The following is a 72,089-nucleotide window of genomic DNA, read 5'->3' as shown; positions in this document are numbered from 1 at the left end:
ATTTACATGTGCTGATCAATGCTTGAAGTCTGTCTACCTTGCCAGACAGCTGCTTGCATTAAAATAGATGCAATTTAGTCTCCTAATCCTCCTACATGCCTTATCATGCCCGCGTCTTCTCTGCCTGCTGGACTGACCTAGTTTTCCTTCTACATTTGATTGAATCTCGTTCCCAACTGTACATCCACTCTGTGGCCCATCCCCCCTGTGCTCAGAAAGGTGAACCAGAGAGGAATAGTCTCGTCATTGTGTGAACAATAAATAAAGAATATTTATTAACTTAAAAGAAACACTGCAAGGAGGACTATAATACATTGCTACATGTAAGTACACTGATGGCTATGCGGACATAGTATTACAGGAAATTACCACTCATAGAATCATAGAAGCATAGAATTTACAGTGCAGAAGGAGGCCATTCGGCCCATCGAGTCTGCACTGGCTCTTGGAAAGAGCACCCCACTTACACTCGGTTACAACTGAGTTACAATTACCTATGCTCCCTGAACTCTGAAATATGCTTTTGTTCCCAAACATCCAATATTATATAACTTTACAAGCTAAACCCAGCACATAATTGCCACGCACAGGTTTTGTGGCCATATTTAGGAAAACTTAAGTTTCAGCGTAGGCCAAATCTGGTTCGTTCGAGTTTTGTTCTTAACCGGCTGCCTGTTGAGCAATAACTTGTTTTCAGGATATTGTTTCTGTACCTGGGTGTGACAGATGGCAATGGTAGGCGCGATTCTCTGTCTTCGTTATGCTCTCGTTCAAGCGAAACGAGGCCAGTGAATAGTGGGAGAGGCCAAAAACGAGAACCGCGCCACGTGCCCGACACAGTGCCTGAACACTGCGGGAGGCAAGACCACACACGCAGCAGCAGCCAACATCGAAACACCCAGGAGATGGGACACAACTCCGGGAACATGTCCAAGGCTGAATGGCAGGTGAGTGCCATGGGGAGTTGGTGGGGGGTGCTTGGCGAGATGGGCAAAGGGTCCCGAGTTCAGCCCACATTGCGGAAGAAAGTGACAGAGGCATCATAATGTTTGTGCAAAAAGATGTTTAATGTGTTTTACAATTCCCCACTCCTGATGGTTCCGCCCCCATCCCCCATAAAACCATAAGACCATAAGACATAGGAGCAGAATTAGGCCACTCGGCCAATCGAGTCTGATCCGCCATTCAATCATGGCTGATATTTTCTCATCCCCATTCTCCTGCCTTCTCCCCATAACCCCTGATCCCCTTATTAATCAAGAACCTATCTATCTCTGTCTTAAAGACACTTAGTGATTTGGCCTCCACAGCCTTCTGTGGCAAAGAGTTCCACAGAATCACCACCCTCTGGCTGAAGAAATTCCTCCTCATCTCTGTTTTAAGGAATCGTCCCTTTAGTCTGAGATGGTGTCCTCTGGTTCTAGTTTTTCCTACAAGTGGAAACATCCTCTCCACGTCCACTCTATCCAGGCCTCACAGTATCCTGTAAGTTTCAATAAGATCCCCCCTCATCCTTCTAAACTCCAATGAGTACAGACCCAGAGTCCTCAAACGTTCCTCACACAACAAGTTTTTCATTCCAGGGATCATTCTTGTGAACCTCCACTGGACACTTTCCGAAGCCAGCACACCCTTCCTTAGATGCGGGGCCCAAAACTGCTCACAATACTCCAAATGGGGTCTGACCAGAGCCTTATACAGACATAGAAGTACATCCCTGGTCTTGTATTGTAGCCCTCTCGACATGAATGGTAACATTGCATTTGCCTTCTTAACTGCCGACTGAACCTGCACGTTAACCTTCAGAGAATCGTGAACAAGGACTCCCAATCAGTGCTTCTAATTTCCTAAGCATTTCCCCATTTCAAAAATAGTCTGTGCCAAAATTCCTCCTTCTAAAGTGCATAATCTCACACCTCACCCCAAACTCCCCCCTCCCCTCCCTCCCCGGTGTCCTCAATGATCCCCGATGTGCTTGGCCCTCCTAGCTCTAATGCTACGTCTTGGTGTTTCCTCAGGATGCACATTTGAGGTGGAGGCAGCCAGCTGCTTACCTTATCCCGTGGCCTTCGATGCCCCTGGTGGGTGTTCTCTGCGGGCTCTGAGGCCGGAGGGCCCCGGCTCACTTGTCGGCGGCACATACACAGCCGTGCCGCCCTGTCCCGTGTGCTGACCCTGAGACGCGGCCTCATCAGAGGGGTGGAACTCGGGGGAGCTGGTGGCCACCATTGCCCTCGGGCCAAGTCCGGGTTGGTACTCAATGCTCCCTCCTTCCACTTGGTGCCCTGGGTTTCACCTTGGGACAGCGTGCAGCTGGTTTGAGCCCCGGCTGCCCCTGCATCATCTGGCTCTGCCAGCCCTGGTGGTTCACCATGGTCTGCACATTGTGACGACGCCCTCGCCGATGTTCCTCAGTGACTGAGACATGCTCTGCAGTGCCTCAGTAATGCCCACCTGTGACTGGGACAAGCTCCGCAGTGCCTCGGCCATTCCAATTTGAGAGCGGGAATTGTTCCTCAGAACCTCATCAAGGTCAGCCTGGTACTGGGTCACATCCCCCAGTGAGTCGGACATTCTGTCGAGATCTTCAGCCATGGCCGTCACCGACTGCGTCACGCCTTGGACACCTTCACTCATGGTGCCAACATTGTGCACCAGGCTCTCCATTGCAGTCGGCACCCTAGCAGTGTTGGCCTCAGTGCCACTCATTGCTGGCACCATCTCCTGCGGCCGTAGCCTGTGGGACTCCTCCAAGCAGCTATGGATCTGCTGGAGTAACGCTGACATCTCCCTCTGTATGGCCCAGCTGCACCCTATTGTCCCCCTCAGCTCCTGGTAACCCTGTACCACAGGCCTGGTGGTTCCTCATCTCTGTGGCGTCCGCCAGCCTCCACATGGGTGACCAATCTGTTCGCGGCCACACCGTTAACCTTCAGGGGCCATTCCTTGAAGGAGGTGATGTTTCTGAAGTCCGGCACCCCTCTGCCAGTCTGGGTCCTCTCCCGACGATTATGGAAGAGCTTTTCCTGAGGAACACAGAGGGGGCATCATTAGCCACATGCCTGGTTCACAGTGGTGTGGGGAGGTGAATGGAGGGTTGGGGGGTTGAAGGGGATGGGGTGGAAGAAGGGTTGGGGGTCGCAAGGGGAGTTGGGCGTGGATGCTCCCTTGGGAGGTTGGGGGGGGGGGGGGGGGGGGGTCGTTGGTGTCCACTCACTCGTGCTGCCCGGTGTAGGTCATTGACCTTCTTATGGCGTTGAAGGCCAGTCCTCCTGGTCATACTCCCCAAGCTCACAGCTGCCACCACCTCAACCCAGGCAATCCAGACTGCCTTGTGGCTGTCTCTCGGGTGAACAGGACATCCTTCCCGGCCTCCATGGCATCTAGCAGCCTCTCCAGGTCAGCATCCCCAAATCGTGGGGCCGGTCTGCTCGGCACCATTGTTGCGAGCTGGCTGAGCAAGTGCAGCTTAAGTGCTGCTCGATCTTGTCAGTGGGGGGCTCGTGAGGGCGGTCCCGGCGAACCAGCAGGCAAGCCTTCATTTGCAGCAAGAAGCCAGGAGACCTTGTTAAGTGCACAAGTTAACTTTGAATAGTGTTGCCAGCCTCACTGAGCTGAGGACCAAGAAGCTCGTGGCAATTCCCGCTTGCTACCAGATTTTTCTGGAGAATCGTTCCCTGTGTCTGTATTTGTCTCTGTCTTCCTTTTTCCCAATTCATTGTGCTATGGATACACCATTTTTAACTTTGATGTTATCAACACTGTAAAGTCAGATTTTTGCATATATGTGTCAATTTCCTTACCTCTCAATTTTAAATCACCTTTTCTATACCCCCATTATTCTTCTCTAATCACCAAGGTAAACACTTGCATTTCCTAATGTCACATCTCAACATCTCTTCAGGATCTCCCCGTTATATTTCCTTTCATCCCTATTTCATTTTTAACCTTAATTTTCTCCTATTCTTAACATGCTCCCTCTTTTTTCAAATGAAGCATCTTAATTTGAGAGACAATTTCATTTCTCAACCATTCCTTATCAGTTCTACCTTTTCAAACATTACAGATTTACGGGATTATAGTTTGTTTGGATGATTGTTTCCCCTGAATTACTGGCAATATAAGCTTCAAAATGTCCTCATGCCAATGTCACACTTAAAGATTATTTTTCAATTGCAGAATACTTCTGTCGATTATGACTCAATTTCCTTGAGAAATACTCCATAGGCTTCTCAATTCGAAGTTCATCTTCCTGCAACACCATAGCTCCCACAACAGTCCCATCTGCATCACAGCCAGTTTAAAATGTTTGTCATAATTTGGTTCGGTTACAGAGAGTCAAGAACTTTTCCCAGTCCATCGCGACAGAGAATCATGAATACTGCCCAGTCCATCACAACAGAGAGTCGTAAACACAGCCCAGTCCATCACTACAGGGAGTCATAAACACAGCCCAATCCATCACTACAGAGAGTCGTAAACACAGCACAGTTCATCACTACAGAGAGTCGTAAACACAGCCCAGTCCATCACTACAGAGAGTCATAAACACAACCCAGTCCATCACTACAGAGAGTCGTAAACACAGCCCAGTCCATCACTACAGGGAGCCGTGAATACAGCGCAATCCATCAATACAGAGTCGTAAACACAGCCCAGTCCATCACTACAGAGAGTCGTAAATACAGCACAGTCCATCACTACAGGGAGTCGTGAACGCAGCCCAGTCCATCACTACAGAGAGTCGTAAACACAGCCCAGTCCATCACTACAGAGAGTCATAAACACAGCCCAGTCCATCACTACAGAGAGTCGTAAACACAGCCCAGTCCATCACTACAGAGAGTCATAAACGCAGCCCAGTCCATCACTACAGAGAGTCATAAACACAGCCCAGTCCATCACTACAGAGAGTCATAAACACAGCCCAGTCCATCACAACAGAGAGTCATAAACACAGCCCAGTCCATCACTACAAAGAGTCGTGAACACAGTCCAGTTCATCGTTATAGAGAGTCATGAACACAGCCCAGGGGCAGCACGGTGGCGCAGTGGGTAGCACTGCTGCCTCACGGCGGACAAGGTCCCAGGTTCGATCCCAGCTCTGGGTCACTGTCCGTGTGGAGTTTGCACATTCCCCCCCGTGCTTGCGTGGGTTTCACCCCCACAACCCAAAATGTGCAGGCTAGGTGGATTGCCCACGCTAAATTGCCCCCTTAATTGGAAAAATTAATTGGGTACACTAAAACAATTTTTAAAAAATGAACACAGCCCAGTCCATCACTACAGGGAGTCGTGAACACAGCCCAATCCATCACTACAGAGAATCATAAACACAGCACAGTCCATCATTACAGAGAGTCATAAACACAGCCCAGTCCATCATTACAGAGAGTCATAAACACAGCCCAGTCCATCACTACAGAGAGTCGTAAACACAGCCCAGTCCATCACTACAGAGAGTCATAAACACAGCCCAGTCCATCACTACAGAGAGTCGTAAACACAGCCCAGTCCATCACTACAGAGAGTCGTAAACACAGCCCAGTCCATCACTACAGGGAGTCGTAAACACAGCCCAGTCCATCACTACAGAGAGTCATAAACACAGCACAGTCCATCACTACAGAGATTCGTAAACACAGCACAGTCCATCACTGAAGAGAGTCGTAAACACAGCCCAGTCCATCACTACAGAGAGTCATAAACACAGCCCAGTCCATCACTACAGAGAGTCATAAACACAGCCCAGTCCATCACTACAGGGGGTCGTGAACACAGCCCAGTCCATCACTGCAGAGAGTCGTAAACACAGCCCAGTCCATCACTACAGAGAGTCGTAAACACAGCACAGTCCATCACAACAGAGAGTCATAAACACAGCCCAGTCCATCACTACAGAGAGTTGTAAACACAGCACAGTCCATCACTACAGGGAGTTGTGAACACAGCCTAGCCCATCACTATGGAGAGTTGTGAACACAGCCTAGTCCATCACTGTGGAGAGTTGTGAACACAGCCCAGTCCATCACGCGAACCTGCCTCCCATCCATTGACTCTGTCTACACCTCCCGCTGCTTTTGGAAAGCGGGCAGTATAATCAACGACCCCTCCCACCCAGATTATTCTCTCTTTCAACCTCTTCCATCGGGAAGGAAATGTAAAAGTCTGAGAACACACAGAAACTGATTCAAAAACAGCTTCTTCCTCCGGAATGACCCTCTTATGGACTGAACTGATCTCTCCAAGCACCTTCTCTACTGAGCAGCACTACACTCAGTATGCTTCACCCGATCGCTATGTCTATGTATTTACTTGGTGTATTTATCATCTGGCCTGTGTTTTTCATGTATGGAACGATCTGCCTGGACTGTACACAGAGCAATACTTTTCACTGTACCACGGTACACGTGACAATAAATTTAAATGTAAACCTAAATCTAATACTGGCTTTGTTTTCAACACAGTTTTTAGTGTTGGAATGCAGACTGGCAGTCCTCCACCCTGTTACATTTCTTATTCTTCTTCAAGAGTTCTGTTAGTGGTTTACCACACTGGTAAAGTTTGTCGCAAACTTACGATAAAATCGACTCATTCCCAGGAACCTTCAAATTTCTTTTCTTGTTGTAGGTTCTGGAAAATCCCAATGGCCTGTATTTTCACATGTCCCACGATTTGTCCTAGACATGAAATTTGAGCTTTAGCAGATTCACTTTTTGCCAAATTCATGGCTAAATTAGCTTCATTTACGCATTCAAGCAGTTCTTTAAAGTGCAGCAGATGTTCCTCCCAGCTTTGACGAAACACCATTAAATCGTCAATGTACACCGCACAGTGCCTCAGTCCCTGAATAACTTTTTATTCATTAGTCTCTGAAATGTGGTGGCTGTGTTCCTCATCCTTAATTGCATAACATTAAATTGATAAAGTCCATTTGGTGTCACAAATGCTGACATTTCCTTTGCCCTCCAATATCCCTTCAGCAACTCTATTATTGTGATGAATTTAGACTGTCCAACTCTTCAATGCCAAACCTCCAACCATGGTACAGGAAACAAAAATCCCTCTTGGTGATGAATTTACTTTCCTGGAGTCCACACACAGTCTTTATTTTTCATCTGGCTTCGGCACCATTACCACAGGTGAATTCTAATCACTAGAACTCAATTCAATAATAATAATAATATAATGGCCCATAACTTCCTGTAGGATCCCCAACTCAAGTCGCTGGACTGCCACACTTGTGCAGCGCGACGACCCGGAAATGCTGCCGTACGGGCATGCGTGGTGTTCAATATCCCGGTCGGCTTTTTTTGGACAGCTGGAACTCCTGTGTTGCGCTGGATGCTGTGTGAAAAATTCAGGGTTAGCGTTAACTTGGTCGACTTGCCCCGATGTTAGGTAAGTTTCCGCACCTTTTTATTTGCACTTTTATGTTTGATCTAGGATTATCGAGCAGAGGCAGGCGACATTGGGAGACATTTTTTTGGTAGGTTAATGTTTTATATTATCAGTGTTTGGCATTTCGTTTTTATTTATTTTTTAATTTAGAGTACCCAATTCATTTTTTCCAATTGGGGGCAATTTAGCATGGCCAATCCACCTAGCTTGCACATTTTTGGGGTTGTGGGGGCAAAACTCACGCAAACATGGGGAAAATGTGCAAACTCCACACGGACAGTGACCCAGAGTCGGGATTGAACCTGAGACCTCGGCACCGTGAGGCCTCAGTGCTAACCTACTGCACTACTGTGCTGCCCCTGTGTTTGGCATTTATAAATATGTTTTAAATTTTGGTTTGTCATGAGGCTATTAATTTCATTAAAAAGGTACTTCACTGTAAAAGTGAGTTTGGAGTCACAGAATGTAAAAGAAAGATTTTTTTTAACTTTGGTTTGTCATGAGGATGTTAATTCCATTAAAGAAATTATAATGGATAGAATGTAGTGATCACTCATTAACGAGTATGATTGTCTACCTAAGATGCTCCATTACTGGTCATTGGTTCTGTGGGTCCTTGAGTGGCTGATAAGCCTGATCTTAGAACCGCATCTTCAATCGCTCTTTGGCAGTAGTTTCCAAAAGATGGCAATGGTCCTTGGAAGCTAGGTTGTGGGTATTCCTTTCTCAGGCTCCTTTTCCGGGCCTCCTTCTGCCGTTGGGTGTTCTCCAAGAATTGTGTCCCTTCAATCAGGAGGTCCCTCCAAGTAGGTCTGTTCTAAGCAAAGGTCCCCCAGGCATTGACGTCAATGTTCCATTTCTTGAGGTAAGCCTTCAAGGTGTCTTTGAAAAGCTTCTTTTGTCCTCCTCTTATTCAAGATTCTTCCTTGAGCTGGTTGAAGAAGATTTGCTTTGGCAGTCAGGACTCTGACTTCCGAAGCGGTGTTGGTTTTGGGTGATCATGGCCTCGATACTGGTGCTATTGACTCCTTCAAGGTCTCTAATGTTAGCACGCCTGTCCACCCAGCTGATTCACAGCTAAAGTATGATTGGATTTTGCCATGTATTTTAAGCTGTGTTGTTTAAGAGTCTCCTTGATGTAATGTTCATTCTTAAAAGCCTCAGCGATTACTTCAAATGCTTTAACAAAGTTTCATACCTTAGCTGACGTATACAAGCCTCCTGTAAGTTAATGTGAACTTTTTCTCTGACAGGTACCGCTTAATCCAGTTCAGATTCAAAATCGGTACTCATTTTTATTGCAGAAAATACGGAGGCTGGGGATTGAGGGTGATTTAGAGATGTGGATCAGAAATTGGCTAGTTGAAAGAAGACAGAGAGTGGTAGTTGATGGAAAATGTTCAGAATGGAGTTCAGTTACGAGTGGCGTACCACAAGGATCTGTTCTGGGGCCGTTGCTGTTTGTCATTTTTATAAATGACCTAGAGGAGGGCGCAGAAGGATGGGTGAGTAAATTTGCAGACGACACTAAAGTCGGTGGAGTTGTAGACAGTGCGGAAGGATGTTGCAGGTTACAGAGGGACATAGATAAGCTGCAGAGCTGGGCTGAGAGGTGGCAAATGGAGTTTAATGTGGAGAAGTGTGAGGTGATTCACTTTGGAAAGAATAACAGGAATGCGGAATATTTGGCTAATGGTAAAATTCTTGGTAGTGTGGATGAGCAGAGGGATCTCGGTGTCCATGTACATAGATCCCTGAAAGTTGCCACCCAGGTTGATAGGGTTGTGAAGAAGGCCTATGGTGTGTTGGCCTTTATTGGTAGAGGGATTGAGTTCCGGAGCCATGAGGTCATGATGCAGCTGTACCAAACTCTGGTACGGCCGCATTTGGAGTATTGCGTACAGTTCTGGTCGCCTCATTATAGGAAGGACGTGGAAGCTTTGGAACGGGTGCAGAGGAGATTTACCAGGATGTTGCCTGGTATGGAGGGAAAATCTTATGAGGAAAGGCTGATGGACTTGAGGTTGTTTTCGTTAGAGAGAAGAAGGTTAAGAGGTGACTTAATAGAGGCATACAAAATGATCAGAGGGTTAGATAGGGTGGACAGCGAGAGCCTTCTCCCGCGGATGGAGGTGGCTAGCACGAGGGGACATAGCCTTAAATTGAGGGGTAATAGATATAGGACAGAGGTCAGAGGTGGGTTTTTTACGCAAAGAGTGGTGAGGCCGTGGAATGCCCTACCTGCAACAGTAGTGAACTCGCCAACATTGAGGGCATTTAAAAATTTATTGGATAAGCATATGGATGATAAGGGCATAGTGTAGTTAGATGGCCTTTAGTTTTTTTTTTCCATGTCGGTGCAACATCGAGGGCCGAAGGGCCTGTACTGCGCTGTATCGTTCTATGCTTCACCTCCACTGGAACATCACACTTCTGACGCGTTGACATATGCGCAGGAGTCACGACAGAAGAATCAGGCATGATCTCCTCCAGGTGAGGCAAGGGCCATTCTTTCAGACATTGACAATAATAATGATTTTTATTATTGTCACAAGTAGGCTTACATTAATACTGCAATGACGTTACTATGAAAATCCCCTCGTCGCCACACTCCGGCACCTGTTCGGGTTCACAGAGGGAGAATTCAGAATGTCCAATCACCTAACAAGCACGTCTTTCGGGACTTGTGGGAGGAAACCTGGCACCCGGAGGAAACCCACGCAGACACCGGGAGAACATTCAGACTCCGCACAGGCAGTGACCCAAGTGGGAATCGAACCAAGGACTCTGGTGCTATGAAGCAACAGTGCTAACCACTGAGCTTGTGAAATTAACAACTGATATGTCAAAACCCTCCCTCCCTCTTCGTCACTCCCCTCCTCTCCCTCCCCTTGCCCCCTCTTCCCTCCTCTCCACATTACAAATAGATGGAACCGTTGCGTTTAGTGGAAACATACATTTGATTGAGCATTGTGTTTCAGTGAGAAAAAACATTTTATTGCAAGAAATTTGTAAATATTGAGGTAGTTTAATGTCATTGTTCAGCAGATAATTTAACTTGAACTGGTTTCAAAGTTTTGTATTTATAAAATTACTTTTGTTAATAAATGTTTACATTAAACTTTACAAGCTTCTACAAATGTCTTACTGAAACATCAAAACACATTTACTTCTGACATAATTATAAATGAATAAGATAATTGAAGGAAACAAGGCATAAACATAACATGCATAAGATGGTGGCAGACTGGTTAGCATTGCTGCCTCACAACATCAGGGACCTGTGTTCAATTCGGACCTTGGGTGACTGTGTGGTATTTGCACATTCTCCCCATGTCTGTATGGATTTCCATGAGAACTGTCACAATATGTGGATATTGTAAAGCACATAAAGGGTTAATGAAATGTTACTATTCTAGTCACCAGATGGCGCTATAGAGCAACCATATAAATATCACATGCCATCTTGACTTCTGGGAGGTAGATGGAGACAGATGGAGAGAGTGGGAGAGAGCAAGACAGAGTAGTTGTGAGATAGTTGAACTGATAGGATAGTTAATAGATGTGTAGTGTAATTTTTGCTAAACTAATCCCTTAGTAATATGTTCAAATCTAATTCAGTATAGTGTAATAAATTAGCTTTGTTTATTAAACACAGCTTGTTGTTCTCGATTAGCACTACAACCTTCACCATTCTGAAAGAACTAAAACAAAGAACACAACAGGAACCACAGAATAGAACCATAGAATTCCTGCAGCAGGAGGCCATTTAGCCCATCGGGTCTGCATCGCCCTCTGAAATAGCATCCTACCTAGGCCCACTCCCCTACCCCGGAACCTAAGTTGAACATCCCTGAACACTAAGGGGCAATTTAGCATGGTCAATCCACCCAACCGGCACATCTTTGGACTGTGGGAGGACACCGGTGCACCCAGAGGAAACCCATGCAGGACTCTCACCTGCAATTTGTCCATCTGTCTATCCGCAAAACAAAATCAAGCACAACAGATGTGAGAGGGCACAGCCACCCAGGGCCATGTGAGAGCTCTGACCCCTCTCTCCACATAATCAAGGAGTCCTTGAGCTGGCCGGGAAGGAGCAGGACCCCACCTATGTGGGGGCTGGCTAATTTAAAGAGATATTATCAGAGTTTAACAACCTGAGCAGCTCAGAGGGAGGATTCTCAGCCATCATCATGGAAGAGGTGTTCCACCTGTCACCCTCACCCTCACCAGCGCAGATACTCACACCTCAATGGGATTAACCAGTAGTGAGCCTTCTGGGTCACTCATTGGTAAGCACCTCAAAGCAGAAGCTTCATAGCAGGTGGAGACAGGGACATTCCAGGGTTGCATCAGAGTGCAGCTGGAGTTTGGTGAAACAGGGAGTTAGGTGAAAGAGGGGAGAGGTGATCAGTCTCTTCTTTTCTCTGATTGGTGATTAGAAGTGATGAGTACTTCTGTGGACCAGAAGTGTGTCGAGAAGAAGGGAGAAGTTGAAGCAAGAAATTCTTTGTGAGCCACAGGTGCAGTTGATGGAGGGTAAAGGGTCAGCCCTGCCCCTCATGTGATCAACGGAGCAGTTGGTGGACTTCTTAAATGAGAAGTTCAGCCAGCAGAGGAGGGAAGCCCAGGAGAAACTGTCCAAGGTGATGGAACCGCTGAAAGCAGGGATCAACAAAGTGGAGCAGAGGCTGGAGACCAAGGCCAGGCGATCCAGAAAATGAAGGAGGCAGTGAGGGAGCTTGAGGAGCAGTTTACCTTGTTGGTGACCGAATCAGGATGATGTAGGAGACCCAGAAGTGGCTAAAGGAGAAAGTGGAGGATCTGGAGAACTGCTCCCGGAGACAAAATTTAAGAATTGTGGGGATGCCAGAGGACATCGAGGGAGCGGACGCAGGCTCACATGTAGCCAAGATGCTGGAGAAGCCGATGGGTGGGGGGGCCTTCGCCCGGCCCCTTAAGGTCGACCGGCGCCACCGGCGCCACCGGCTGCTCAGGTTGTTAAACTCTGATAATATCTCTTTAAATTAGCCAGCCCCCACATAGGTGGGGTCCTGCTCCTTCCCGGCCAGCTCAAGGACTCCTTAAATAAGCCGCCGAGGACAATAGTGGTTGACCCCACTGATTCCTCGACAAGGAGAAGGGTCAGGCCGACAAGGAGAAGGGTCAGGCAGACAATGAGGTGCACCCAGGAAGGTAATGAGCTCTGGGTGTACCAGGACCTGGAACCGGCACTGTCAAAGAGGATAGCTGGGTTCAATTGAGTGAAGGCTGCCCTCTTTAAGGGGGTGAAGTTTGGAATGTTGTAGCCGCCTCTGGGTGACTTACAACAGCCCAGAGCATTATTTTAGGACAGCAGAAGAGGCAATGGAGTTTCTAAGAGACAATGCACTGGCAGGAGAGGGAGGACATTAAACTGTGGTGGAACTGTGAGAAGATGTTGGTTCTCTCTGCTTTTTTGCTTTATTGCTGTGGTTTGTTGGTTCGGGGAGACTCTGTCTTCATTGAGATGTTTCGTTGGGTTCTGTGGTGGGATGTTTGGGGATCGTGGAGGGTGAGTGTTGTTTGCGCTATGGAGGTGTGCATGTGGGGGGGAGGGGAGTCAGTGGGGGGTACGAGGTTTGGCACAATGGGTGGGGGCTGCCAGGCTAGCTGGGCGGGCTAGTTAATGGGAACACAGTGGGGGGTGAGCAGGTGGTTAGTGTACAGAGGGGGATGGGGATGTTGCTTTCTTTAAGGGAGGGGCGGGGAGGCTGCTGACAACGGTGTGGTTGCTGCGGTACAGCAAGAAAGGAGGTGGTGGCTGTAATGTTCTGTAGACAGACCGAATTGAATGATAAACCACAGAACATTTAGTTTAAACGATTTATTGTAGAACAGCTGCGTGATAGGATAACTAGGATAAATAGAATAATAAACTACGAACACGAATCAACTGTTGTGGAACTACTGCAAAATATGTCTATCCTCCAGCACAAGCTTCTCCCAACTTCCAGATCACAGGGTCACGTGATGGGTTTGCATTGCCACCTAGTGGTTGGAGGTCGTGCATAACATTATGTACAAACTTGCCTTACGGAGGGCAGCATGGTGGAACAGTGGTTAGCACTGGGACTACAATGCTGAGGACCCGGGTTCGAATCCCGGCCCTGGGTCACTGAGTTTGCACATTCTCCCAGTGTTTGCGTGGGTTTCACCTCCACAACCCCAAAGATGTGCTGGTTAGGTGGATTGGCCACACTAAATTGCCCCTTAATTGGGAAAAAAATAATTGGGTACTCTAAAAAAAAATTTAAATTGCCTTATGCATATCATCACAGTGGCAGTGGACATCCGAGTGTGGGCGTGGAGGGTCTCGTGACATGGGTCAGGGGCTGGTCCAAGAAGCAATATATTTGATCGGCAGGGGAGGGGGTTGGGGTGCCCCCTCCCCCTACCAGGTTGGTCAAATAGAATGTGAGAGGGCTGAATGGGCCAGCCAAACGGTTGTGCATGCTCGTGCGTCTGAGGAGCTTAAAGGCGGAGTGGCCTTTTTGCAAGAAACGCACTTGAAGGTTGGTGACCAGACTGCCCCATTGGAAAGGGTGGGTAGGGCAAGTCTTTCATTCAGGATTAGATATGAAGACGTGGGGGATGGCAGTGTTGATAAACAAGCGGGTGGTGTTTAACGTGGGGAATATAGTGGCATATTCAGAAGGAAGGTTCGTGATGGTGAGTGGGCAGCTGGAGGAGATGCCAGTGGTCTTGGTGAATGTCTGTGTCCCAAACTGAGGTGGGTGCTGGGGAAGATCCCGGACCTGGTTGATTGTGGGGGGGGGGGGACTTTAACATGATCATTGTACCAGGTTTCGACCGGTCAAGCCCAAGGTCGCGGAAGGTGTCAGCGGTGGCAAAGGAACTGAAGGGGTTCATGGAGCACATGGGGAGAGGGTAGACCCATGGGAGGCCGAGGGCAAAGGAATATTCGTACTTCTCCCAAGTTCATAGGGAGTAATTGCAGATTGATTATTCTGTGGTGGACAAGACCCTGCGGCCAGGGTGGTCGCCTCAGGGTACTGGGTGGACTTGCAAGTGGACCGGGGGAGGGGGGGGATGGGGCGTAGGGGGGCAGCGCCCGCGGTGGAGGCTGGGTGTGGAGTTGCTAGCGGATGAGGTGGTGTGTGAGCGGGTGAGGGCCACCATCCAGGTGTATGTGGAACTGGACGATACGGATGAGGTCTCGGCTGCTGATAAGGGCATATAATGAGGTGAGGGATAAGGGGGAACCCCCCTACGTTATCGCAGCCTTCCATATCCCTAATATTAAAGAAGGATAAAGACCCGGAGCAGTATGGATCCTATCACCCGATATCGTTGCTAATTGTGGACGCCAAATTACTGGCAAAGATCTTGGCCTCGTGAATTGACGGCTGTGTGCCGGGGGTGATAGGGAAGGCCAGACAGGGTTTGTAAAGGAGAGGCATCTGTCGGTGAACGTCAGGAGATTACTGTATGTGATAATGATGCCCCCGGAGGGACAGGATGTGGAGGTGGAGGTCACAATGGATGCTGAGAAGAAGCTTGATTGAATGGAGTAGGTGTATTTGTGGGAAGTATTGGGATGGTTCACGTTCAGGCAGTGGTTTTTGACTGGTCCATTTGATGTATTGGGCGCTAGTAGCGATTGTACGGATGAATTGAGTGAGTTTGGGGTACTTCAGGCTACATCACGGGACAAGGCAGGGGTGCCCACTCTGTTGCTTTTTGCCTTGTAATAGAGCCACTGGCAATGGTGCTTAGAGCATCAAGGAGTTGGAGAGGGTAGTGTTGGTGGGGGGGGGGGGGGGGGGGGGGGGGGGGGTAGCACAGGGTCTCACGATATGTGGGCGACCTGTTGCTTTATATCTCAGACCCACTTGGAGGCATCAGGGGGATTGTGAATATTCAGAGGAGTTTGGCCAGCTTTCCGGATATTTTGAACATGGGGAAGAGTGAGGTCTTCCCGATCAAGGCCAGGGAGGGCAGGAGTGCAGGTTGGGTGAGCTGCCATTTAAGGTGGTGGGGGTGAGCTTCAGATATTTGGGCACACAAGTGGCGCGGGGATGGGAACAACTGTATAAATCGAATTTGATGTGGTTGGTGGAACAGATGAGGGGGGATTTCAAGAGGTGGGATGTGCTGCCGCTATCTCTGGCGGGGCGGGTGCAGACAGTGAAAACGAGGCTCTTATTTGTTTTTCAGAACCTCCCGATCCTCATCCGATGATCATTTTTCGGGAACGTTAATGCTCTGATCTCGAGGTTTGTATGAGCGGGAAAATCCCCACAGGAAAAGAAGGTGCTGTTGGAACGAGGGCTAATGAGGGTTGGCGGGAGGGGCGTGTGCTGCTGCTCACCATATCTAGTCCTGGTGTTGTTGGAAGAGGGTGAGGGGTTTCCCGATTTAAGAGGGCTAGTTTGAGCTTAAAGTGCCTAATTCCAAATTTTCAGGAGAGCCACCTTTGATGCGTCCACTCAGCGCATCCCCGTCACTGGAAGTCATAGTGGCAGACATTTAAGGAGGTAATTCATGGCTTTCAGCAAAAATATATCGCAGTGCGGAGAGAACATTCTATGAGAGGGATGTACCAACCGTGGCTAATCCAAGAAAGCTAAGGAAACTATTAAGTTGAAAGAAAAAGCATATGAGACTAAAGTCAGTGATAGCCCTGAAGACTGTGATTAGTTCAGAATCCAGCAAAGGAGGACTAAATAGATAATAAAAAGAGAAAAAATAAACTACAAGGGCAAATTGGTGACAAATATAAAAAATGACAATGAGAGCTACTTCAATATATAAAAAGGAAGAGAGAGATAGATCAAAGTGAACATAGGAACCTTAGAAAATGAACCTGGAGAGATAGTTATGGGGATCAAGGAAATGACAGCGGAGTTAAACAGATATTTTGTATCAGGTTTTACGGTGGAAGATACTTCGAACATTCCATTAATGTTAAGAATACAGGTGAAGAATTAAATACCATCGCTGGAGAAGTAGTATTAGACAAACTAATGGGGCTAAAGGCAGATATATCCCGTGACCCTGATGGCTTGCATCCTAGGATCATAAAATAAGTAGCACAGAGATAATGGATACATTGGTTGTAATTTTCCCAAAATCTTTGGATTCTCCAGAAGTACTGGAGGATTGGAAAACTGCTAATGTAACATCCCTAATCAGAAAGGGAGGGAGGCAAAAAACTAGTAACTGTAGGCTGATTAGTCTAACATTTATTGTTGGAAAAATGTTGGAATTAATTATTAAGGAGGTAATAGCAGCGCATTTGGAAAATCATTTTCTATCCAGTAAGAAGTCTTACAACACCAGGTTAAAGTCCAACAGGTTTGTTTCAAACACGAGCTTTCGGAGCGCAGCTCCTTCCTCAGGTGAATGGGGATTGTAAGAAGTCTTACAACACCAGGTTAAAGTCCAACAGGTTTGTTTCAAACACGAGCTTTCGGAGCACTGCTCCTTCCTCAGGTGAATCCCCATTCACCTGAGGAAGGAGCTGCGCTCCGAAAGCTTGTGTTTGAAACAAACCTGTTGGACTTTAACCTGGTGTTGTAAGACTTCTTACTGTGCTCACCCCAGTCCAACGCCGGCATCTCCACATCATTTTCTATCCAAGCAGAGTTAGCATTGTTTCTGGGATCAGTGCTGGGACTGCAACTGTTTACAATTTATATTAATGACTTGGAAGAAGGAAGAGAATGTACTGTATCCAAATTTGCAGATGACACAAAAATAGGTGGAAAGGCAAGTTGCGATATAAAGATTTTCCAAAGAGATATTGATAGGTTAAGTAATTGGGCAAAAAGTTCACAAATGGAATATCCTGTGAGAAACTGTGAAGTTTTTATTTTGGAAGGGAGAACAAAAAAATCAGAGTATTATTTAAATGGAGGGAAACTACAGTAAGCTGCAACACAAAGGGACTTGGAGGTACTTCTGCACAAAATACAGAATCTAGCACACAGGTAATCAGGAAGGCTAATGGAATGTTGGCCCTGATTTCAAAGGGTTGGAATATAAGAGTTGGGAAGTCTTGCTGCAGCTGTACAAGATATTGGTGAGCACGTATGGTCCCCTTATTAAAGGAACGATATTGAGTGGGATTCTCTGTCCAGCGATGCCGGAATTGCGAATCGCGATCAGGCAGGGAATTGCACATCAGCTGAAAATCGAGGTCGGTGCCGGGCGCCCAATAGAATGCAACGCTCTGGGTTACTGGTCCTGACACTGGCTGGACTGGCTGGGGTAGAGGCGGCCCTAGGGGAGGAGCAGCAAGACGAGGCGCAGACCTCCTCAGATGAGGAGGATGGGGGCAAAGGTCAGGATAGACAGGCTGAACATGGACGAGAGGCTGCCCACCGTTACCGGTGGGGCCAGCGGGCATGGGACAGGATGATAGCCTCCCTGCTCATGGACTAGGGGGGCATGGGAATCGCCGAGTATGGGCACAGACTGCACACCACGGCACTAGCCTACCACCCTCACCCCATCCACCCAACACCAACCACCCTCATCCCACCCACCCAACACCAACTACCCTCACCCCGCCCACCCAACACCAACCACACGCACACTACACGCCTGTACACCACCCCTCCATTGCACATCCACCTGCGGCACAATGGGCTGGGCTCCCATGGTCACGGTCAGTGGAAGTGTGTCTATTGCAGGCCATGGAAGATGATGACCATCCGCCCTGCGATGAGCTCTGGGCTCTACATCGTTGGACAATGTCTGACCCATGGCCACAGTACCACCCTCCACCCGGACCATCCCTGCATGTGGCCGTGACACTGCAGCGCACGGTTCCGTCGTCTGCCCGGGGGGGATGGCGAGGGAGACTTGGGGGAGGGGGGGACACACTCACCTGAGGCCGACGTTCTATCATCCCTCACACACACACTGCCGCTCACCTCACACCACACCCCCGCACGCATCGGACAGAGCACAAGGGCAGCTTCTGTAGGTGTGAAAGTCATTTTAATAACAAACAGTTCATATATGTGCCCTCGCCGCTATAACTCATTTGTGCCCTGCACCCATGCCAACTTACTCAGTGTCTAATTTTTTAGCCTTACGGGCCCCGTGACTATGCCTAGGTGGTTCCCCAGACAGTACAGCAGAACTGGAGGTGGACTCCTGTGATGCCTGCCCTGTGACTAGGGACCCCTTTGGCGGCCTAGATGAACCAGGCTGGAGCTCGGGTGACTGGGGTGGCGAGCGGCCAGCCTGTCCTGCCCGTTGCCCACCAGATGCATCTGTGACAAAAGGGGGGGTGGCCGAGGTGTTGCGGTGTTCCGGGACCTCCCCTAGGGGGACTCATAACGGGCCCCAGCATCTCCTCCTCCCTCGGGGTGCCCGATGGCCGGTGAGCCTCTACATGGGTCGGATAGAGCAACCGATTCCCCACCCCCAACACCTGGTGCTGCCAGTCCTGGAGGCCCTCCCTGGTATCAACAAGGGTCTGTAAGTTTGCAGCCATGGAGCTCAGGGAGTTGGCCATCCCTGTCTGTATCTGGGTTACGTCGGCCAAGACCTGGGCAATGGCGCTGATGCCCTCAGCGATGGCCTGCAGATACTGGGCCACGGCCTGCAGAGACTGGGCCATTGCCTGCTGAGACTGGGCCACGGCACTGAGCGCCTCTGCCATCTGCTGCTGGCTCTGGCTCATGGCTGCCCTCTCACAGGCAGAGGTAGAGGAGTCCACCTGCATGTAGGAGCAGGTAATGGTGCCGGACATGCAGGCTGACCCAGCAAGCGTGGCGTCCGCGGTGGAGGCAATGGGTACGACGGTGTCAGACATGGGTCGCAGTATACAAGGTGTGGAGCTTTCCGTGCAGGCGGCGTCCGTGGCCCAGGACATGGCTGCCCTCTCACAGGCAGCCATGAGCCAGAGCCAGCAGCAGATGGTTGCTTTCACAGGGCTGCCCTCCGACCGCTCGGCCCCTCGGCTGCTCCTGCCTCCACCTGCTGTATTGTGAGCACCAGTTAGTGTCCCAGTTAGTGCCTCAACACTAAAGTGCCCAAACCGAGGTGAGTGTCTCTGCAATGGTGGAGGGTGTAGGAGATAGCAGTGTCCTGTGTGTCAGTGGCCTGTGCGTCAGTGTCCTGTGCGTCAGTGTCCTGTGTGTCAGTGTCCTGTGCGTCAGTGTCCTGTGTGCCAGTGTCCTGTACGTCAGTGTCCTGTGCATCAGTGGCCTGTGCATCAGTGTCCTGTGCGTCACTGTCCTGTGCGTCAGTGTCCTGTGCGCCAGTGTCCTGTGCGTCAGTGTCCTGTGTGTCAGTGTCCTGTGTGTCAGTGTCCTGTGCGTCAGTGTCCTGTGTGTCAGTGTCCTGTGCGTCAGTGTCCTGTGCGTCACTGTCCTGTGCGTCAGTGTCCTGTGTGTCAGTGTCCTGTGTGTCAGTGTCCTGTGCGTCAGTGTCCTGTGCGTCACTGTCCTGTGCGTCAGTGTCCTGTGTGTCAGTGTCCTGTGTGTCAGTGTCCTGTGCGTCAGTGTCCTGTGCGTCACTGTCCTGTGTGTCAGTGTCCTGTGTGTCAGTGTCCTGTGTGTCAGTGTCCTGTGCGTCAGTGTCCTGTGTGTCAGTGTCCTGTGTGCCAGTGTACTGTGTGTCAGTGTCCTGTGTGTCAGTGTCCTGTGCGTCACTGTCCTGTGTGTCAGTGTCCTGTGTGTCAGTGTCCTGTGTGTCAGTGTCCTGTGTGTCAGTGTCCTGTGCGTCAGTGTCCTGTGCGTCAGTGTCCTGTGTGTCAGTGTCCTGTACGTCAGTGTCCTGTACGTCAGTGTCCTGTGTGTCAGTGTCCTGTGCGTCACTGTCCTGTGCGTCAGTGTCCTGTGCGTCAGTGTCCTGTGCGTCAGTGTCCTGGGTGTCAGTGGCCTGTGCGTCACTGTCCTGTGTGTCAGTGTCCTGTGTGTCAGTGGCCTGTGTGTCAGTGTCCTGTGCGTCACTGTCCTGTGCGTCACTGTCCTGTGCGTCACTGTCCTGTACGTCAGTGTCCTGTGTGTCAGTGTCCTGTACGTCAGTGTCCTGTGTGTCAGTGTCCTGTGCGTCACTGTCCTGTGTGTCAGTGTCCTGTGTGTCAGTGGCCTGTGTGTCAGTGTCCTGTGCGTCACTGTCCTGTGCGTCACTGTCCTGTACGTCAGTGTCCTGTGTGTCAGTGTCCTGTGCGTCAGTGTCCTGTGCGTCAGTGTCCTGTGTGTCAGTGTCCTGTGCGTCAGTGTCCTGTGTGTCAGTGTCCTGTGTGTCAGTGTCCTGTGTGTCAGTGTCCTGTACGTCAGTGTCCTGTGTGTCAGTGTCCTGTACGTCAGTGTCCTGTGTGTCAGTGTCCTGTGTGTCAGTGTCCTGTACGTCAGTGTCCTGTATGTCAGTGTCCTGTGTGTCAGTGTCCTGTGGGTCAGTGTCCTGTGTGTCAGTGTCCTGCGCGTCAGTGTCCTGTGTGTCAGTGTCCTGTACGTCAGTGTCCTGTATGTCAGTGTCCTGTGGGTCAGTGTCCTGTGTGTCAGTGTCCTGTACGTCAGTGTCCTGTACGTCAGTGTCCTGTGTGTCAGTGTCCTGTGTGTCAGTGTCCTGTGCGTCAGTGTCCTGTGGGTCAGTGTCCTGTGTGTCAGTGTCCTGTGCGTCAGTGTCCTGTGCGTCAGTGTCCTGTGTGTCAGTGTCCTGTGCATCAGTGTCCTGTGCGTCAGTGTCCTGTGCATCAGTGTCCTGTGCATCAGTGTCCTGTGCATCAGTGTCCTGTGCGTCAGTGTCCTGTGCATCAGTGTCCTGTGCATCTGTGTCCTGTGCGTCACTGTCCTGTGTGTCAGTGTCCTGTGTGTCAGTGTCCTGTGCGTCAGTGTCCTGTGCATCAGTGTCCTGTGCATCTGTGTCCTGTGCGTCACTGTCCTGTGTGTCAGTGTCCTGTGTGTCAGTGTCCTGTGTGCCAGTGTCCTGTGCGTCAGTGTCCTGTGAGTCAGTGTCCTGGGCGTCGGTGTCCTGTGTCCAGGGGGATATAGGGATATGAGGGAAGGGGGATATGGGGGAAGGGGGATATGAGGGAAGGGGGATATGGGGGAAGGGGGATATGGGGGAGGGGTTATGGGGGAAGGGGGATATGGGGAAGGGGGGATATAAGGGAAGGGGGATATGGAGAGGGGATATATGGGGGAAGGGGATATGGGGGAAGGGGTGATATGGGGAGGGGATATGGGGGAAGGGGGATATGGGGAAGGTGGATATGGGGGATATTGGGAAAGGGGTATAGGGGAAGGGGATATGGGGGAAGGGGATATGAGGGGGGATATGGGGGATATGGGGCAAGGGGGATATGGGAATATGAGGGAAGGTGGATATGGGGAAGGGGGCTATGGGGGGATATGGGGGGAGGGGGGTTATGGGTGAAGGGGGGACAGACCCAGCCCATCAGGCGGATGCCGCCCCCAGGACATTCCAGGGCGGCCACGAGCCAGGGACAGACCCAGCGCACCAGGTGGATACCACACACATCTAGTGCGAGTGCGGCGACGCCGGCGGGCCACACCCAGCGACGAGGAAGGGAGCCACAGCAACAGGCCCCCGTCGCAGCTGACCCAGGACACTGACGTACAGGACAGTGACGCAAAGGACACCGACGCCCAGGACACTGACGTACAGGACACTGACACACAGGACACTGACGCAAAGGACACCGACGCCCAGGGCACTGACACACAGGACACTGACACACAGGACACTGACACACAGGACACTGACACACAGGACACTGACGCACAGGACACTGACGCACAGGACACTGACACACAGGACACTGACGCACAGGACACTGACACACAGGACACTGACACACAGGACACTGACGCAAAGGACACCGACGCCCAGGACACTGACACACAGGACACTGACACACAGGAAACTGACGCACAGGACACTGACGCACAGGACACTGACACACAGGACCTGACACACAGGACACTGACACACAGGACACTGACGCACAGGACACTGACACACAGGACACTGACGCACAGGACACTGACGCACAGGACACTGACACACAGGACACTGACACACAGGACACTGACGCACAGGACACTGACACACAGGACACTGACACACAGGACATTGACGCACAGGACACTTACGCACAGGACACTGACACACAGGACACTGACACACAGGACATTGACGCACAGGACACTGACGCACAGGACACTGACACACAGGACACTGACACACAGGACACTGACGTACAGGACACTGACGCACAGGACACGTCATGCCGCTACTAGCCCATTCCGGGCCGGAGAATTTGTGACGTTTCGGGGGGGCCCGACGTCGGAGTGATTTGCGCTGTTTTTGGTGCCAGGTTCAGGCCATTGCACTGATTCAAGGAGAATCCTGCCCAAAGTTTTAAAATTGGGGTATTCTGGGCACTTATTGAATGAATCTTGGGTTAGCGCCTGGTGCACCTGTCTCCCAGGATATGATCATAACAATAATCATCTTTTTTTTTAAATTTAGAGTACCCAATTAATTTTTTCCAATTAAGGGGCAATTTAGTGTGGCCAATCCACCTATCCTGCACATCTTTGGGTTGTGGGGGCGAAACCCACGCAGACACGGGGAGAATGTACAAACTCCACACGGACAGTGACCCAGAGCCGGGATCGAACCTGGGACTTCGGCGCCGTGAGGCAGCAGGGCTAACCCACTGCGCTACCGTGCTGCCCTAACAATAATCATCTTTAATAGTGTCACAAGTAAGCTTACATTAACACTGCAATGAAGTTGCTGTGAAAATCCCATATCAGTCTTCATCAGTGAAGGAAAGATGAATAAAGAGATATGAGCACAAGACAGTCACATACAATTAGCTTTACTGCTTAGATGGATAATACACACCAGATAAGTAGGTTGGACAAATAACTTGCTTCTCTATTGTAATTTCAATATAATTCCTCCTTTCCAAAATGCTCTGGGATCCTGTTTCTTTAACACCATTGTCAAGCCGCTTTGCAGAGCAATAGCATGCATATTGCAGCAGTTAAAAGTAATCCTTCAGCGTGGGTCTCACTCCCACAACCCAATTATGTGCAGGGTAGGTGGATTGGCCACGCTATAATTGCCCCTTAATTGGAAAAAAATAATTGGGTACTCTAAATTCAAGAAAAAATAATGATCCTTCAGACTTTAGGGGAGTGGTACCCTCTGATCTGCCAAGACAACTAAAGTTGCTTAAAGTTTCCAGTGGCCTTCTCTATAAATATCCATTAGTACTATATTGGTGCTCTGCTTACGTCTGCAGTTATCACAAGGCATTATTTGTGATAGCTCCAGAGGTAGATTTGATTTCCCAAGGAGCTATCCTCCCACTCTTTCTTTCTTTTCAAATAAGGCTGGCACACAACCCTGGCATAAAATGGAAATTATTGTGGGAGATGCTAAGGAAGGATCAAGGAACCATGCACAGACTTGCATGATTCTGTACTGCTGGACACAGAATCAGCTGTTTATTTATGGAGTTTAAAACCATCTACTTTCATGAAAATCCACATGCAGATGTCCCAAACAGCAATATGAGTCCAATCATTGACCCTCTGCATTGCTGGAAAGCAAATCCTGATAAATAATGGGGCACAAAGAGAAAACCTTGGTCTGACTAGAGTTATACCTGATGCAAAAGAAGATCATTGTTGTTACAGACCAAGCACCACAGTCCTTGCTTCAGAGATTCCTCTGAGCATGTCCTTAGCACAGCCATCTTCAATTGCTTCATCAATGCCCTTCTTTCTATCATAAGGAGTTATGCGTCAATGATTCAACAATGTTCAGCTCCATTCACAGTTCCCTTGATAGAGCAACAGTCCATGCTAGCCTAAAAACGAAATAGGGAATATTCCAGGTTGGCTTGTTAATTGGCAATGCATTTTCCCACCTCAGTCCTAAATGACTAACCCCATAACTTGGGACTCAGACCGTTATTTATAGGCTTTCCAGCTTGGGCAAATAGCATCTATTCTGTCAAGCCTCTAAGAATTTTCTGAGTTTCAGTGAGATCACCTTCCATTCTTTTAAGTTTAGTCCCAACTGTAACAGGAAAGGCAAACCAATGTAGCAGTGAGTTCAGTGGCGTGCAGAGGTCTGGTGATGCCCGGGGCAAATCTTGAGTGTATGCCCCAAAGACTCAAGTATAAGGCCTAATATACTGAGAAATATTATGAGAAAGGAAAACATTTTGAATATATAAACACAGATGAAACATGAAATAAACGCTTTATTCAATTTTAATATAAATCAATCAAATTTATTAAGTTATTTTCCCCAAATGATACCTCCTGTCACAAAACACCTGAACTACTTCACTTTTTACATCAGCTGTGAGAAATTATTTTTCAATGCTTATTAAAGCCAGGTTGGTCAGTCGCTCCTGTGATATAGAAGACCTCAGATAAGTTTTTATTAATTTCAGTTTTGAAAATGCAGTAATCTGTATGAAGCACACAGCATCGGAAAGACACCCCTCCCATACTGCAGTAAAGACTCCAGAGCATCTTTAGGATCAAGGGGAACTCTATTCCCTCCAGCTCGAAGGAGCATCACAAAATCAATAATTTTGTCATATAACTGAATTGCAACCACATCATTGTCATAATAATTTGCAAAGTCTGAACATTCCTTTTTTAATTTCTCTCTTTCTTGTTCATCTTCAATCTTCAATCACTACTGAATTTAAGTTCAGAAGAAAAGAAAATCAGTCACTGAGTCTTTGAAGACGGACACTGCGGTCTTCAATTTCAGTTTTTAATCTGTTCACAATCTCTACCATTACTCTATTCATTTCTTCTTGTGCCGTCAGTCCACTATCTCTTGCTGACTCTCCAGGCACTATTCTTCTTCTCCTTGTTCGTGCAATTGGTATTCCCCAATTTTCACAATATTCATTGGCTAAATCTATTGCATTGTGGATAATTTCGTCATTCTTCAAATTCAAGATATGAATAAGTCCTCTCAGATCACAAGAAGCTTCATGGAACCCCATTTTCGGATCCTGCAAACGTTTTGAGACTTTCTCCACTGATGATAAAACTGAGTACCAAAAATTGAATAAAGCTATAAACGGGAACTGTTGAATAGAGTTCAGTAGCGATCCTGCATCAGATTTAGTTTCCCATGAAAATTCTCTTTCCAGCAGGTGTTGAAGGCTTGCAATAACGTTGTCACACTCTTCATGGATTACTTGCACAGCACCATGGCTGGAACTCCATCTTGTGTCACACTGTCTTTTCACAGTCCGAGTGACAAATGATTTTAACACTTCCCAACGAGAAGTAGATGAAGAAAAAAAAGTAAAGAGTTTTTCTAGAATGCCAAAAAATGTAACAACAACAGGTTGCACCTCACTTGCATGGACACAGGCCAAATTGAGGCTGTGGTTCTCGCAGTTCACAAACACAGCTTTTGGGTTAACTTCAAGAATTTTTTGTTGAACACCTCCTCTCACTCCAGCCATAACTGCTGCGTTATCATATGCTTGACCACGACAGTCATTCATGGAAATTTTGTCTTCTTCCAATTTTTCCTGAATTTTATTTACCAGGCTGACTGCATCTTTCTTGTTGACTTGAAAAAATCCCAGAAATGTCTCCTTTATTTCTACTTTTCTGTTTTCATCAATATGAACGTAACGCAGAATTTCAGAAACCTGATCTTCATGGGCAATATCTGGAGTTGAATCCAGCATTATGCTAAAATATTTTGCGTCCTTAATTTCGGAAATTATATTTTTCTTGACAGTTTCACCAAGAAGATTGATTATTTCGTTTTGAATTCTGTTGGACAAGTAGGTGACACTTCTGGTTTCTCTTTCCCTCTCTGCAAGTGTTTTGCTAAGATGTCATCATATTTGGCCAAAAGTCTGATTGTTGCTAGAAAGTTTCCTATGTTTTCACTGACTGTCTCCCCTGGCTCTGATAACCCAGATATTCCTTCTCCTCGATGTCCACGATAGGCCAGATTCTGTTTTGCCAGAAAGGATATAACCTCGACAATCCGTTCAGTTATAGCTTTCCATCTTTTCTTTTCAGCAGACATTTGCTGTTGAAGTTCAGCATCTATCGTAGTTGAATGATGGAGTCGAACTACGAGGTTCAGGTATTCCCTCATGTGAGCTCTATGAGTATAACAACCATTTTCTCTCCACAATTTCTCCGTTTGTGGAAACTTTATCAAACCACTGTTTGGAAAATGATCTCCCATCCTTCTCAGCAAATGGACCACTTTTATTCTGATATCTTTCAGGGCCATGTTGTAATATTGTCATCTTCAAATGATCTGGAATCGGTTTCTTCAAACAGCCAAAATCGCTTCTTTGCAAAAATATGCTAAAATCTTCTTTATTTTCTTCACATGGATCATCATCCTGACAACGAGACTGAGGAGAGAGAGTATTATGTTCTGACCGAGCTGAATACGTATCAGAAAAATCCTTCTCTGCACCCACATCATCTTTTACTTCTCCAGGTTCTCCTACTTCTTCTTTACTTCTTTTTATCCATGCATCTAATGCCCCTCCTTGATGGGACTCTTCTTCGACTCTGGTCCTCTTATTTTTCCTGTTCTGTGCTCCACTCGGTTGTACACGAAATACTCGTAACATTTCATTTTCTATCTCAAAAACCGTAAGACGCATGAGAAAATGGGAAGAAAATGGTAAACAATCGGTCAGTTGCAGACGGATAAACCATATTTCATTTCTTTGTTCCTTCGTATCAAATTATTTCACACTGATTCTCCACTGATAATTTTGTGCAATTTATATCATAGACTTGCAAATTAGTGGTATCTGTATTCGAATATTAGCATGTTAAGGAATAAATGTCTCCTATTCCGAGATTAAATGTCATAGCAGTCCTCTGATCATCCAGGCTTCACTCTTACTACATCCCACATAAATATTTCATTAAATATCACCAAAAAACCTATAAAAAACATAGTTGCACCTGTTCTAGAGCTATTCACTGGCATGAGTAGGTAAAAGAACTAATCTAGATGCACAAAAAGCTGAAGAAAAGACGAGTTATGACTCGAGGAAACGCAGGAACGAACAGCCACGGAAGGGCCTGTTCTGTGCTGTACTATTCTATGTTCTATGTTCTATGTCTGTTTGTTGCTTTTGATGGTTGCACCACGTACATCATGCGCATGCGTGTGGGGGGGTGGGGGGATGGGGAGAAGCACCATTTTCTCTAGACAGAAAGGGTACACCATGTTAAAGGAATAAAGGGCTAACAACTGCCTCTGCAGTGTGGTGAGCCTCCAAAAATTGATTTATCACCGCTGAAATTTAAAAATTACTATCTTATTTCCTTCTCTGGGGCAGCACGGTGGCCTAGTGGTTAGCACAACCGCCTCACGGAACTGAGGTCCCAGGTTCGATCCCGCCTCTGGATCACTGTCCGTGTGGAGTTTGCACATTCTCCCCGTGTCTGCGTGGGTTTCGCCCCCACAACCCAAAAAATATGCAGAGTAGGTGGATTGGCCACGCTAAATTGCCCCTTAATTGAAAAAAATAATTGGGTAATCTAAATTTTAAAAAAAATTAAAAAAAAAACAAAAAACTTTTTTTCCTTCTCTGATTGGATGCCCCCATCCAATGGATGCCCGGGGCCAATGCACCGTCGCCCCCCCCCCCCTCTGCACGCCACTGAGTGAGTTACCAGCAAACATATACTAGGGGCTTTTCACACTAACTTCATTGAAGCCTGCTTGTGACAATGAGCGATTATTATTATTATATAACTTTTTTTGCTGAATGTCTTGCAGACTATTTTTCAAATGTCAATAGGAATGAAAGGGCTGGTAATATTTTGATAAGTAAAACATGATCGGCTGGGATTTCCGTTCCTGACGCCGGGACAGGATTCGTGGACTTCCACGACAGCAAAACTAGCGCCACACCTGGACCGATTCAGCAACCATGGAGGGACTAGCACCCGCGCCACGTGGAACACAATCGATTCCAATGAGAAACGGTGCAAGATTCGTCGGATTCGCAATTGACACTCAGGAGGCTGACAAGCATATACCGGCTTCACTCCCCAAGCACACTCATCCCAGCCAACAAGATGGCACTGGCTGTGCTGGAGCACGCCAATCCCGCTTATGGGTTGGCTGGGGCCAGAGGGCACCAGGTGGCCTGGGGACGCACCCATACTACCCGTGACGCTAAGTGCACAGTGGGCAGTCAGCCTCGTGCGCAGCTGCGTGGTGGCCTTGCAGGCTGCGGCAATGATGTTCCATGCCCGTTCACCCCGACCCCATTGCCCACCTCCTGGCCACTGCCCATGACTCCCCATGTCCCTGGCAGAACCCCCCAACCAGCACCACGACTGTCAGCAAACTATGGCGATGTTGGACCTTTCCTTACCCTCCCTCTCCCCCTCAGCAGCCAAGGCACCTGCTTCACGATTTTTAAAAGCACAAGTGAATCTCGCCGTTGGGAATTCGACCCATTGGAGGCGGAGAATCACAGAGGCCCCGTAGAATTCGGGGTCAGATCTGCCAATGACATGTCAACGGCATTTACTGTGCATGCCTTTCGGAGCACATTGACGCCGCTGTTGAGGCACCAGAGAATTGCGATTTTACCGTTGAACTGGTGTGGAACTTGATTTTGGCATCAAAACCAATTCTCTGCCCAATCATGTTTCCCGATTCCTGCATCAGGTGACGGAGAATCCTGCCTGATATGTATTAACTATTGAGGACAATATAATAAAAACATTGATTACTTCATAAACAATATGACAACTTCATGACCATTGGTGCCTTCGAGACTGGTGTTTGACACCGAATATACTGCTAAGCAACTGAAAGGAATAAAGGAAATATTCACTGTAAATTAAATTCTGTAAAAATATTCAAATATTGCAGCATGGTGGCACAGTGGTTAGCATTGCTGCCTACGGCGCTGAGGACCTGGGTTCGAATCCCAGTCCTGGGTCACTGTCTGTGTGGAGTTTGCACGTTCTCCCCGTGCCTGCGTGGGTTTCACCCCCACAACCCAAAGATGTGCAGGATAGGCGAATTGGCCACACTAAATTGCCCCTTAATTGGAAAAAATAATTGGGTACTCTACATTTTTTTAAAAAATATTCAAATATTAAGATCTCTGGGTGGAGAGGGGACAAAGCGTTTGGTTTACAGCTATATATAGAAATTCATGTAAGCTCATTCATAATGTGCGTATTGACACCTACATTGACACCTATTGTGGGCCACCCCCACGCCGTCGGGAAACCCCCGGGCGTGGCAAAACGGAGAACCAGGCCGGCGGAGAATCCCGCCCATTGAGTTTACCCTCTGTGGACCATTTTTCTCCATTGAGAGTGGACTTTGTGTGAGGCTTTCCATGCTATCCATACCGGCAAATAAACAAAACCATTTATTTAACGTAGAATAATGTAAATGGTCACAGATCTATCTGCAGTTGGACTCGAGCTCACCCACTGATTGCAATGACAACTGGAAAAATTACAACCATTTAACATGATACCAATGGAGAATATTTTGAGGCCGATGAATATTCTATCATTTTATGTGCACATAACAATAATGCTAGGACTGTGGCCAAACCATGCATAATGTTAATTTTAATATGTTAATGACTGCATGAGTAATGTGTGGTATGAGCAAACTAAAATGTGAATTATGCACACTGTCTAACAGCAGTATATTTTTATCACTGATTACAGTGGAACATTTGGCTCTTAGTGCTCAATAATAATTCATAATCTGTTAAATGAATCATACACTGTATAGATTGAATTTACTGCTATATAGATATAAAACATTTTCTTACCCTCTGTCTAAGTTGAAAATTTGGTGAAATTAATTTTGTTAGATTAAATTTAAACCACATATTTTATTCTGTGACTCGGCTTTCTGCGCTGACAATCGATCAGGGTCAGATAAAAGGTTAATGGAAATGATAAAGCTGGCAGGAAGACATAGCTACAACTTTCTCAGTTGGTAAAATTCCAACATTCCTGGATAATGTTCCACAGTTTTCTGAAAGGGAAATATTTTAAAAAACTAATTGGTGAATTCTAAACTTAAAAAACAGCAGCAGAATTTCAATATTCCCAATAAAACTGCTCCAAACTCAATAAAAATGTATTTAATAGGCTGCAAAGAATTGCACTTTAGCACTCTTGTGCTTCATCCTATGTGAAGTAGGTCAAATGCTTCTGGAATGTTTTGCATTAAAATGCTGCTTCGAAGCTAAATGTTGCTCTCAGGGAGTTAAGTGCTCTGAACAGGATGATGTGCATCAAAGCCAGTGAATCTATTCGTTAAGTGCTTGTACTTCCATATGACTTCAACCTGAACCAATAAGGAGGTGATTTCTCGTATGCCTGCATTTAGAGAGAATAGTTGTTTCAACTGGTAGCCCCACTGGCCAGACTGATAAAGTCAGAGATCTACACCTTCCTTATGAATTGAACCAATCAAGCCCAAACAGAGAGTTAGCTAGAAAAGTGTAACTTGACTCACTAACAATTTGAATTATGAGGAGGGGCCTCATAATCAAGTCAAAGTGCTCTGAGATTTACTAAACGTTTTCGCTGTTCACTCGCGTAACAATTGTACAATAAATTAATTTGTTGATTTACATTTGACCTCATCTCATTCATGCATGTTTCAGTCTTCCTTGAGGAAGATTGGAGAAGCACGCAAACAAACAAGTGTGATATTCTCATGACTGGTTCATTTGACCTGGGCTTTTGAATCATAGAATTGTAGAATTTACAGTGCAGAAGGAGGCCATTCGACGCATGAGTATGCACCGACTCTTGGAAAGAGCACCCTACTTAAGCTCACACCTCCACCCTATCCCCGTAACCCTGCAACCCCATCTAACCTAAGGGCAATTTAGCATGGCCAATCCACCTAACCTGCACATCTTTGGACTGTGGGAGGAAACCCACACAGCCACGGGGAGAACATGCAGACTCCGCACAGACAGTGATCCAAGCAGGAATCGAACCAGGGACCCTGGCGCTGTGAAACCATAGTGTTAACCACTATGCTACTGTTTTTCTTTAAATTTAGAGTACCCAATTCATTTTTCCAATTAAGGGGCGATTTAGTGTGGCCAATCCACCTACTCTGCACATCTTTGGGTTGCGGGAGCGAAACCCACGCAAACATGGAAAGAATGTGCAAACTCCACATGGACAGTGACCCAGAGCCGGGATCGAACCTAGGACCTCGGTGCCGTGAGGCAACAGGGCTAACCCATTGCGCCACCGTTCTGCCCTACCACGATGCTATTGTAATAGTCTCTAGCCATACTAATATGTTTGCAAGTATTCAGCTGTAATGTTGAACTATTCTTAATGGACAAAATTCAGACTCTTGGCATTTATCCCAAATTAATTTAGCTGAACTGAAAATTAAAGATGTATTTTTACTTTGTTAAGGCAAAGTAAATTTTAGTAAAAATACTGTTCCTGTCATATGATGCAAAGTAAAATCTTAGTAAAACTGGCTTGCAAATAGGTAAAAATTGACTTTTTCTTCGATATTTGGTTTAGGAAATACAAATTTTGCTCAACAAGGCAAGAAGTGCATAACATATGCAAATGTACCTACAGGTTAGTATTTCTGACTGACTTCAGGGATACACATTAGCTCTGTAAATGTAGTTGTATGTAGTTGCTGATGTAGCTATACATTAAATTAAATCTGTGGCCATGGGGTCAATGATTTGAGGGATGGCTTCCTGTTAATTTATTGATTATTGGCAGTATGATTTTACAAAGCCATGGAATCCATGATACCCACAGTCCAGTGTCTGTAACAGTAAGAGAAGTATGTGGAGTATTTAAGATCAATAACATTCTCAAAGTCAGGAATGGGTTTGGGGGAGATCTCCCTGCCATTCACGCTGGCGGGATATTCCGGTCCTAGAGCACCCCCGCCAAAGGTTTCCTGAGTGGGGTCGATTCAAGGGGAAATCGCATTGATAGCGGCAGCATCAAGGAGATTCCGCCGCTAAGGCGGCATGGTGGTGCAGTGGTTAGCACTGTCGCCTCACGGCTCTGAGGACCAGGTTTGATCCCGTCCCTGGGTCACTGTCCATGTGGAGTTTGCACATTCTCCCCATGTGACTGCATGGGTCTCACCCCCCACACCCCAAAGATGTGCTTAATTGCCCCTAAATTGGAAAAAAAAAGAAATGGGTGCTCCAAATTAAAAAAAAGGAGATCCTATCACTGGCCATTGACTGGCATCCTCCCACCGCCAAGAAACATGCCACGGAGAGGCCAGAGAATCTCGCCCACTATTGTTCATGTCACTTTTCAAAAAGCCATGAAACTTTCTCGTAACACTGGTAGCTACGTCTGAGTTCCTTTATTACCAGGAATTTTTGCTTAAGAAAAACTGAACACTACGTCACTTCTTCTGCTTTGGTTAATCAGCAGCAGTATTCCACTTTCAGTATTTATACTGCAGAATTCATATCATGCATTCAAGGTCCACATGATATCTTAAAAATTACTAGGTTCATACCGAGTCTGATTCTTTTTCTTTGCTTGTTACTGATTAATGAAAAATAAGTAGGCCAAGCAGACTAGAAGGCACAATCATACATCATGCTCCTGATCGAAATAGAATATCAATCAACAGAACAGTCAGAAATGGCAGCCTCACCTGCATGATGATTGTTATAAAGCTTATTGATTATTCACACACAGGTATGCTGTATTAAATACACAATAGCTCTGGATAATTTATTTTCATATTTCTAAAGGTGAATATTCATGACATGCACTGTTGTCCGCATTTGTCTTTTATTTTTCATAAAGGTTTTGTTTAAAAGTAATAGTACCAATAAGATTTTGTGAAAACTACAAGATGCATCCTTTTGTGACACAGTTTGCAACACCCATTCCTCTTCATTTTTATATTATTTAAAAATGTTATTCGCCCCCTCCTTATCTCTCCATATGTTGTGCACCACTTTTAGCTGCGATGGCAGATGAACAGCCAGGCACTCAACTCTCAGGCCTCTAATTCTGATCTCACTGTTAATCCAGTTGTTGGATGATAGTACAAGTAGAGCCAGGATGAAAAGTAATGCCGGACTCTCTGTTTTTGTGAGGAAGTACCTGGATTTAATGGCATGGAATAGTTAGGAGCCATCTGTAAGGGAAATGGTGGGCACAAATTAACTTCCTACTGCTATTCAACAGAACTTTGTGTCCCAATATGAATGAAACCACATTCAATAGATAATGGATAAGCATCTCACTAGATATGACCAAGCTGAAGTATAAATATCCCAGAATAAAATGGTTTACAAATATTTATAATTTTGGGATTCTTTAAGAAATAATGTGCCATTGCATCTGTTGAATACTGAAAAAATGTAGAGCAAAGAAACTGGTATACCTCAAACAGGAATCTGATGATATTTTGGATCGACGAAGGTTTTGTCACATACCTGGAACCATATATAGTGATACGACATAACTGCCACCCAGAATGTATGCACCTGTATACCGGTTAACTAAATCTCACTGGTTACCAGTGTTAAACTACATTTGATAAAAATTGATTAATTGAGCTCCAATACTACAGACTGTTACTTCATTCTGGAGGTTCAGATTGAGTTTTGTGACCCCTGTTGTGATCCATGGCTTCCCTGATCATGAAAGAACATGAATATATGATTGCTACAAGTATTTTTTCTTGACACATGGATGGTAACCATGCATTTCTGTGTACAAGCAATTCTGTCTATGTTACTGTGAAACTAAGGTCCCACTACCAAGTGGCCGCGTCTTGTCCGTCCCCCGGTATATATATGTCTGTATGGGTGTCTGGTTCCACCTGCTGGCGGGAAGTCATGACTGTCCCTACATGTATTGGTCAGTGGCTAAGTACATTGGTGCTGTTATATACAAATATATACATTGGTGCAACTATGTACAGTTATACATAGATATGCCTATACGCATAGCACCACAGTCCCTAACTTCATTTAGATTCTGCAATGAAGTGACTGCAAGGCATTCTGAGTCATTTTTATTTCTTTGGAGAGTTATTTTTCATTCTTTTGTGGTATTTGAACATCACTGGCCAAAATCTGTTGCCTTTGAGAAGGTGGTGGTGAGCCCCTTCTTGACCAGTGCACAGTAAATCTAGTGTCGGTATACCCACAGTGCTGTCAGGAAGAGAGTTTCAGGACTTCGACCCAGTGACAATGAAGGAACGACAATACAGTTCCAAGTCAGGGTGGTATGTGGCTCAGAGTGGAACTTGAAGTGGTGGTGTTCCCATGTATCTGCTGTCCTTGTCCTCCTAGTTGGTAGAAGTTGTGAGTTTAGAAGGTGCTGCTCAAGGAGGCTCGGTGAGTTGCTTTGAATGCACCTTGTGGATGGTACAAACTGCTGCCAGTTTGCATTGGTGGTGGAGGGAGTGAATGTTTATGGGGATGGATAGGGTGCTGGTGCTTTGTTCCAGATGCTGTTGAACAGCTTGAGTGGTGTTGGAGATGCCCTAATACAGGCAAGGGGGCAGTATTCCATCACACCCTGAATTGTGCCTTGGTAAATGGTGGATAGGCTTTGGGGAGTCAAGTTACTTGCCACAAAATTTCTAGTATTCTAAGTTCTATGATTTCAGTATTGGACCTGCTCTTGCAGCCACAGTATTTATATGGCTTGTCCAGTTCAGATTAAAGTCAATGTTTAGCCCCAGGATGTCATTGTGGAGGAATTCAGCAATGCAGATAATGCTATTGAATGTCAAGGGGAGATGGTTTGAAACCTTCTCCCACTTTCAGCAAGACTGAAAGTCAAATGTGGGAATGCTGAGTGGACGACAGCTGCAAGTTCCTATTCCTTCATCCCTCCATATGATACAGCAAGAAATGAAACAGCATTATAAACTTTGTTTTTAATAAATTTAGTGTATCCAATTCATTTTTTCCAATTAAAGGGCAATTTAGCGAGGCCAATCCACCTACCCTGCACATCTTTGGGTTGTGGGGGCGAAACCCACGCAAACACGGGGAGAATGTTCAAACTCCTCATGGACAGTGACCCAGAGCCGGGATTGAACCTGGTACCTCGGCACCGTGAGGCAGCAGGGCTAACCCACTGTGCCACCGTGCTGCCCTAGCATTATAAACTTAACCTAAATTTGTTGGTTTGCATTCTTGATAATAACATAAAACGTAGTGCATTTCTTCTTCTGTAGATTATTAGCCTGGCCTACACACTTCACATAGAGACATCAGTGATTATCCAGTGGTTTCCTCCAGCTGGCCTGTAATGATCACCATTCATAAGTGCACTTAAGTGAATCAGGTTGGGCAGTGGTAACTAATCACTTTTTGGCTGAAGTTACCTTATTCAAATGATAAATTAGACACCTACCAGAGACAATACAGTATAGTAGTTTCTCAGATTATCATGCACAGTGGTAATTTTATAACAGCATCAAGATTTTACAATTGATTAATGTGCCAAGTTCTGCTTTGGGTATGTGTGCATTTTTTTGCTCAATAATCTGATGTTAGTTTCTGGTGCCATGCCAATCTCAAATTTTCATTACACAAGCACTGAATGCACGTAAAATATGCAGTTTCAGCCGATTTCAGCAGAATTGTAAGACAGGAATCTATGTCCAAGAGATGGTCCCACATTGATTTTGCTTTGTGATGGATGTAATAGAGGCACTGCTGGCATGAGACCACTTTTACTCTATTTTTAAAATTGTTCACTGATACAAGAAGCTGTTGGAACAAAATACACCAGCCAGAATCTTATGCTCCCCCATTGTAGGCCATGGGGGTGTGATAGAAACCTTCTTTATTATAGGTAATAAAGGTTTAAGGAAAGAAATGATTCAGTGACATTATACTATTAAAAATTATATATATTAAGCCATAAAAGCAGAAAAGGCTGAGAGCATGGGGAAAGATCTGATAAGAAAGTCAGTATTCAAACTGACTATCCACGTTACAGAATAGACTCATTGTCATCATTACTGGGCAACCATCCAAGTTCTGGAGAACATGGTGTAAATCCCGCCCCCGCCGTGGTCGGAATTGTCCGCCACCCGGGAATCGGAGCGGGCGGGAATCGCGCCGCGCCGGTCAGCGGACCCCCCGCGCCGGCCGATGGGCCCCCCGCGGCGATTCTCCGGCCCGCGATGGGCCAAAGACCCGCCAATGTCAGGCCTCTCCCGCCGGCGTGGTTTAAACCACCTTTGGTGCCGGCAGGAGCAGGCGGCGCGAGCGGGCCCCGGGGTCCTGGGGGGGGGGGGGGTGGGGGGCGCGGGGCGATCTGACCCTGGGGGATGCCCCCATAGTGGCCTGGCCCGCGATCAGGGCCCACCGATTGGCGGGCGGGCCTGTGCCGTGGTGGCACTCTTTTTCTTTCACCGCTGCCACGGCCTACACCATGGCAGAGGCGGAAGAGACCCCCTCCACCGCAAATGTGCCGGGGTGACGTCAGCGGCCGCTGACGCTCCGGCGCATGCGCGGACTCACACCGACCGACGAAGGCCTTTCGGCTAGCTGTTCGCAGTGGCTGGCGGGGCGCCAAAGGCCATTCGCGCCGGTTGGTGGGGTGCCAACCACTCTGGCACGGGCCTAGCCCCTAAAGGTGCGGAGAATTCCGCACCTTTGGGGAGGCCCGACGCCGGAGTGGTTCTCGCCACTCCGGTACGCCGGGACCCCCGCCCCGCCGGGTCGGGGAGAATCCCGGCCCATATTATAGAAACATAGAAAACTTTTCCTATGCCATATTATCTCTTAAAACTTGATAGCAGACATTTCATCAAATTAAATGAATTACAATTATTTTAACCCAATCACAGTCAGAAAGGGGACAGAGCCTAAAAAAGATTATGATTTCCTTGCGACAGGGAGAGAACTTTTTTGCCCTCTTCAAAATCATCTTTAAGCTCTCATCTCTCTCTCTCTCTCTGAATTCACCTTTAACCTAACCTTTGAAACCTAGTCCTACTTTGCTTTGCAAACAGCTATTTCCTTTCGTTTCATTTTGCATTGTGCATTTTGATCTGAAGAAATTGCCCCAAACTAAATTGTATCTTGAATTCAACTTAACCATCTGTATTTGCATTGGACAAACAACTTTTTAGATTCTGTATTTGTATAAAATTTGACTTGATCAATAGACTTCGAAACTGACATAAATAAAGCTATACTTGACTTCACCAAAGAAGCCCAGTCTCGAGTTCTGTAAGATTGATATATTGTGCGACGACACATAAATATATATTTTTTTAAAACTTATTTTATTCAACCTTGTATCAAAGTAGGTTATAGCAAATAAACGCCCCGGGAAACATTCTTCCCAAATATCAACTAATCAGTTTGAACAGATGTTTCTGCTTTTTCACCCCCCCCTCCCCATCAGCCCCCCCCCCCCCCCCCTCCCCACCCCCCACCCCCTTACGACAACAGCTCCTCAAACAAGGTCATAAACATCCCCCACCTCTTCTCAAACTCCCCTGCTGAGCCCCTTAACTCATACTTTATCTTTTCTAAATGCAGGAAGTCATACAGGTCACCCAACCATGCTGCTACCCCCGGTGGCGACCCCGTGCAATCATGCAATCTCTCCATGAGCTCTGGCTTCTCTGAAACCCCAAATATCACCACCAAAGGGTCCGGGTCAACTCCCTCCTCCACTGTCCTGGCTATGACCACAAACACTCCAGCCCAGAATCTTCCCAATTTTTCACAACCCCAAAACATGTGCGCATGATTCGCTGGCCCCTGCCCACACCTCTCACACTCACCTTCTCCCCCCTGAAAGAACCCACTCATTCTCGTCCGAGTCATATGCACCCTGTGCACCACCTTAAACTGTATCAGGCTCACCCTTGCACAAGAGGAGGTCCCGTTTACCCTTCGCTGTGCCTTACTCCATACTCCCCTATTGATCTCCATTTCCAACTACGCTACCCATTTCTCCTTGATCTTCACCACCCGCTCGCCTCCCTGCTCCCCGAGCCACTTATATATATCCCCAATTCTTGCCTCCCCTTTCACGTCTGGAAGCAGCAGTCGCTCCAGCAGGGTGTATCCCGGCAATCTAGGGAACCTCTTCCAGACTTTTCGTGCAAAGTTCCTAATCTGTAGATACCTGAACCCACTACCTCTCGGCAGCTCTACCCTCTCCCTTAGCTCCTCCAGACTGGCGAACCCTTCCTCCAAACACAAATCCCTCACCTTGGCCAGCCCACTTCCCTCCACCTCCTGTATACACTATCCATCCCCCCTGGCTCAAACCCAAAATTCACGCACAGTGGCGTTAGCGCCGACATCCCTTCCACTGTAAAATGCCTCCTCAGCTGATTCCATATCTTCACCGTGGACTGCACCACTGGACTCCCTGAATACCTACTCGGAGCCATTGGCAACACTGTCATCACCATAGCCCTCAAACTAGACCCCTTACAAGATTCCTCCCCCATCCTAACTCACTCTACCCCTTCTCCTTCCCACCACCACCGCACCTTGTCCACATTCGCCGCTGTGGTAATCCACCACTGTGTAAATATATGTGTGCCTGTATTAGGGGATGTACAGCAGTACCTGTATTACAGGTTTGTCGGTAGCCCCTTCTGGCTAGCTCCGCCCACAGGGAGCAGTATAAATATTCATTAAATCTCCTGAGCTGCCATTCTACCAGCTGCAGTCGGAGGATAAACATCTCACGGTAATAAAGCCTCTCTTGTACTGATTTGAGTCTTTATGTGCAATTGATAGCATATCAAATTATTACCGTGAGAATTTCCGCATCATGGACATCAGAATAAAACCCGATCGCTTTCAGCTGGATCAGCAATCGCCAAACGCCAGAAAAGACTTTACTCACTGGCTGGCTTGCTTCGAGGCCTACATCACCTCAGCGGACCCCGCACCATCGGAGTCTCAGAAAATTCAACTCCTCTACTCAAGGTTGAGCTCCAGCGTGTTCCCGCTGATACAGGACGCGCCGAACTACGCACGCGCCATGGAACTTCTCAAAGAAAATTACGTCCAGTCAACGAACACTCTGTTTGCGAGGCATGTACTCGCCACTCGCGTCCAACTGCCGGGTGAGTCGATTGAGGACTTCTGGCGGGCCCTTATCCCTCTAGTACGGGACTGTGAGTGCCAGGCCGTCACGGCCACGGAACATTCCAATCTCCTCATGCGGGATGCATTTGTGACGGGGATTGCCATGGACCCCATCCGGCAACGACTGCTGGAAGGGGCCATGCTCGACCTAGCGGCGACAAAGACTTTAGCGCTCTCCATGACGGTCGCCTCCCACAGCATGCAGTCCTACCCTGCCCGCCGCGCGGCCCACCCATCCTACCCCTCGTGGACCCCGCAACCGCCCCCCCCCCGGACTGGGGCCGCACCGCGCAATATGCCTGCGCTGCTCGCCACACCGCGCACTCTGGGGGTCCCTGCTGCTACTTCTGTGGCCAACAGAAGGACCCCCGACAGCGCTGCCCAGCCTGCGCCGCGACCTGTAAATCCTGTGGCAAGAAAGGCCACTTTGCAGTGGTGTGACAGGCCCGTGCAGTTGCCGCTATCGCGCCCGACCTTTCCCATTTCCTCAGCCGATCGTGCAATGGGCGCCGCCGTCCTCTGCTCCCGGGGCCACGAGAGACCAGTGGGGACCGCCATCTTCTCCCCCCAGGTACACGTGCGGCCCGTGGGCGCCACCATCTTGCGCCGCCCCTGCAATGTGCACGCCATGGGTGCCGCCATCTTCCCCCCCAGGTCCACGTGCGGACAGTGGGTGCCACCATCTTGCCCCACCCCCGCAACGTGCACTGCATGGGTGCCGCCATCTTCTCCCCCAAAGGTACTTTGGACGCCGCCATTTTGTCCTCCCCTCGTGACTGGACCACGGGACCTGGGTCGCTGCCGCTCCTCATCGGATTCCTCGGACAATCGCCCGCTACTCGCCTCCATGATGCTCGATCAATCCCGTCCTCACAACCTGGCTACCGCTTCAACGACGGTGCTCATCAACGGCCACGCGACCTACTGCCTACTTGACTCCGGGAGCACCAGTAGCTTCATCCATCCAGACACGGTAAGGCGCTGCTCCCTCGCGGTCCATCCTGCCAAACAGCAGATCTCCCTGGCCTCTGGATCCCACTCTGTACCGATCTGGGGTTTCTGTCTGATCAACCTCACCGTACAAGGCGTTGAATTCAGCGATTTTCGCCTCTACGTTCTCCCCAACCTCTGTGCGACACTTTTACTGGGCCTGGATTTCCAATGTAACCTCCAGAGTCTCACCCCCAAATTCGACGGACCCCTGTCCCCACTCACCGTTTACGGCCTCACGACCCTCAAGGTTGACCCTCCCTCCCTCTTTGCCAATCTGACTGCAGATTGCAACCCGTCGCCACCAGGAGCAGAGGGTACAGCACCCAGGACAAGACCTTCATCAGGTCCGAAGTCCAGCGGCTGCTTCAGGAGGGTATCATCGAGGCCAGCAACAGTCCCTGGAGAGCTCAAGTGGTGGTTGTTAAAACTGGGGAGAAACACAGGATGGTTGTGGACGACAGCCAGACCATCAACCGGTACACGCAGCTCGACGTGTATCCCCTCCCTCGCATATCTGATATGGTCAATCAGATTGCACAGTACCGGGTCTTCTCAACGATTGACCTGAAATTCGCCTACCACCAGCTCCCCATCCGTAAATCGGACCGTCCACACACTGCCTTCGAGGCGGACGGTCGCCTCTATCAATTTCTTAGGGTTCCCTTCGGCGTCACTAATGGGGTCTCGGTATTTCAAAGAGAAATGGGCCGAATGGTTGACCGGTACGGATTGCGGGCCACGTTTCCGTACTTAGACAATGTCACCATCTGCGGCCACAACCAGCAGGACCATGACGCCAACTGTGCCAAATTTCACCACACCGCATCTTTCCTCAACCTCACTTATAACAAGGAGAAGTGCGTATTCAGCACAGGCCGCTTAGCCATCCTCGGCTACGTAGTCCAAAACGGACTCCTGGGGCCCGATCCCGACGGCATGCACCCCCTCATGGAGCTCCCCCTCCCCCACTGCCCCAAGGCTCTCAAACGATAGAACATAGAACAGTACAGCACAGAACAGGCCCTTCGGCCCTCGATGTTGTGCCGAGCAATGATCTCCCTACTCAAACCCACGTATCCACCCTATACCCGTAACCCAACAACCCCCTCCTTAACCTTACTTATTAGGACACTACGGGCAATTTAGCATGGCCAATCCACCTAACCCACACATCTTTGGACTGTGGGAGGAAACCGGAGCACCCGGAGGAAACCCACGCACATACGGGGAGGACGTGCCTGGGGTTCTGTTCTTAATACGCCCAGTGGATCCCACAATACGCGGACAAGGCTCCCCACTGATCCAGTCCGCGCAACTTCCCCTCACGGCCGAGGCACAACAGGCCTTCGCCCGTATTCGCTCAGACATAGCCAAGGCCGGGATGCACGTAGTAGACGAGACACTGCCCTTCCAAGTAGAGAGCGATGCTTCCGATGTCACTCTAGCCGCCACTCTAAACCAGGCAGGCAGACCCATGGCATTCTTTTCCCGCACCCTCCATGCCTCCGTAATTCGACATTCCTCAGTTGAAAAGGAGGCCCAGGCAATCGTTGAGGCGATGCGACACTGGAGGCATTACCTGACCGGCAGGAGATTCACTCTCCTCACTGTCCAACTGTTGGTAGCCTTCATGTTTAACAACACGCAGTGGGGCAAGATCAAAAATGATAAAATATTGCGGTGGAGAATCAAGCTCTCCACCTATAATTATGAGATCTTGTATCGCCCCAGCAAGCTCAACGAGCCCCCAGACGCCCTCGTCCGAGGTACATGTGCCAGCGTACAAGTGAACCAGCTCCGTGCCCTGCACGATAGCCTTTGCCATCCGGGGGGTCACTCAGTTGCACCACCTAGTCAAAGCCTGCAATCTGCCCTACTCTGTCGAGGAAGTATGGACAGTCACCAGGGACTGCCAGGTCTGTGCCGAGTGCAAGCCGCACTTCTACCGGCCAGACCGCGCGTGCCTGGTGAAAGCGTCCCGCCCCTTTGAACGCCTCAGCGTGGATTTCAAAGGGACCCACCCCTCCACTGACCGCAACACCTATTATCCTTAGTGTGGTTGATGAATTCTCTAGGTTCCCCTTCGCCATCCCATGTCCGGATATGACGTCTGCCACCGTCATCAAGGCCCTCGATTCTATATTCGCTCTGTTTGGTTTCCCCGACTACATCCACTGTGACAGGGGATCCTCATTCATGAGCGACGAGCTGCTTCAGTTCCTGCTCAGCAGGGGTATCGCCTCCAGCAGGACGACCAGCTACAACCCCCGGGGAAACGGGCAGGTAGAGAGGGAGAATGGGACGGTATGGAGGGCCGTCCAGCTGGCCATTCAGTCCAGGAACCTCCCAGCCGCTCGCTGGCAGCAGGTCCTACCTGATGCACTCCACTCCATTCGGTCACTGCTGTGCACCGCTACTAACAACACACCCCATGATCGTGTTTTTACCTTCCCTAGGAAGTCTACATCCAGGGTGCCGCTCCCGACTTGGCTCGCAGCTCCAGGGCCGGTCCTACTGCTTAGGCATGTCAGACTCCACAAGGCAGACACTCTGGTGGACAGGTTACGCCTGCTCCACGCAAACCCCCAGTGTGCCTCCATGGAGTTCCCCAACGGCCGCCAGGACACAGTCTCGCTCAGGGACCTGGCTCCCTCGAGTGCCGATACCACTCCCACACACCTCCCCACCCACGCGCTACCCTCCCCTCCCACGGCGCTCCCAGCATCAGCCCCCACCAAGTCCATCCCTCGTTCCCCTGCCCACACTAGAGGTCATGGAAAATTTTGGCACGCTCCCGGAGTCGTCCAGCCACTGGCAGCACCAACACCGCCACAACCGATGCCGTCGACACCGACACCACCTGTACAGACGGCGCCACCACTGCGGCGTTGCTCTCAACGAACCGTCAGACCACCGGTCAGACTCAACCTCTGACGGGCACCGGGTTGCAAGATGGACACGTATTTTTTTTCCCCTCCCCTCTGTAAATAATTCACGGATTATGTATATAGTTCCACGTCACCCTCGCCGGACTCATTTTTAACAGAGGGTGAATGTGGTAATCCACCACTGTGTAAATATATGTGTGCCTGTATTAGGGGATGTACAGCAGTACCTGTATTACAGGTTTGTCGGTAGCCCCTGCTGACTAGCTCCGCCCACAGGGAGCAGTATAAATATGTATGAGTTCTCCTGAGCTGCCATTCTACCAGCTGCAGTCGGAGGATAAACATCTCACGGTAATAAAGCCTCTCTTGTACCGATTCAAGTCTTTATGTGCAATTGATAGCGTATCAGCCACCACCACCACGCCCCTGGCAACTCCCCTGAGACCCCAATCGCCCCCTTGATGACCCCAGAGCTTCCATCCCTGTCCTGGGACGCATTGAATTTATCTAGGCCTCTGGCACCCACATTTAGTCTCAGGCATCCTCCTGCATTTCTTCTTCTGTGCACAACAGCGCTGTCGCTGCAGGGACTGGAGTGCTGTCGGGCAATCAGATTGGTCAGCAGCTCTTCCTCCCGGGTGAGAGCTGAAAGCCCTGCCTTCAGCCACTTAATATTCATTTGAGTATGAAATATGCTGAGGGGCACTCAGCAGGAAACAATACCCCACCATTCAAAACATTCAGATCATGGTTCTGCCAGCTCTTTCCATCTATCAGCAAAATAAAACACTTGTAAATGGTTGAGAAATGACATCCCTTGCCTGTGCCTTTAGAGTATATGGTGGAGAAATTGGTTAACGCTTGAAAATAGCCATAAGACAGTGTAATGCAATTATCCTGTGCCCGGTCATTACATTGCAGACAACATATTAACATCATGTTGCCTTCTATTTTCAATGATTGCGACATGCAGCCAGCACACCACCAACCCCAACTCATTCACTTCATTGCTTGCATACATAGGCAATGAATCCGATATCCCAAGTAGCTATAATGCTACTTAAAGACATCCCGTACCTCTTTAAGGGGAGGTGCATTCTGCTTGCAAGAAATGATGTTCTGTCGATCTCTCAATCTACTTCTCCCTCATCCCACAACCTCTTCTGATTCACAAGCTTCAGGTGGTGGAAGTGTGCATATTTTACTTTCTCCTTTTCTCTTACCACAACCCAGTACTTCTCCATTGTTTTATTTCAGAAACCTAAGAACTGAAATCTTCGCAGTCAGCGGTGGAAGAGGGTGAAGATGAAAAAACACTGTAACATGGGTGTGGTGGGAAGGATAATGCACGTGCTTGTTTACTGTTGGGAAAAGTTGTACACTCATTTTGCTGCTGCGGAGTCAGATGAGGACTTTAATGAGCGAGGTTACAGAAGCAGGACGATGCGTATGCTTACACTAATATTTGGTTCAATAGAAAGCCTGCCTGACAGCCTTGTCATAACATTCAGAACACATCCTTCCATCACTGAACAGGTCATCACCTCCAGCAGCCTGCTGCCATCATAGCTCTGGATACCTCTTTTCAGAGGGACTTTCAAGGTTCCAGCAACCAATTTTCTAACAAATCCGTACCATTGCAGAAGCAGCACCCTGTGAGAGTGACAATGGGTTCCTTCTCCCAGCCCTGCCACTCTCTCAGTGGCCTTGCTGTTGCCTGAGTCAGCTAGGCTGAGATGGTGCAGTCTGAATCCAGGCCTTCTTGGTCTAGCGGTGTTCATGGTCATGCTCCAAGGAAATCCACAGTCTCCTCAGTTGAAGGCCAGGTGCTTTTTATCATTCATGTTGCAGCCACTGGGGAAGGACATATTAAAAGCATTTGGACAAACAAAGGAACATGGAGGACAGACATTAAGGAATGCACAAGGATGGTGTGTTCATTGTCTTTGGTATTACATCATGACTGAATATATAAAATTGATTTAGAATGTGAATTTTCTGGTAGTTTTTATTCTTGGTGGTGTAGGAATGTGATGGTCAGTGATAGAGGAAAGATAATTAATATGGGTTTGCTGGTGAATGGGGAAGTGTGGTTAAGATTCTCATATTGCACGTGAATTACTTGATCACATGGAACCTGGGAAGAAAAAGGCTGTTTACTTTGTAGTTAAGAGGTAGAATTCCGAACGGACCACAGAAGATACAAAATGGATGCTGCCTGATATAAAATGGACTCTGTCAATGTTCTTGACCCAATGTTATTATCAGTGTCTTCTACTGAAGTAGTGAAGCTTTGTGCAAAACAAGTGATCCACAACCAGATGCATCTGGAAAGACAATGAGCCGTTGGCAACCTTTGCCCAATGTCTGTATTCTTAGCTATTTGTAACTGACAAAGGGGCCCCAAATTAAGGAACTAGCAAGGAACGAGGAAGGTCATGTTTCAACGTGGCTGGACTATTGACCCCATGACTTTATGTAACCGTTATCTATGTAATTAATTGATCGGTTAAGGAAAACTGCCAATTAGAGGCTATAGGAGCTAACTTGTAGCCATTTATGGCATTGAAGATGCATGTTATGAATTGTGACAGGAACAGAATTGATTGGGTATATGTAAATGCAAATGCAAACTATTTCCGCTTTCCTTCTGTATATTAACCCAGTGTGACCTCAGCTCAGGTGAGAAAAGGTGTTGCACAGACCGCGGGGGTCAAAGGCCTTTTCTCCCAGAGCTCTGAAAATTAATAAATTGCTTCTTTATTCACTCAAAGGTCCATTCGTGAATATTTTCACCTACAATAGCCTCCCATCCTCACTGTGTTCCTCCACTTCCTATTGCACTTCCTCTTCCATCATTTCCGTCACCCCCTCTTCCCATGCTTCTGCTCCTTATGTTTTCACCTGCTGGCTGGTAGCAAGTTCTATTCCCTCATAACAGTAATTTGCAGCATACTATCTCAGCTGAGTATTGCAGGTCCTGAGCAGTTCACAAAGGGAGCTGAAACCTTACTTGAAGCCAATGGTGTGTTCCAAAATATTCCTTGTCACAGAATGGCTCTCACTGTAAGCCTATTGAACTTATGGGTTCAACACTGGAGTCATGAGTCCTGTTATGAATGGAAAGCCCTTGTTGTTCAATAGCCAGCCTTTGATTTGCCATAATGGGTCAAAGACTGTCACACAGGACTGTCACAAACTTAAATGATCACTGCCAGGATCATGGGCTTGCGTCTGCATGACAACCCGCTGTGATCACACAACAGCTATACAATGATGGAATGGAATCGTGTTCAATTGAGAAAAGTGGCTCTCTGATTTTCCAAGCCATTTGAGAGGGCAGGTTAGAGTCAACCATTCTGATGTAGAACTAGAATCACAGATAGGACAGACTGAACAGATTTATTTTGCCATAGGACATTGCATAGAATTACACAGGATATACAGCAAAGAAACAAGCAACTCAACCCAACAAGCCTGTGCTGATGTTTATTCTCAACATGAACATCCCCCCCCCACTTTACTTCACCTTATCAACAATTCTTCTCTTCCTTTCTCATTTACATACCTATCGTCCCATTAAATACTATGCTAACTGACATGACTATTCAATGTACTAGCAAGTTCCCTAATAATTTACAAACATCCTTCAGCACCCATCCATTAAAGTGTGCCCCTTGATCCGAATCAATCAGCATTGGGGAATTCCTTCCTCCAGCATTATCCAAGCCACAGTATTGGGAATGGCTTGTACCTATCTTTTTCCATTCTTCATTTCTATCTCTTTTCCTGAATCGTTATTGTGGTCAATTGTTACTAAATATATTTTTGTTCTCCTTGGCTTTCAAATTGTTACACTTTTAAAAAATTCTCTTTCTCGTGATCATCTTAAAGTTCTCTTTAGTTTAGTTTCTCTAGTATCTTGATTTTTTAATTGAAAAAGTTTTTTTTTAAATTTAATTCAAAATTCCGATCTTGTCTATGTTAGGTTTATTATGAAACCTTGACGCAAAGGGTTTTCTATCATCTAGAAACTGCCTGTTCTTCAAACAAGTAAACAACCTTCTATTGATATTACAACCTTGAGATGGAGTATTTGACTAGAATGTGATTTCACTCATGTCGGAGTGTTAAACCTATCCCTCCTTTTACTAAATCTATTAATTCATCTTGGGCATGATTTAACGCCCAAAAAACAGAGTCCCATTTTGGGCGGGTATAGCAGGGTGTTTCTCGGTGTCTGCACCACTGAGCACAATCCCGTTCTCAAACGGGACTCCATTGATTTTGTTTTGGCCTGGGCGAGGAATGCCCTACCGAGGCCGCACTACCTCACTTCCTGCACTGACAAACTCACTTTTTCAATGCAGGAAGAGATCGGGGCACCATTTTGAAATGCCGCCAGATCTCTCAACCCACCTTGGACACCCCACTGCAGCCTAAGGACCCCCCAAAGACCCAACTTACCCTTTAGAAGGTCCTTGAGCCTCCCCCCCCCCACCCCTACCCCCCTCACCCCTCACCTCTAAAGGGCAGGACCCAATCCATGGCACGGGCAACCTGGCACCCAGGAACTGTGACACTGCCACCCTAGCACCTGGCAGTGCTCCACCAATCTGGAAGTGTCACCCAGGCTGCTAGGATGGTAGTGCCAGAGTGCCCTACTGGCAGTGCCAAGATGCCAGGCTGGCAGTGCCAAGGTGCCCAGGTGGCAGCAGGTGTGCCAGGGTACTACCCTGCCCAGAGCTCAACCACCCACTGGGAGACCCCCCTAGATGCATTTACGCATGCCGTTCATTCCTGGGCCTCGGGAGAATCAGGCACCAACATATTTAAATGAGCCTAATGGCTCACTTAAATATATTAATCTACATCTCGCCCAGCGAGGGCACGTTCCAGATCATGACATCTCATGAGATCTTGTTAGATCTTGCGAGGCATTCCAAGCATTGCAAATCTCTCAAGAGGCTTCTCGTGAGATTTAACGGCTTCATCGCTTTACTGAGTCGGGCGCAACAAGGCCTGTCGATCGCAACCCTTGCATTCAAAATTGCATATCCGGGTCATGCACCATTCCCCGCTTTTGACCCTTGGCCCAGCCTACATTAGCCAACTTCCTTTCCCTTTACTCTCTTCTTCTCACAATTAATTTTGAGATAAAATTGAAGTGGTATAATTGCACAGATTTAAAAGATTTAAAAACTCCCCCTTCACCTGTATCCATAATGTAGTTACTTCTTATTAAGTATTATTTCTCCCTTGCCTTTTCTCTCAATCTAAAATTTATTTTAATTCTACTTCAATTTGGTCTAATATCAGTTTCTCTGTGGAGTATGTGTCAGTGCCTTGATAATTTAAAAATGGTTTCTGACATTTCAGGCCGTATTAACCATTTTATGTCACGCTGTTTGTCAAGTAGTTGAGAAAGGCTCGTTCTTCAGTGCATCTGCACCATGTACTCTCCTATGTTAGTTCATTCACAAGTTACAAACCACCTCTACATTCTCACATCGGTGTTCCAATTCCTTTTTTAATCTTCTGTTGGAATCTCACATTCATAAGCCACCTTCACACATTTCCCTATCTTTTAGATGTTGGGCAGCAATCTCCGCCTCGTGCCACTGGTAGTGGAGTTTCAGATGTGGCAGAGAATCCAGCATCGGGGATATAACGGGATCGGCAGCGGGCGCTGACCCGTCTCCGATGCTCCGGCCCTCCAAGTTTAAGACTATGCAGAAAGAATGAGAATGATTCACTCTAGGAGTGATTGCATGCAGAAATTGCGCTTTGGTATTTTTAAAACAAAACTTTATTATAAATACAATATTAAATTTTCAACTTCACACCTAAAAAGAACAGCTTACAATTACCCGTTAAACACTCTTACTTAGGGCGGCACGGTGGCGCGGTGGTTACCACTGCTGCCTCATAGCGCTGAGGACCCAAATTCGATCCCGGCTCCGGGTCACTGGCTGTGTAGAGTCTCACCCTCACAACCCAAAGATGTGCAGAGTAGGTGGATTGGCTACACTAAATTGCCCCTTAATTAGAAAAAAAAGAATTGGGTACTCTAAATTAATTTTTAAAAAATAAACACTGCTACTCAATTTCCCATTAAACAACAAGAAAAGAAATATACAGCTCTCAATTTATGTTACTGTGGGAGAATTGTGGACTTGGTGTCAGACTGATTAGGGGCAAGATTCTCTGTTGGCTGATGGCAAAATCGTGAAACGCGATTGGGTGGAGAACAAGTTTAGATGCCAAAATCGCATGGGGGCCACTTTGACTCCAAAGCATAATTCTCCGTCACCGTGACAGCGGCGACAATGTGGTACAGAACGCGCGTACCGTAAACACTGTTTGCATGTCATTAGCAAGCCCGACCCGATATTCTACGGGGCCTCTGCGATTTTGTGCCTCCAATGGGCCGAGTTCCTGACAGCGCACTTCACTTGCGCTTTTAAAAATTGTGAAACCAGCGTTGTGGCTGCTGAGGGAGAGAGAGGGGCTACGGATAATGTCCAACACCGCCATAGTTGCTGACAGTTGTGCCATTGGCCAGAGGGCTTCCGCCAGGGCAAGTAGGAGTAGCGGGGGGGGAGGGGGGGGGGCAGCAGGAGTAGCGGGGTGGGGGGGGGCAGCAGGAGTAGCGGGGGGGGCTGGACAGGAGGTGGGCTGTGGGGTTGGGGTGGACAGGCACTGAATACCATTGCCGCAGCCAACAAGACAGCCATGCAACTGCGCACGCTGCTGACAGTCCACTGTGACCTTAAGGCCTCTGGTCGTATAGGTGACCCCCAGGCCCCCCGCCTAGGTGCCCTCTGGCCCCAGCTGACCCATCAGCTGTTTGGGCATGCTCTAGCACCAGTGTCACCTTGTTAGCTGGGATCAGTGTGTGTGGGATTATAATGTGTATATGTGGCTGCAGCTTGTCAGCCTCCCGAATTTTAATCATGGACCTAGCGAACCCCGCACCGTTTTTCATAGGAATCGATTGTGTTCCATGCAGCGCCAGTGCTAGTCCCTCCACTGTGGCTGTCGCTGAATCGATCCGAGGTCGGCATCAGTTTTGCTGTCGTGAATATCCACAAATTCTGCACCGTCATCAGCACCCAGTGTCAGGAACGGAGAATCCTGCACCAGATTTCAACTCCTGTCCAAAAATGTATCCAAAAACTGCCTCTCTAAAGCTTTTCAAAATGTCTCTCCAAAGCTTTTCAAAATGTCTCTCTGCAATCCTTGGCCCCACCCAGCAATCACCCCCACTCCCCAAGCTAAAGAACGAATTGTCTCTGCAGGCTGCAAAGCACATTAACTCCCCAGGGACTTTCCCAGTCAAACCATATTCCATTAGTCCAGACTGAAAAACACATTCCTTTGCAATTTCTTCTTTTGACTACTAAAAGTGCCCAGGCCCTGCAAAACAGAATTCTTCAAATAAAATGATCAATGCAGTCAAACACTCTCTAACCCCAGGCTTTTAACCCTTAAATTGCCAAATACCATGAAGCTCATATTCCTAAAGTCTTCCAGTTGTTACATCCCTGGCAGGAAACCACCCAGAAGAGACCCTTGTCAGGAAACCCTGCAGAAATCAGACCGCTTTCTGGAAGCTAGAGTGTAGTCCAGGCAGAGGCAGAGTGCTTTAAAACTCACCTGAGCAATTTAGCTGCTGGCTCAGCCAGAGGAAGCAGCACCTGACAGTTCCTGGAAAGCCAAAGCTAGTCAGCTGGGTTTAAACCACCTGAGATCTTTGATCTGCAACGCATTCATTTATTTCTTATCGATACTGATTTCACTGGGCTGTGATTGACAACTTCCACAAACCGCCAGTTGTCAGCATTGTTCCATTTATCTCCCATCAAGGCTGTGTAACTTTGAAGAGTCAGCTGTAAAACAAACCTCAACATTTATAAACATCAAGCGTTGATTGACAGCTCCTGGACCTTTCAAACAGTTTTAAGTGCTGTTAGTTTCACAGCTGACCAAAGTTACTTAACCATAAAGGGGATGATTGGAAAGCAGTCAGTTTTCTATGCTTTCAGGCAAGGTAGAGTGATATTGTCCCCTCACCTCCCTACTCCTTAACAAATTTAAGTTCCTTCAGGTTTAGTCTTACCCTATTTCTTAGGTTTACTAAATGATGTACCATTAATTGAACGCGAGACGAGTTGCTGTACAAAAGTATGGCTTTAATCAGCTGGATGTTAGCCCTGCGGTCGATTACAGTATATGGACGACCCCCGGGCATACTGGGTATTTATACCCCGCCCTGGAGGCGGGGTTAACTCAGCCTCACGACCAATTGGGGAGCCGTCACATGACTGGTCTCAACCAATCGGTCGAGAGGCACATGACCGACCAGGGCCAATGGTAAGCCGGTGTTCTGCACCAATGGCAGGCAGCTATGCTAATCATACGGTATGCTAATCATAGGACAGCACGGTAGCATGGTGGTTAGCATAAATGCTTCACAGCTCCAGGGTCCCAGGTTCGATTCCTGGCTGGGTCACTGTCTGTGCGGAGTCTGCACATCCTCCCCGTGTCTGTGTGGGTTTCCTCCGGGTGCTCCGGTTTCCTCCCACAGTCCAAAGATGTGCGGGTTAGGTGGATTGGCCATGCTAAATTGCCCGTAGTGTCCTAAAAAGTAAGGTTAAGGGGGGGGGAGGTTGTTGGGTTACGGGTATAGGGTGGATACGTGGGTTTGAGTAGGGTGATCATTGCTCGGCACAACATCGAGGGCCGAAGGGCCTGTACTGTTCTATGTTCTATGTTCTATACCACCACACTAAATCTATTGGTTATGCTCAAAGAGGCATGGGCTTAGTGCCCTCACCCAAACAGGCGGTGGGTGACTGCTTTTATCATATGGTAGTGGCCCCGTCCCTATATGTACAATGGTGTCGCTGCAAACTGCAGCCACTGGCCTTTCTGGATTTTCATTTATCTAACCAGTTGTAAATAGAAACTGGTGACAACCATTACCCCTTTCTGTTATTTATCCTTCTTCTGAACGACCCAGCAGCTCTTATTTTCCCTTGGAGGTCCTTCTGAGTTCCACCTGTCCTTCAGCATTTTCTTAATGATTTTTTTACTGTTGTCCTGCAAGGGACCCTTCACCCCCAAAGTGATTGGACCCTCTGCCCCCCCCCCCCCCCCAAATCAAGATCACGCTTTTTCCTCTGCCGTTGACATTTCCTATCCTTGTCTTGATCGCGACCATCCTCTACAAACCCACTTCGCTGCGACCGTTCTCTGCGTGCCTGGTCTGAGTTCTCCTTTATTATATATATAAAACCATTTTTGTTAACAAGTTACTCTTATAATTTTATAGATTTGTTTTATTTGGTACTTCTGATACTCGACTGGACTGTTCCTGGCTGGGCTTACTGCATTGACAATGGGTGGTAAATAAAATATACTCACCCTTTTGCAAAACTGTCCCAAGGGTCTGATGTGGGTACCGTGCTCACAGTACCAATTGTTATACTTGGTCAATCTGTTATTTCTGACTTCTTACAACTTAATCAGAGGGGACTCAGAGCAGGTTACAATCATTTGTTAAAGCAAATGCAGGGAGAACCAGTTCAACCCAATAGGTGATCTGAACTCCACTGTTTACAGAAAAACTGTGTATTCTTATCCCATTCTTTGCATAGATGCAGACATTGTTTAAATTTCAATCTGACATTACATGTAGACCTCTACTAAAGCAGATAAATCTTGTACGAGACATGCACATATGCCCACATCCTTTCCAGAAGCTTCAAGCTTATCTTGGTATGTCTACCGCCCCCGTCTCTGTCTGGTACTAAGACAACTGTCCTTGCTATCTGACTTCAAGACTTTGCCATCCCTAACAAGGTCTGCTAATATAGATCTTGCAGCTGGAAAATCTATTGATGTGTCTTTAAGTGTTACGAAGGTTACCTCCTGTTATAATGTACTTGAATGCTGACTTTTACAACAAAAGAGATAAGCTGAATTTTAGCAAAGGCATCTGTAACCCTTTTCTATAATCTTCTTATTAATTCTTGAACCTCAATATGCAATCATATTAAAACTTCACCCTTTATTAATATTCCCCCCTAACAAAACATAATAATAACAAAGCTGGTTTGGAGAGTTGAAGATCAAATAGCTGCTAGTTGCTGCTAGAAGCGCATTCAGGTCTGCTCAGAAGATGAGTGAAGGGAACTTTGTTCAAAATTACACTGGAAATTACACCCTAATGGGCAAGGGGGAGGGAATGTGTTGAATCACCAGGCATGATCTCTTCAGCTTTGTTAATTGGTTAATGAGGAAAGTAGCTTTTCTGTAACTTTGTATATTAGTTGCCTATTAAGTAATGTTTGGCCAATGTTGATTTTAGTTTGTCTGTGAAAGTAAAAGTCTTAAAACTTGAAATCTTTGTGCGATAATTTCTGACAGTTGCTGGGAAATTAATACATTTTCTAACGTTTTCGGTCTCTACAGGGATTGTAATGATAGTATTAGATGTCCATCAGTCCTCTGGCACTTGAAAAGTCCCTTTTCTACTAAATGTTTACATATATAGACACATATCTTCTTTTGGTTCTTTGCGTATGTACTAATGCAATCCATCTTGACCCATGGTTTTATCTTTGTTAAGTTTGTTCCATTTATCAATTTTCTCCTTGCCATCTTTCCAAATGTCTTTGTGTTCCTTTTGATCTTTTCTTCTAATGTCACATCCACCTTGTGAGACTGGTGCAACCTGAAACAGTAATAATTATTTATTTCTGCTAATTCACTGTTATTGTTTGTGATTCTATCCTGGGCATCCTTTTTAATTTAATTTTTAAGTTCCTCTTTACCTTCCTGATTTTTAAAGGTTCTTTCCTAATACCCCTTAATGTCTATTTTCATCCTTTCCTTTATTATCTATACTCTTAAGAATATGACTTTTTCTTTAGTTTCAATTTACATATATCTCTTTTATTAATGCATGCTGTCTCGTGATTGGCTGTTTTGTTCTTGTTTTTTTTTCTCCTGAACTCTATTGCTCACCTTTTAAAATATTTCTTGCATCTGTTCTAGCTCTTTGTTTATATTTAGAGATTATCCAGTTATATAATCTTAATTTAAATTCAGTCGCCTGCTTGTTATGTTGTCCTAAAGGTGTTGGTTGTTTAAAATATGTGGATGTCCCTTCAAAGTATTTATTTTCCAAATCACTACATATTCAGATCTGTAGGTTTCTCTTCACATTAAATTTATTAAAAATAAATAAATACAGAGTACCCAATTCATTTTTTTCCAATTATGGGGCAATTTAGCGTGGCCAATCCACCTAGCCTGCACATCTTTGGGTTGTGTGGGGCGAAACCCACGCAAACACGAGGGGAATGTGCAAACTCCACACGGAAAGTGGCCCAGAGCTGGGATCGAACCTGGGACCTCGGCGCCATGAGGCTGCAGGGCTAACCCACTGCGCCACCGTGTTGCCCTCTCTTCACATTTCAGTCCCAGACACATCCTTGTCATTTTTGGTCTGAACTCTGAATGCATTTTGTCCTTTTCAAGTCCATGATCCAAAGCTGAAAATATCATTAATGTAATTTCTCCAATGATTTATAGTAGATTAAACAACCATTCTGACTTTCCCTAAATTCTCTGCAGATGTACTCCCATGTTCTTCTGGTCCTTGCATTAAGCTTTACATTGAGTAGATACTCTCAGGGAGAATAACTGCAAACAAATGTTTATTCTTTTGCTTTTAGGACCATAGGGATTATGAGCAGAAGTTGGCAATTCAGCCCTTTGAGCCTGCTCCACCATTCAATCAAATCATGGCTGATCTCTTTGTGGTCTTAAAACGACCTCCCTGCTGGTTCTTCATATCCCTTTAACCTGTTTTTTTAAAATCAGAAATATATTTATCTCCTTCTTGAAACCATTTAAACATTCAGATTCCACCGCACAATTGGGCAGCGGGTTCCACAAACTCACCACACTCTGCGAGAAGTAGTTCCGCCTCATCTCACTTATAAATCTAGCACCTCTCAACCTATATCTGTGATCTCTCATTTTAGATTGCCCCACAATGGAGAACATTTGGTCTACGTTTACCTTATCAATCCTTCTTAGTATTTTATAGACCTTGATCAGATCCCCTTTCATTCTTCTAAACTCCACCGAGTATAAGCCCAAACTGCTCAATCTCTCCTCATACATCAATGCTTTCATCCCCAGAATCAATCTGGTGAACCTCCACTGAACTGTGTCCAATACTACCACATCCTTCTTCACATAAGGAAACCAAAACCGGACACAGTACTCCAGATGTGGTTTTGTCAATACCCTACACAATTACAACAACAGTTTTCTACTTTTTACTCTAGTCCTTTTGCAATAAATGCTAGAATTCCATTTGCCTTTTTAATGCCATGCTGTACCTGCATACTGACTTTCTGTGATTCATGAACAAATACACCCAGATCCCTCTGCCCAGATGCATTTTGAATCTGCTTTCCATTTAGATAATAATTTCTCTTTCTATTTTTTCGGCCAAAATGGATAACTCACACTTATCCACATTAAACTCCATCTGCCAACTTTTGGTCCATTCTCCTAGTCTATCTATCTCCATGTGTAAAAGCTTTACCTCCCCTGCTTTCCCACCTATTTTAGTAGCATTTACAAATGTTGCTATGTTACACTCTGTCCCTGCTGCAGATCATTTATCTAAATTGTAGACAGTTGAGATCTGAGGACTGATCCCTGCATCACCCCATTAGTTACAGTTTGCCAGCCAGAGAAGGCCCCGTTTATCATGACTCACTGTTTTCTGTCAGTCAGGCAACCCTCAATCCAATTTAGTACTTTACCCCCAATCCCCTGCAATTTCACCTTCTGGATCACTCTTTTATGTGGCACCTTGTCTAACCTCACTAACAGACACCCATTTAATGTTCACATATAACTTATGTGTCATAACCTGGTGTTAAGCAGGTCATGCGACACTAATGAAACCTTAAACAGGTCATGGGACACTTATGAGTCTGGGGATTGATATTTCCAAACTGTGAGGAATACACACTCCCCCACTGAGGGGCAGAGTGCCCCCTTGTACATTCTGCATAAAACCAGAGGACAATGAACTGTGAGCTGGCTCCTGCAGTAGAGTAACTGCTCTGTACTCTTGGTCTGTTGCATTAAACTTTTTTCCTTTGATGTTTTTTCATACTCGTTCATGGGACATGGACGTCACAGGCCACGTCCCATGAACCTGCTCAGCTTGGTGTGGACTCCATTCTCGACCTTATAATATTATGGTGTACGTATTTTGTGCTAATGCATATTATCTTCAATTTATCTACATCAAAGTAAAATTAGGGAAAATGTGAAATTGTCTGTTTTGGCAGGTAAATAAAAAATATGCTGTGAGATTGCAGAGCTCTGAGGTGCAGAGGGACTTGGATGTCCCAGTGTATGAATCACAAAAGGTGAGTATGCAGGTACAGTAAGGAATTAGGAAAGCTAATAGAATGTCATAATTTATTGTGGGGGGAATTGAATGTAAAAGTAGGGAGGTTATGCTTCAGTTGTACAGGGCACTGGTGAAACCACATCTGGAATACTGTGCACAGTATTGGTCTCCTTATTTAATGAAATATATAAGTGTGCTAGCAGCAGTTCAGAGAGTGTTTACCAGACTAATACCTGGAATTAATGGGTTGTCTTATGAGCCAAGGTTAGGCAGGTTAGGCTTGCATCTGCTGGAGTTTAGAAGAATAAGAGGCGCTATGATTGAAACATACAAGATCCTGAGGAGTATTAACAGGATAGAAGTGGAATCTTTCCTCTTGTGGGAGAATTTAGAACAGCCAGCAACTCACCACTGACCGAAGGAAGCTGCTCACAAAGATTTAATGATCTCTTGTGGAATGGATTTCCACTTTCCTCATAGCAGTTTAAATCTGGTTATGATTATGGGGGATCTCCAAGTGTTCAGCAGCAGAGATGACAGCAAGCAGGGAAGCAGCCAATCACTTTGAATTATTCTCACAGACAGCACACCAGGAAATTGCAATTTTTGGACAGTGAAATCAAAGATTTATGATTGAATTAAATTAGAAGCTGAACTAAAGATAAACAAACTTCAAAACTATTTCAAAAATGTATTTTTTCTCATAATGGGCAAATTTGACATTGTAAAAATATAAAATCAGTTTTTCAGGGCCAGTGAAGATAGTTAACAGTAAGTAAGAAGTCAGTGTGGTGTTGAAACCTCATCCAGCAATATGTCACATTTTCAGTGGCCTTTACACTGAGACTAACAATGTCAAAGTAGAAGAACTGGTCAATTCACTAATTGCTTCAGAAGCGCAGGCTGTTGGGACCTTAATAGTGCACCTCATGGAATAAAACAGTGCTATTCTGTAAATATGCAGATTTCCTAAGTTGCTGTCAGCTTCCATTGAATAAGGACAATGCTCACAGTTTCACCATTATTGCCACTGCAAAATCCAGGCCATTATGCTGCATATGATTCTATGATAACATTGTCAATAAATTGTTCGCAGCACTCTTCTACACTCTTCCATATCAGTCAGGACTTTCCCCAGTTATCACAATTGTTTCTAAAACCGTGTTGATAATTCACTGCGACCTAGATAACCCCGTTGGAAGTTGCTTCATCAGTAACAACTAGTGCAGAAGACTGAGAATTATAGACTGAGATGTTGCAGAGATCCGTTTGATTGATGTGGGAAAAGGAAATAAATTATACATTTATATAACACATATAATAACCACCGGATGTCCCCAAAAGCACTTTACTGCAAATTAAATGCTCCTGAAGTGCAGGAAATGCAGCAGCCAATTAGTGGAGAGAAAGCTCTCACAAACAGCATTGTGTGAATGGTCAGTTTTTGTGATGTCGATCATCTTGGCAAGACCTTCCCTGCCAAATAGTGCCGCGGGGTCTCTTCCATCCACCTGCGGGAGGCCTCCAACACGGCAGAGCCCGGTCAGTACTCACACTGGAATGGGGATTTCTAGGATCTAATCTGGAAGGATTTAAATCCACAATTTTGTAACTACGTGGTAAAACGGCGGTCAAATGAGCCACAGCGAAGTATAAACGTGGGAGCAGGGAGCTGGAGACCACGATTAAGGTGGTCCTGCCCATAAGAGGGAAAGTGTGTGATTTTTTTTTCTGATTCAAGGCTTATTTGATGTTCTCACCTTAATTAAAGACAAAGCAATTTGTTGCAAAGCTAAACTGTTCTGTTTAATACAGAAGTGTAATTGGTAAGTTCATTCACAAAAAAGGATTCATGCTAACATTTAACACAGCGAATAATGTACTTCGCTGGCTTCAGTCTGCAACATTTAACTGCAGTACTGGGTATGTTTGTTCACAGACTTAAAACCAGACGGGAAAATATCCGAGATCAGAAACTTGAAAACGCCTTTGACCAGTGCCTGCTCTCTCTCAGGCAGCAGCCCACCTGGGCTGAATTGAAAAGGGCGGCACTTGGAATGCATATTTTCCACAATATTACCAAAATTGTGGGTAGGGTCAATGCAAACGATCAGATTGTTGTCCCAGTTTAGAGCGCGGATGGCCATTCCGCATCTTTTGGATAGAGACAGAGCGATAGACTTAGAATGAAAAATTGCAGTAAATAATTCACTGCACTGCTGTACCGGCGTTGACATGGGAGGCTCGAGGTAAACGGTGAAATAAGAGATTGTATTGAAACCACACACACCCGACTCTGATAAACTCAACTATTTTATTGTCGGTTTGAAATATACAGCGTAGGAAGTATAGAAAGTTATAGGCACAGATGACTTATGTACAGGCATTTGTAAATAACCTTAATGAAATATAACTTCGATGCTTCTGAACAGAATAAATACAATTGCTTTCTTTCTACATCATAGCAATTTACCCCAGGGAAAGAAGGATATATTTCGGTGTTGAGCCTCTGGAAGAATAAGTCTGTATAAATTTACTCATTATCCTTTCCCTCGATCGAATGAATGCTTTATTTAAATATATTTAAACGTCTGCCAACTTTCATTCCAATATCAAGTGACATTAGATCGAGTTCTCGGTTGCCTTTTTTGTTTCTTTGATTACAAAGTTTCTCCGCGTCAACATTCCTTCCTCGTGGATTAGGTGCACAAAACGTCCACAGAGAAATGTACAAACGGTTCCGTTATGCATAAATGAAAGAAAGGATCGTGCAGTTTAAAAACGACATTGTCATGTATTCCTTACTGATTGACTGGTGCTATGCTAATTGAACCGAGAGATACACGATCGTGTGCTATTTCATTAGTTTATTTCCCCCGCAATCCCCACCCTTGCCTTTAAGAAAAAAGTGATGTTGCAATGAGCAACTCGCCACGATTGAACCTCCTGCATCGCCGGCACTGATTTCAGAATATACCTTTTATTTTTAAAATGTAAAACCTCATGCAAGGTTAAATGTATTTATTATATAAATAGCTTAAATCAATAGTCCGTTATCCTGACCTTGAACTATATTGATTGAAACTATTTGTCGAGCGATTTAAAAAAAAACTCGGCCAAAATGTATATCCGCTTGCATTAATAAGGTGCTGTTTATTGTGAATACGCTTTAATCAATAAAAAAAACGTGACTGATCACGTCCAAATGAGTGTGCTTTTAATTAGCTGCTTGTACTGGAATAGAAATATCTATGGCGCATTCAGATCATTTAAACCAGGAGTTTGGCTATTTATTTATTACCAATACACACTTCCTCCATCAGAACAACCTGATGGTTCGCCAATGGGACTCTGTATTTTTTTAAATTTTGGCTCAATGGGGGGGGGGGGGGGGGAGAGGGAGGACAACAAGTTTAATCTCTGAGTCTTTGAGATAAACCCACGTGGTCGAGGACACAGGGTCTCCCCCCCCCCCCCCCCCCCCCCCCTCCCCCAGTCTGATCGGTCGGTTGTCCAGAGGGTCTGTTCTTTTGTTGCTTATTCGGCTAGGCGGCAGTTCACATAACGACACACTTGCCCTTGAGTTTCTCTGTCCTCTTTTGCTGCTTGGATTTCTTGCCGTCGATCTGCAAGCTCACAGCCCGGCGCTTCTCCAGATTCAGCAGCTCCTGGAAGAGCTCCTTGACGTTGTGGTTGGTCTTGGCCGAGGTCTCCATGAAGCCGCACTTCCAGCGCTTGGCCTGGGACTCGCCGTCGCTGGCCTGCACCTCCCTCAGGGTGTCATCGCACTTGTTACCCACCAGCATGATGGGGATGCTCTCCACGTCCCCCTTGATCTGGCACACTTGCTCGTAAATGGGCTTCAGCTCCTCCAGGGACTGCTTGCTGGTGATGGAGTAGACCAGGATGAAGGCGTGCCCCTTCGAGATGGACAGGCGCTGCATGGCCGGGAACTGGTGGCTGCCCGTGGTGTCGGTGATCTGTAAAGTGCAGATGCTCTTGTCGCAGCTGATAACCTGGCGGTAAGTGTCTTCGATGGTGGGGATGTAGCTCTCCCGGAAAGTGCCTTTGACAAACCTCAGGACCAGCGAGCTCTTGCCCACGCCCCCCGCTCCAAACACCACCACCCTGTAATCATTACTCTGCTCCGGCATCTTTGCAGGCTGCCTCAAACTCTCACCTAGAGTCAAAGGGAAAGCAGAGATTACACATGCTCAGCTCGTGCACACATCCAACATTTGTTTTTTTTTTGCAATTTCAAAACAAAAAAGGCAGTGAGTGCCCAGCGTTATCATTCAGAGCTCCCTGTGCAGAATCGGGGCTGCTTCATTGATGCCGTGCCCAGTTACATACTCCCACTTACAGAGATGCTGGGGGCAGCAGACTGGCTGCTCCGCTACATGACCAAGTGCATCTTGCCGTTTCAGCATCCAGGCCACGGATCAGCAGGGGCAGAAATGGGCGCAGAGCCGCCTCTGCCCCTGCCCGGCACACAGCTGCCCCCAGCCAATGTTACAGCCTCTGCATTCTGCAGGTTCTTTTGCAAAACACATATAAATTACCTTCCGAGACAACAATACCCGTTGCAGTGTGCCGATCGCCAGTGTGGAGCCGCGCTCAGTCTTGAGGACTCATGGCTGCAGGTTGCACAGGATGACTGATGAAGGAGCCGGCTTTGTGCTCACTCACAGGGCTGGGGGGAGTTTCTGACTGATATTTAAGGAACCGGAGACGCGCTCGATACAGGGATGTTGTTACGTATCTGGCTTGTTTCGAGGGCTCTGTGTGATCAGGGAGACGGGATCTGACTATCGTCATCAGTAATTTTCACTGCTACCTCTTGATGCTGTTCGTCAGAATACTGCAACAGAGCGCACTCTGAGCCAGAGCTGCTCATAAATCTGCCACAGTGAGAGGAGAGAGCGAGGGAGAGAGCACGTATCAAACCCGCACCGTCAGCACCCAAAAAAACAACTCTCCTTTCTTTCCCAAACCACCATTTAGTGCCCGAGACTTTGACCAGATCCTGGCCTCTGTCAAATTTAGCAACTGATTTAAACAACTGGAATAAAAATTAAAGAGCTGGGGGAGGGGCCAGGGACTTTCTGTATTTCATACTGGATCGTCAGTCAACATCTGGATAAGGAAGGACGGTTTCCAGTTGAACTGTCTGCTTTCCTATCATTAACCTTACCCCCCCCCCCTCTCTCGCCTGCCCCTCCAGATGATGCCAGACCTGTTTCCACATTCACTGAGCTTTTTTGTCTTCTTCACCACGTTTGCAGATCTAATGCCTGGCGTTCGCGCACGTTTCACATCAATTCCCAGTTGCCTCTGTCTGTCAGCGCTAACAAGCTTTAATATTTACTCTATTTTGATAACCTGCACTTTATCCGTTTCCAAAGGGTCATCATCGCCACCAACTGGAGGGCGCCAAGGCAAGCTCCCTTAGGTCAAGCCCAGTGTAAGCCAGCCAGCAGCAGCAGGGTATCTAAACTGGGAGCAACATTCCCACTTGGAGCACTGGGGGGGGGGGGGGGGGGTTATGTTACATTTCATCTCACACTTCCGCAATACTTCCATTCCCCGAGAATCAATCTGTCTGATTAAGGAGCTCTGCTTCTTTGCCCGTCCTTGTAATTCACTTCCACCACCTTTTGGGGACCCTTAAAATGACCAGTCCAAACCCACCCGAATACATGAAACAATGCCGCGTGGAGCCGCTTTCTGATCTATGTTGAACAAGTCATTGGTATGCTTTTCGTTCTACACACAATAAGGAGAATTCAATCTATTATTTATTTCTAATGGCCACTTACTGGCGGACAATTGATTTGACCAGGCAACAAATTAGATATCTAAAAAAAATGTAAGCTAAACAGACGCAGGGCTTAATAATACTGAGCTATCTATCTCAGATAGACAATAGAACCATGATCAGTTAGCTCCGGATTATTAAAGGTTCCGGATTCCTCACTAAACTGGCATTTTTAATCTGGTGTGTCATTATCTATCAAATGCAAAACCAAAGGGCAAATGGACAACACTGGCGCGGAGCACAAGGAGCAATGGGTTCTTTCATTTCGAAAGTTAGGTTTGTGCATTCAATACATTGTTCAGTTAGATTCCAGAAGACCGACATGAGGTAGTGCAAAGGTGTAGAACAGGATGACACATTTATGAATTCAAATACATTTTCTAAATTGTTGCGAATGTCGTGTCGAATTTGAAGACATCTAATCGGTAGCTCAGTACTGAGTTGCTTTTTGGTGGAGGGGAGCTGGTCTCGGTTGTACTTACTTCCCCAAACAGTGCTGGGGAAATATAAAAGCCGGATTACTCCCGGTCAGTCAGTTTATATAACACAGCACAGATTGATAGGGATAGAGATTTGCATTTGCCTTTCCGGTGTAGACAAAATTGTTTTGTCTCTGATATCAGGTGGGTAGAAAGCAAAACAGCGTCAGTTATTCATCGACCTTTAATATTTCCGCGTTGAAAGTAATTTTATCTCATCACTCTGATCACTTTTGTTGCCTCGCTGACACTGTCAAAAGGGCAACGCGAGAGCCTGCCCCCTCCCCAAGTCATTTCAGGGGGGGGGGGGGGAAACAAATACTCAATCACAAATAGATTTCATAGAATTTACAGTGCAGAAGGAGGCCATTCAGCCCATCGATAGGTAGAGGCATTAGAGCACAGTAAGAGGCCCTTCGGCCCATCGTTCCAATGCCGGCCATCAAGCACCAATCTATTCTGAGCCTATTTTCCTGCACTTTATCCGGAGCCTTGTATGCTATGTGAAATAATGCGGTATCAATAACATACTATTGCCAGGAATACTGACAGAGGTCAAACAGTGGATGAAATGAAAATGAATGAATGTTTAAATGCTTTTCAAAATATTGTTTGAGAAAACGTAGATTATTTATTGCCACATATTTATCTAACATTTTAGAGCCAATTCAGCTAACTGCTAATATGGGAGCCGGAAGTTTGCATTCGTTTTGAGTTCAAGTTAGTTACACCTTAAGTACAGAAAAGGGAGAAAGACAGTCATTAGGACCCTAGACCATGGCCAATGACGCGCCCTCCCCATTTTGCAATGGCGAGTACAGTGAATGGGGTCTGAGAGCACAGGATGGCGGAGCATTCTTCACAATGCGCAAACTGGGCTTCAGTTGCTGTCCGCCTCCTCTAATGGGAAATGAAGGCTTCTAGCTCGGAAGTGTAGACCGTGCTGGGTGGGGTTAGCTGGGCCATTGGAAGTGATAGGCTCGGAGTGTAATAATGCAATGTTAAAAATGAGATTTTCATTCAAGCTGACGGTCTGTGGCTTCTATTAAATCATCCACCCAGTACTCAGGTAGGCCAGATGGCGAGTAAATGACTGTGAAAGTTGGAAATTCTGTCACTGCCTCAGAGTTCTTAAAGACATCTCTCAGCTTCGACTGACCTCCAAGAATAAGCATATTTATATAATAAATCTAATATATAAAGAGCAGCGTAATTCATATTTCCAAATTTCAGGCGCTTCACGCACAGATATGGATGCGCCGTTATTCATCAATGACATTATTTTGATTCCATTCAAAGGGGCTGAGTCAGAAGAAGCTGGAATTTGGGTCACCCCTTCAATTCACTAGTCTTTTTCTCTCAGTTAGCCCTTTCCCATTTAATGAGATGTCCCCTTCTTTCCTCTCCCCCTAGCAGATCAGCCTTGCGGGAGCAATACTCCTGCATTGTTAACATTGCAGTATCCCCCCACCCACCCCACACACACCAAAATGTATTTTTGCACACGATTGAATATGATTAATGCAGTGACCAAGGCCATATTCTGCAAGCATTAGACTAGACAACGCTGACAGAATGCTCCTACGCGGGTAGGTTATCAATAGTCGTGCTCCAGTGCTGGACCAGAGTTCCCAATGAATGGCCCGAGGCCACTGTCTGACTGATATGGACACCTCTATGGAGAATGAGCTCAGAATGATGGAACCTCACAATGTAAAGTGCAGCAGGACGCTCTGCGCCGCTTTGTTAGACCAATCCAGATTTGAAATGCAGTTTTGGGGGTGAAATTATGGTCACATCGGGACACAGTGATCAGTCCCACCACCATGCAGCATTTAGTGTAAGCTTTCCCTCACTGAATAGCCAATATCAAAGAGCCTGCATTGTGCCCGTCTGTTTGTTAAAGCGGTCAGGTTCAAGCGGCACACGGAGGCACATTTGCAAACACTCGGATTATTTTGGCCGATGTACAATCTCAAACGGGACTCTATACAGTTGCTTTCGTCTAAAATGCAAGTCCGATCACCTGTCTCTTCAGAATGAAAGCAAAGGGCGCACCCATTCCCCAGATCCAGGAAATGTTGCAACTCCGCCAGGATACCGGCTCCTTCACCGTGAAACAATGAAGGCGTCGCCACCGGCTCGGCTCTGAACCGTCCTTTCACAGAAAGTAAGAAAGCTCCAAATTATTGGAAGCATAAATCTAACAATCTGTCCATTATTGGAGGCAAGGTCATTACTATGTCGGTGCATGCATTTGAATCATTATTCTAGCTCCATGTGCCCGCTATTCATTTCCCAAACATGGAAACACTTTACCTTAGGAAGGGATCCGGGAATTAAACTGGAAAGGAAGGTTGGGAGGTCCACATGCCGCCGCGATGGCTCCAGTTTTTCGGCTGCGGTGGTGTCAGCAATGAGGCTGGAAAGGCAGTGTGTGGGTACACTGTTCTCAACTGCCTCTGCAGAGGGAATGAAGCAGAGCTCCTGCTCCCTGTCCAGGAGCTCAGATTAGATCACCTCCTGTTTTTGCTGTCGACAGATGGCACGTGATCCCTTTCACAATAAGAGTCTCTTGTACTCTCATCCCATCTTCACCCTCTGCAGAATAGCGTACTTCCCACTGAGTAAACAATGCGGGAGATCTGGAGAGATTTTCACAGTCAGCACGGCCGGAAACATCAAGCGTTTGGATTATTGGTATTGATTCGAGCAATAGTTTCACAAATTAACAACGCCCCCCCCCCCCGCCAGCAATGTTGTCCCCTGCAAAAGAGGCTGACTCATGCTGGGAAACTGGTGAACAGGCCCTGACTATGTTCCAGGCCTTTGCCAAATATTACCGTTTTGCTGGTGGTTACTGTTGATTTAACGGCCGAGCCCAATCATATTTTCATTTACTTGTACATGTCTTCCAGCGGCGGGCTGCTGAGTTAGTGCTGGGGAGAAGACTCACTTGCAGTTTTTCTTCATGGCTATTGAATGAATCAAAGAATCACTACAGTGCACAAGGAGGCCATTCGACCCATCGAGTCTGTACCAACCCTCTGAAAGAGCACCCTAAATCGGCCCATGCCCCCAGCCTATCCCCATAACCCCAGCCTATCCCCATAACCCAATAATCCCACCTAACCTATTGGACAAGTAAGGGACAATTTATCCTGGTGAATCCACCTAACCTGCACATCTTTGGACTGTGGGGGTAAAACATGGGAAGAATGTACAAATTCCACACAGACGATGACCCAAATCTGGAATTGAATCGAGGTCCCTGGTGCTGTGAGGTAGCAGTGCTAACCACTGTGCCACCATGCTGCCCCATCGGTTCTGAGTCCTCCTCTAGTAAAATTACAATGCACATTTTCCAGACAAATCCCTGAACCATCATCTGGAATTATGACTATTTTCACAACAGCAATACAAGGGTTTAAGCGATGGTTGTGATAGGCACTCAAGAACCATCAGCAGTGCCTTTACAAGACCCTCCAAATCTGGTGCCAACAAACATGGTTTCAGTCACCAGAGGCGATCCCAAGAGGATAGTGGAAATGTTTTGGAATGTCTTCAAGGCATCCCTGAAGAGGTCAAACCTCCTGCTGACTCATGGGAGCCCTTTGATTGTGACCGACTGTCATGAGCCTGCCTGGAGACAACAGTAGACAGTATTCAAAGGGCCCCGATTTGTATGCAATTCTCCCAGTAACGTGTTCGGAAAGGCCAGGTTAAATAATAATCAGTATGCATAGTGTATGGAGGAGAAACGGAATATAAATCATTGGGGGAGATCCCTGAAATATATATATGTTAATGTATAGTCAAGGAAGTTGATAGGGGCAGACAGCTGAATACATAGAAGGCATAATTAAAGAACAACAAAGGTATAATTGCCCAGGCCCCGAGAAACCAGGAGATTGGATTGGATTTGTTTACTGTCACATGTACCGAGGTATCGTGAAAAGTATTGTTTTGCAGACAGTCCAGAGATATAATTCCATAGATGAAAAAAAACATAAGGAAAACATAAGTACGCAATGTAAATATATAGACACAGATATCGGGTGAAGCATACAGGAATGTAATACTACTCAGTAGACAAAATGTATGAAGAGATCAGATCAGTCCTTAAGAGGGTCATTTAGGAGTCTGGTAACAGCAGGGAAGAAGCTTTTTTAAAAATCTGCTAGTGCGTTTTCTCAGACATTTGTACTTCCTGCCTGATTGAAGAAGTTGGAAGAGTGAATAAGCCGAGTGGGAGGGGTCTTTATTATGCTGCCCACTTTCCCAAGGCAGCGGGAGGTGTAGACAGAGTCAATGGATGGGAGGTGGGTTCGCATGATGGACTGGGCTGTGTTCACAACTCTGTAGTTTCTTACGGTCTTGGGCTGAGCAGTTGCCATACCAGGCTGTGATGCAGCCAGATAGGATCCTTTCTATGGTGCATATGTAAAGGTTGGTAAGAGTCAATGTGTTCACGCCGAATTTCCTTAGTTTCCTGAGAGAGTATAGGTACTGTTGTGCTTGCTTGGTCGTAGTGTCGATGTGGGTGGACCAGGACTGATGGTGGGTGATGTGCATACCTAGGAATGTGAAGCTGTCAACCATCTCCACCTCGGCACCATTGATGCAGACAGGGGTATGTACGATACTTTGCTTCCTGAAGTTAATGACCAGCTCTCACTTTGAGGGGGAGATTGTTTTAAAAAAATAAATTTAGATTACCCAATTCATTTTTTCCAATTAAGCGGCAATTTAACGTGTCCAAACCACCTACCATGCACATCTGTTTTAGAGGCAAAACCCATGCAAACATGGGGAGAATGTGCAAACTCCACACGGATAGTGATTCATATCCGGGATCGAACCTGAGACCTTGACACCATGCAACAGCAGTGCTAACCACTGCGCCATCGTGCTGCCCGTGAGGGGGAGATTGTTGCCGTTCCATCACTCCACTAGGTTCTTTATCTCACTCCTGTATTCTGACTCATCGTTGTTTGAGATTTGAACGACTATGGTTGTGACATTAGCAAACCTGTAAATGGAGTTGGAGTCAAATTTTGCCACACAGCTGTGTGCATATAGGGAATATAATCGGGGGATTATTGAGGACTATCTTGGAGGAGGTGTTGTTGTTTATCCTTATTGATTGTGGTCTGTGGGTCAGAAAGTCAAGGATCCAGTTGCAGAGTGACGAACCAAGTCCTAGGTTTTGGAGCTTTGAATCTGCTGTCGAAGATTCTACTTCGCTTTGCTTTGTAGCTGTTATGTTGTTTAAGCCTTGCCACAACCGACGAGAGTCCGTGACGTTAGTCTGTGACTCTAGCTTAGTCTGATATTGACTCTTGGCATCCCTGATGGCTTTGCGGAGGTCATACCTGGATTTCTTGTATAGGTCATGGCCTCTTGTCTTGAACGCCTCAGACCTGGCCAGTAGGAAGTCAATCTCCTCGTTAAACCATGGTTTTCAGTTGGGGAACCCACGTACTAGCTTCTTTGGCATGCAATCTTCTCCACACTTACTGATGAAGTCTGTGATAGTGGTGGCATACACATTTAGGTTGGCCGCTGAGTTCTTAAATATGGACCAGACCAATGACTTCAAGCAGTTATGTAGGAGCTCTTGTGTGGCACAAATGTTACTTGCCACTTATCAGCCCAAGTCTGGATATTGTCCAGATCTTGCTGCACATGGAAAAGGACTGCTTCAGTATCTGAGGAGTCATGAATGATACTGAATAGTAAATCAGCAACCATTGATTGATGGAGGGAATGTCATTGATGAAGCAGTGAAGATGGTTGGGCCTAGGTGACTACACTGAGGAACCTTTGCAGCAATGTCCTACAACTGAGATACTTGACTTCCAATATCCACAACTATTCCTTTGTACTAGGTTTGAATATAACAAGTGGAGCGTATCCCCCCCCCCCCCCCCATGATTCCCATTGACTCCATGTTTGCTCTGACTCCTTAATGCCACACTCAATCAAATGCTATCTTGATGTCAAAGGCAGTCACTCCCACCTCACCCTGAAATTTGACTCTTTTGTAATGAGGTCAGGAGCTGAGTAACCCTGGCAGAACACAAACTGAGCATCAGTGCGTTGGTTATTGCTGAGAAATTGTTAATGTATAGCACTGTCGACAACATCTCCTTTTACTTTGCTAATGATCAGGAGTAGACTGGTTGTTTCAACCTTGTCTTTTGCAGTGATCTGGCGGGCTTCCCATCATTGAGCCTGGAGATAATTGTGGAGCGTCCTCCTCCAATGCGCTGTTTAATTGTCCACCACCATTCACAACCAGATGTGGCTGGACAACAGAGATTAGATCTGATCCAGTGGTTGTGGGATTGGTTAGCTGTCTATCACATGTTGCTTTTGCTGTTTGGCACGCATGTAGCCAATCGTGTTGTAATTTCACCACGTTGACACCTCATTTTTAGGTGTGCCTGGTGTTGCTACTGGCATGTCCTCCTGCACTCTTTGTTGAATTGTGAAGGTTAATTTGGGAAAACATTTTTAAAAATCAAGAGACTTCATAGAGAACCTGAAGAGGCAAAGTTGAGGCATTGGAGGAGCGTCCAAACCTCCAACCACCTCATCTGTCTGATAGTTCAAGCACCACCAGCCCCACCAGAGTCTGCAGATTGAGCATTGAATTTATCAGCCATTTTAGAATCCATAAAATTGGGGTGGGAGCAAGTCATGCTGGACTGCCAAAGAAGAAGAGAAGAAAATTGAGATATATCACCTATAAACTATGATTTTGTGGTGGAGGGGGAGCATCTGTAAAAGAGTAATCATTGTACCAGCTTTCAAAAATGAAACAAGGTTTTTTACAAATTAGATGCAATCATTTATTTAGTGATAATTTAAATGATGTTACTGCAGAATGTCAATTGAGCCATTGATATTTTGATAGGTGTGTACAGGAAGGAATCCTAACTCAATATGTAGATAGGCCGACTAGGGGGGAGGCCATATTGGACTTGGTGCTCGGCAATGAACCAGACCAGGTGTCAGAGATCTCGGTGGGAGAGCAATTAGCTGACAGTGACCAGAACTCCTTGACTTTTACCATAGTCATGGAGAGGGATAGGAACAAACAGCATGGGAAGGTATTTAACTGGGGGAGGGGAAATTATACTGCTATTATACAGGAGCTGAGGACCATAAAGTGGAAACAATTGTTCTTGGGGAAATGCACACCAATAATGTGGGGATTGTTTAAGGAGCACTTGCTGTGAGTGCTGAATAGTTTTGTCCCACTGAGACGAGGAAGGAATGGTAAGGTGAAGGAGCCTTGGATGACAAGAGAAGTGGAGCTTCTAGTCAAGAGGAAGAAGGAAACTTATGTAAGGTTGAGGAAGCAAGGATCTCTCAGAATCCTTTCCAACATTTTGCTCACTACAGACGTAAGACTGATGGGTCTGTAATTCCCAGGGATTTCCCTATTCCCTTTCTTGAACAGGGGAACAACATTCGCCTCCCTCCAATCATCCGTACTACTCCAGTGGAGAGTGAGGACGCAAAGTTCATCTCCAACGGCGCAGCAATCTCCTCCCTCGCTTCCCGTAGTAACGTTGGGTATATCCTGTCAAGCCCAGGGGACTGATATTAAGAAGGAGGATGTGCTGGAAATTTTGGCTGTCATGGTTGGCTCATTTAGAAAGTTAGGGGTAGAGGGTTACAGGGAAATTTGGCTGTCTAGATACAGAGTTGACTGGCCGAAAGAAGACAGCGAGTGGTAGTCAATGGAAAGTGTTCTGGGACCTCTGCTCTTTGTGGTTTTTATGAATGACTTGGATGAGGAAGTGGAAGGGTGGGTTAGTAAAGTTGCCGATGACACAAAGGTTGGGGGAGTTGTAGTTAGTGTTAAGGGTTGTTGCAGGTTACAGCAGGACATTGACAGGATGCAGAGCTGGGCTGAGAAGTGGCAGATGGAGTTCAACCTTGATAAATGTGAAGTGATGCATTTTGGAAGGTCGAATTTGAATGCTGAATACAGGGTGAAAGACAGGATTCTTGGAAGTGTGGAGGAACAAAGTTGCCACCCAGGTTGATAGGGTTGTTAAGCAGGTGTATGGTGTGTTGGCTTTCATTAGCAGGGGAATTGAGTTTAAGAGCTGCGATGTTTTGCTGCAGCCTTATAAAACTCTAGTTAGACCACACTTGGAATATTGTGTCCAGTTCTGGTCGCCTCATTATAGGAAGGATGTTTTGGAGAGGGTACCAGGACGCTGCCTGGATTGGAAGACATGTCTTATGAAGAAAGGTTGAGGGAGCTAGGTTTTTCTCACTGGAGCGACAAAGGCAGAGAGGTGACTTAATAGAGGTGTACAAGGTGATGAAAGGCATGGATAGAGTGGACAACCAGAAACTTTTCCCCAGAGTGCAAATGGCTGTCACGAGGGGGACATAATTTTAAGGTGATTGGAGTAAGGTATAGGGGAGATGTCAGAGGTAGGTTCTTTACACAGAGAGTGGCGGGTGTGTGGAATGCACTGCCAGCAGAGGTGCTGGATTCAGAGTCATTAGAGACATTTAAGAGACTCTTAGACAGGTACATGGACAGCAGTAGGTTAGGCTGATCTTAGATTAGGATAAACGGTCGGCACAACATCGTGGGCTGAAGGGCCTGTCCTGTGTTTTACTGTTCTATGTTCTATGAGCCCTAAGTTCTTTCCCAGAGATATGCATAGAAAAAAAGAAATACACGCATAAAGAAAAATATACCTGCCATTACATAATTAACACAGTTGTAGCCTCCAGTTAAAATGCTAATAGACAGAGTTTCCCATTGAAACACTGTTAGAGTAGCAGCTCCCTGGCCATTATTGGAAAATAAGCAGTGCAATACTGAATGTAAGTAACTGTT

At 46.6% G+C, this 72,089-nt stretch overlaps 1 protein-coding gene across 3 annotated transcripts; it reads right to left on the bottom strand.

Moving 5' to 3' along the window:
• Window positions 1–59,209: 59,209 nt before the first annotated feature.
• On the bottom strand, window positions 59,210–65,779 carry LOC119970320 (GTP-binding protein Di-Ras2). Of its 3 annotated transcripts, none has more exons than XM_038804736.1 (2): window positions 65,531–65,779; window positions 59,210–61,094 (listed from the first exon to the last, which is right to left on the bottom strand). In XM_038804736.1, exon 2 carries the CDS (start codon window positions 61,066–61,068, stop codon window positions 60,472–60,474), a length of 597 nt encoding a protein of 198 aa, XP_038660664.1. In that variant the 5' UTR covers window positions 61,069–61,094; window positions 65,531–65,779; the 3' UTR covers window positions 59,210–60,471. The 3 variants fall into 3 exon arrangements, with proteins under 3 accessions (XP_038660664.1, XP_038660666.1, XP_038660665.1); XM_038804738.1 differs by lacking the exon at window positions 65,531–65,779 and adding an exon at window positions 62,151–62,324; XM_038804737.1 differs by lacking the exon at window positions 65,531–65,779 and adding an exon at window positions 61,477–62,072.
• Window positions 65,780–72,089: the final 6,310 nt, after the last annotated feature.

The sequence above is a fragment of the Scyliorhinus canicula genome, chromosome 8 (assembly GCF_902713615.1).
Source record: "Scyliorhinus canicula chromosome 8, sScyCan1.1, whole genome shotgun sequence".
NCBI lineage: Eukaryota > Metazoa > Chordata > Chondrichthyes > Carcharhiniformes > Scyliorhinidae > Scyliorhinus > Scyliorhinus canicula.
This window is presented reverse-complemented; position numbering and strand designations above follow the sequence as displayed.

Coding starts and splice junctions, on each gene's coding strand:
- LOC119970320 (XM_038804736.1), bottom strand. CDS start 61,068: ATGCCGGAGCAGAGTAATGATTACAGGGTGGTGGTGTTTGGAGCGGGG.